This window comes from Octopus sinensis, linkage group LG22 (genome assembly GCF_006345805.1).
Source record: "Octopus sinensis linkage group LG22, ASM634580v1, whole genome shotgun sequence".
Lineage (NCBI taxonomy): Eukaryota > Metazoa > Mollusca > Cephalopoda > Octopoda > Octopodidae > Octopus > Octopus sinensis.
The window spans coordinates 10,702,182-10,769,434 of NC_043018.1; the positions used below are offsets into that span (position 1 = coordinate 10,702,182).

Genomic DNA, 67,253 nt, shown 5'->3' on the forward strand with positions numbered 1-67,253 from the left:
CAAGGTCATTGTCCCCTACTACCACTGTCCCCGTGCATAATAAAACATCACTGTCCCCTTCATAATATTGTCACTAACATAACAAAATTGTAACTGTCCCCTTGCACTGTCCCCGTTTCTGTCTCCTCATATAACATTGCTTCTATCCCCATTGTTGCTGTTCCCTTCATAACGTTACTATTGTCTCCTTCCACAATATAACTGTCCCCTTTATTATATTATTTCCTGTCTCCTTTATAACATTCGTTACTGTCCCCTTCATAACATTATCCCTGTCTCCCTATATAAGGAAACTGTTAACGTCGCCTTACATAACGCACCTGCTGCTGTCCCTTTCCCTGTTTCTATCACCGTCCCCTTTCCTTGCTGTCCACCACTGTCTCCTCAAATGCAATCAAGATGTGACCCGGCAAAGGTTACGTCAAAAGGGGACAGTGTACTGCATGGGTTTACATGGTGGTGGGTGGAGGAATAGTTGTTTCAACGGGGGGGGGGAAAGAGAGGAGGAAGAAAAGGAGGGAAAAGAGGCAGAAGAAGAGAAGTGGAAGAGTAGTAGTAGTAGTAGTAGCAGCAGCAGCAGCAGCAGTAGTAGTAGCAGCAGTAGGATGAGGAGGAGGAGGATCAGCAGCAGCAGCAGTAGTGAGTGTAAGTAACTTAAATCCAGGTCAGTTGCACTGGAGCTGGTCTACACTCAAAAGCTTTCCAGTCGTGACCATTCCGCCATTTCTAAGGCTACCAAGGACTAATCTCATTCTTCCTTCGAACGTTGGGATGTTATTGGGGAGGGAGGGGGGGGAGAAGGAGATTTGACAGCAAAAACCATCGACGGCGACGCGTAGTGGTAGTAGTAGTTGTTGTTGGTATTGCTGCTGCTGCTGCTGTTGTTGTTAGTGGTGGTGGTCTTAACACTGGTTTCTGTTGGACTCTGCAGTTGTAGCGGCAGCAGCAGCAGCAGCAGTAATAGTAGTAGTAATAGTTGTTGTTGCTGCTGCTGCTGACGATGATGATGATGTTGTTGTTGTTGTAAGATTCAATAAGTGTAGAGTACAAGTGAAGCATGGCCGACCCAGTAATGGAAGCGTTCACACGAACATCCTGTTGTGACGAGGAAGAAAGTGGAGACTTTAAAACAACAAAAGCCAACAAATTACACCATCTCTCTCTCTCTATCTATCTATTTTTCTGTCAGTCTATCTATCGATCTATATATCCATCCATCTATCTATCTATCTATCTGTCTGTCTGATGTCTGTCAATTTATCTATTATAATATCTATCAATCTATCTATCTATCTATCAATCTATCCATCTCTCTATCTATCTATCTATCTGTCTGTCTATCTGTGTCTATCTCTCTATCTATCAATCTATCCAACTCTCTATCTATCTATCTATATGCGTCTGTGTGTGGTGCTGATGTTATTAAGTTAGCCTATGGCCTGGGCCAATGTGGCCGAGACCTAAGCACCCAAGTATGTATAACTATATCTTTTCCTCCTTCTCTCTTAGTCTCTCAACTCGAATTACCACATACAGACTCCCTCGTCGATTGATGTCAAATACTTGTATTTGTTTATCTCTATCTACGTATCTGTCTATTTACATAACTGTTTATGTACCTCTGTTACTATTTTTCTCCCCTATCTATTAATCTATTTTTTCTTTCTCGCATTCTTTCTTACTTTCTTTTACCCCTATCAATCTATCTTTCTTCATTTCTCTTCCCTATCTATCTATCTATCTATCTATCTATCTATCTATCTATCTATCATCTACCTATCTATCTATCCATCCCTCTATCTATCTATCTATCCATCCCTCTATCTATCTATCTATCTATCTATCTATCCATCCATCCTTCTATCTATCTATTTGTTTATCTCTCTTTATCTAACGACACCATCTTTCTCTAATGTGTCTGTTTAATTTAGAAAAGTGAAGCGTGAATTGAAGGAAATTTGACTGCTACTTCTACCAGCTCGAGTTACCAGATAAAGACTCTCTCGTTGGTTGATGACAGACCCTTCTACCGCTGTTACTGTTTCACCAGTTCAGAACCATTCCAACCAGTGTCATTGCGTAGTTACCTCAGGAAAGCTACACGGGTTCAGGAATCTAATGCTAATATATCTTTTACCGTTCATGTTTTATTTGCTTCAATCATTCGATTGCGGTCATGCTGGAGCACTCCCTTCAAGGGTTTAGGCACACAAAAAAATTATTTTTTTTTATAAAGTCTAGTGCCTATTCTATCGTTCTCTTGCGCTGAAACGCTAAGTTACTGGGACGTAAACAAACCAATACCGGTTGTCAAGCAGTGAGCGTGGAACAAACACAAAGATACACACACATAGGTATAAGTGTGTATGTGCGTGTGTATTTTTGAGTTTGTCCTTACCACCGCTTGACAGCTGGTGTCGTTGTGTTTACGACCCCGTAAACTAGCTGTTCGGCAAAAGTGAACCGATAGAAGATGTACCTGGCTTAAATAAATAGAACTGGTATCGATTCATCTGGCAAAATCTCATCAAGGTAATGCTCCAGAATGGCCGCAGTCTAATGACTCAAATAAATAAAAGATAAATGATAAAGATATAAATAAATACATAAATAGGCGCAGGGGTGGCTGTGTGGTAAGTAGCTTGCTTACCAGCCACATGGTTCCGGGTTCATTCCCATTGCGTGGCACCTTGGGCAAGTGTCTTCTACTATAGCCTTGGGCCGGCCAAAGCCTTGTGAGTGGAGTTGGTAGACGGAAACTGAAAAAAGCCCGTCGTATATATGTATATGAGTATATATATATATATATATATATATATATATATATATATATATATATATGTATGTATGTAAGTATATATGTATGTATGTATGTATGTGTGTGTGTGTGTGTGCGCGCGTGTGTGTGTATGTTTGTGTGTCTTTGTCCCCCAACATCGCATGTGTTTACATCCCCGCAAAAGAGACCGATAGAATAAGTACTAGGCTTCCAAAGAATAAGTCCTGGGGTCGATTTGCTCGACTAAAAGGCGGTGCTCCAGCATGGCCGCAGTCAAATGACTGAAACAAGTAAAATAGTAAAATGAATAAATATATATATATATATATATATATAGGGATGGTATTATTAAAATACCATCACAAGTGGTAAGCGAATTATTAGCCGTACAGGCAAATTAATAAAATATATACATACAATATTAGATATGTACATATATATATACAAGGGTAGTACATGAGTACCTATATCGCTAATTATAGAAGTCAAAAAATACTTCTGTACCACCGAAAAGTCACAAATCTATTACAGACAAGATAGGAAAAACTATCAGTGAGCAATAATAATGTCTTACCTCAAATGGGTCAGAACAAGTAAATGCCGTAAGCCACGCGCCTCCACTAATGTGTTATCCTGGTGTATTCTAAAAGTTGAAAGAAATGTCTTTGACCTCAGGCCTATGAAGAGTGACTTGAGACTAAGCAGACACGACAGTACGATTAGCAAGAACAATATGACCACCACAATGCCAACAATACCTGCCCATCGTTACAACATCTAAACCAATGGTACCCACATCATCACCATTATCAACCCACTAACTCGATGGTAATTCATAACAGAGCCTAAAGTTTATATGAAATTTGCAGGAAAAAGGTGAAATTTCTAATGAAAATCCTTTTGGTTAGTTAAGGCTGGTTTGAAAAGTTTCAAAAAAGTACGAATTTACACAATATAAAAATGACAGGTGAAACTGCGAGCGCTGATCCAGAGGCTGTTACTAATTATCCTGAGCAGCTGAAGAAAATGATTGCTGAAGGAAGCTACACACCAGAAAAAGTCTTCAAATGTTGATGAAACTGCACTTTCCTGGAAGCGTCTGACTGCTAGAACTTTATTTCTCGGGGAGAAAAATGAACACCACGATTTAAAGCTTCCAAAAATTGTCTGACATCTGCTGATGATATGAAATTAAAGCCCCTTACACATGTATCGCACTGAAAATATAAGGGCTTTCAAGTGTTATACCAAGTTTAATCTACCTCTGATTTGGCGTTCAAATAAGGCATGGATGACTAAGAGCCTTTTCAAAGAGTGGTTTACAAACATGTTGTTTTCTTTTTGGCTCCTGCCATGCAGTACCAGACAATATTTCTAACAAAGCATTGCTTCGTTTAGACAATGCACTAAACAAACTGGCAAACACAGATGACCTTTCTGATAATAAGGGAGTAGGATATATCCCCACGAATACAACTTCTTTGCTCCTGCCAATAGATCAAGGTGTCGTGGTTAATTTCAAGGCATATTATATGAGAAGAACTTTCCGACAACTTATGAAAGCAATTGTTATTTATGACAACCCTAACCCTAAAACCTTAAGACCAGTACAAACACACCAACGATGTCGTAAATAACAGTGACAAACGAGATATACACCGCCGGAAGTTCTTGTTGACAAACAACGGTAGTAATTTTATTCAGCCTGAATACCTCATTGATTGGTTGAAATTATCGAAATACGAGAACTTTAAGGTGAAATAACTTCGTAAATATAAGTTTTTCTCAAAAATGCTAAGAGTAAAAGATGTTTTATATGACACATTCTACCAGTGTCCGAAGTTAGAAAGTGTTTAGCTACAAAAAATTATTTTCTAAATCTGTCGGTCAAAAGGTAAAGACCCACAGACTTTCCAAGTTTAACGCAAAATTTCACGTTGGCTCTATTCCTGTCCATGACAAAAATCGAAGACTACACGTGATCACAAAAACACAAATTTCACAACTTGCAAAGTAAACACAACGATGTCACTCGGAACACTGCCTCGTGGAGGTCACCGCATGCTCTCACTTTGCACGCAACCGAGCGCTGACATCTGTTGGCGCGCTACAGCGCTAGTCCGGGAACTTTTCGATACCACCTCGTACATACTTTTTTTTTTGGTTTCTACCCCGCAAACAACTTAATCCGGTCTGTTACGTTTGCACTGGGCAGAAGTTCTGACCTATGCATTCAATGTGTGCGCGCGCGCATGCGTACTTTGCTTTATCAACTCTGAAAGACAGACGAAATCGCAGTGATTTTGAACAAAGAACGTGAAGGGGCCCAGAACTGAAATAGTTCATAATAAAGTGTTGGGATTAATGGCGACTGATTTATTTCACTCCAATGTAAACACAGCGTGAGGAGAAAGAGAGAAAGAGTGATACATGTGCGTCGTCAAAGTAGGTCAGTGTGTGTGTGTGTGTTTACTGATCTGTTTGTCTGACTACATGATGGGTCATTGCTTTGTATTTGTAACGACACCACTTAAACACTAAGACGGAACAGAGCCCCCACTTTACACCCTCTCTCTTTCCCTATCTATCTATCTGTCTATTTGTCTGTCTCCCTATCCGTCTGGTTATCTAAGTCACATAGACGTTTCTTTCGTGACTCGTTTCAGTCGATTGACATCTCGCGTTCGCAACGACTTTGCTTACTTCATATTTCCCCAAAAATCAACGCAGTCAAGTGATGGCTGCGTGGTTAGGAAATTCATTTGGCAACTGCTAGGCAATTTCCGGTTCAAACGGCACTTTTTTAACATAATTTCTAGGTAACTAAACACATTTAAACTTCGTATACTGGTAGAATGTGTTTATAAAACATCTTTTTCTCTTGGCTTTATTGAGAAAATTCTATAGTTTCTGAGATATTTGTTGTTTTTTCTTCAATTTCAACCAATCAATGACGTATATTGAGGTGAAAACATTCTGGGCCGTATGAATATGTCCCTCGTTTAAGAAACAGATTGGGTTTATTTACATTTGAAGAAAAAAATATACCCTTCCCCCCACCCCTAACCCTAAAACAGATTGAAATGCAATAGATCGATACTAGGGTCATAATTATGGGTGACAATTTCATATGACACCGCTAGAAAAAACTGCCGTTCAAACCGAAAAGATCCCGGTTCAATTCCATTGCACGGTACTTTATGAAAGTGTCTGCTATCAGCATCCACCCGTGCCTCTTTCACTAAAGCCATCTCAGTGAAATATGATTGGCGGAAACCATGGAGGTGGAAGTAATGTTGGAGAGTCGACCGTTTCTCTTTTCGGTAGAGGTCACATTATGTTTTTACCCTATTTATTGTCATAACCTGGCCCTCGGGGGGACGGATTTAAGTAGATTCACTTTGTTACAGGGATTTAGACAAGGTTTCAATCTGAGAATAACTTATATTTTTCCACCCAACCATCTTAGAATACGAAAATAAACAAAAGACGAAGGCAGGTGGAGTACAAACAAACAAATGTATTAGTATAGCGCTCAGGAATAGAAAAAGTCTTTTACATTTCGAGCCTACGCTCTTCGACAGAAAAAAAACAAGGAGAAAAAAATGCGTGTAGTAGCTAACGATCTATCATATATATATATAGGCGCAGGAGTGGCTGTGTGGTAAGTAGCTTGCTCCCCAACCACATGGTTCCGGGTTCAGTCCTACAGCGTGGCACCTTGGGCAAGTGTCTTCTGCTAAAGCCTCAGGTCGACCAAAACCTTGAGTGAGATTTGGTAGACAGAAACTAAAAGAAACCCGCCGTATATATATGTGTCACATCACCACCACCGGACAACTGATGGTGTGTTTACGTCCCGCAACAATTCTAATTATCGAAACGATCGTAATCAACTGATAGAATGTACAACCGCATTTCCTTATTTACGTTTACCTCTACGATGAATGCACCATCGGCAGGTAACATTTCCCTGCAAATTTTATCATATTCTTCGTGTATCTGTTGTCAAATTCAGTAAGTAGCAAGTCAAAGATATCACCACCGGGCAGTGATATTCAAAACTTTCACATGAAGTTAAGACAATACATAAACACACACACACATGACGGGCTTCAACCAGTTTCCGTTTACTAAATCCACTCAAGATTTTGGTCAGCCCGGAGCCATAAAAATAAAAGAACCTGCAAAAGGTGCCACACATTGGAACTGAAACCGACAGGGAAACAAGCTCCTTAAAGCATTCAGGGAAAGATAACGAAAAGAACAACATTTAATGAAAAAATGAAATTTTATTAATAAAAAATGAATTTAACAATAGGTTTTCAACACATTAATAATCATGCTGTAGATGTAACTACTATATATATATCATATACATCTAGTCAACTTTATATTAAGGTAAATTACAGGGGAAAAAAAATACACCATCACTGCTGTGCAGTTGGTCAAAGTAACACACACACACCACTCACTCCATGTTGAGTAAACTGGAACTGTGCAACAAGGATTGGCAAATATCCAGAAGTAAAATCAAATGGAAGCAATTTCATTATGTGAAAGGTGGGAAGAGGGAAAGAATGGGGGGTGGGGAATAAATACGTTTTTTGATATGGCTAGGGTTTAATTTGAGTGGGAGAAGGGAGATAGAGCGATAGACAGACATAGATAGATAGACAAATAGATAGACCGACAGATAGATAGATATAGAAAGAGATAGAATCAGTGCAGCCAAAATAACGATTGGAAAAGTAGAGGGTGGAATCAAAATGACGACTAGAGAAAGACAATTCTTTAATTTGGTTTTGGCTGCTGACTGATCTGGATATGTTCATCTTGTTTTATGAGAGATAATACCATAAAAGGGGACAGGTTGAAGGCAGTAGACAAAAGGGGACAATAAAGTGTCTCTTGGAGGGATTCTGAAGACAGTTCCAATTTACATTGTGGTTTATTCAAATATTTAACATTATTATTATTATTATTATTAAAAAATATTAAATTAGAGTCAGTGAATTAAATACCAGAAAAATATATATATAGGAAAATCAGTTGAACTATTTTAAAGCAGACATTGTGTGTGTGCGTGTGTGTGTGTACGGCCAGTGTGTTTCTCATTCATAAAGCTAGCCGTCACTTGCAGGCAAGTATGACGTGGTGTCCCGTGGCTTGTGCAATGCCAGCCTCTCGGTCCAACCCAACAACACCCAGGAAGACACAGAGGATGTCCCGAATGGGGTTGTGGAGAGAGAGAAGCTGCACCGGCAGTCGGCTGGGACTCGTTTTCTGCTGAGCAAATGGGAGCAACGGGAAGTGAAAAGCATTGCTCAAGGACAACAAACATGCTGCTCAGTCTGGGAGTCGAACCGACGACCTTACGATTGTGAGTTTGACCACTGGGACACAGGTCTTCTTAAGGAAGATCACAACCCTTCTGGAAAGTAGTAATTTTTATCAAAAGGAACCAAGAGAAACGGAAACTATGAACACAGCAACAAATTGCTCTCCTTGCAGGTTCTTCTCTTTTAGTTGGTGGGGAAGACGTGAAAAGCCGTATTTATGTGGAGCGTTGTGTATTTTTAATAACTGTGGAGAAGGGAATCACAAAAGAAACACTGCTGGAAGAGAAACATCATGAAAATATTAGAATGTTAGAATATAGGCACAGGTTGTTGTTGTTTTTTAAACAAACAGGAGTTCTATAGAAAGTCTTTTTTTTTTTTTTTAAATTTCAGTGATTTTAGAAAAACATTCAAGTAATATTTTTTAAAAACTGATATATAGCACCAATGTGTTTTTAGAAGAAAAAAAATCATTTAATACTAAAGGTATTTTATAGTTTGTTTTTTTTTTTGTTATATTTGCAAATCATCTACATGAAATTAACACAGGTGAAAGGATGAAATATAAAAATTTTGAATTCCATTATATGTTTTATATAAATCTAATAATTGTCCTCTACCAACAAAGAGAGGTGGCCATTGTAACCATTCTGAAAAAGTAATTGCTAAGAAGTCTACACCGAGTTAGCAATTATTTTCCTCCGATAATGAAGAAAATCTTTGAGGTGGGGAAACAGGGTGTAGAGACTTATTCTTGGTACGAGGAACTTCAAGTTCCTACTTGGTACCTAAACTGAGAAATTACTTGACAAATGGAGAAAAAAAAAAGGGCTACCAAAAAAATCTTTTATGACATTAAAAATATCGGGACACAAACGAAAAAACAAAAAACCCTGCAACATTTGCTTTAGACAATGGACAAATATGCATGGACATGCCCAAGAGTTCTCAAAAGGAGACTCATTTTGAGAACAGAAGTGAAAACCCTTTAGAGGCCATTAGGTCTCGGTACGTGAAGTGCAGCTCAATGTTGTTTAATTAGCATTTATTAATAGATAAATAATTTAATCTGTGATAATTAGCTTGGTGAGTGGCAGTTTAGTTAGCATCACGGTATGAGAAAGAGAGGAATTTTGCTCAAAACAATCTTGAATCTACACAAAAATGAACCAAAACCATTATTAGCCAATGTTTAGGTTCAAAATTAAGACTAGAAAGATAAAAACTCACAAAAGTCGCTGATGGAAATTTTAACAATAAGTGACTAGGGAGAGAGAGGGGGGTAGTTTTATATACTTCATCGCTACAAATGTATATTAGGTCATCAAATATGAAATTTGTAGTAAGGTATATGGTAAACCTTGACAACTGCTTATTTTGCACTATTGCTTATATTTTGACCATATTTTGTTTGGTTTGCAAAATTTCGTTCTGGTAGCTTTGACCTCACAGATGAGCAATGCGGCCAACAAAAAACAAAGGTGAATAACGATGAACTGAAAGCCCAGTGTCGAGTCAGATCCATCTCAAAGTGCTCATGAATTGTTGTTTGGTGTTAGCAAACAATATTGGCTCACCAAGTTCAAATCAGTGAAGTGGAAAAGTTGGATAAGTGGGTTCTACATGAACTCAATGAAAATCAGAAACAACAACATTTGGAAGCCTGCATTATGCTACTTGGTCACAAAAAGGAATCGGTTTTCAACAGAATTGTAACGTGATGACAACTGGATCCAATACAGCAACAGTAACCATTCAGCACAATGGTTGGACAAAGACGAGCTGCCAAAACACAGTCCAAAAAGCAAAATTCATCAAAAGAAGCTGATGGTGTGTATTTCGTGGCCTGGCGCAGATGTGATCTATTGATTTCATTAAATCTGGCTCATCAATCATGACCGAAGCATATTACAGCCAATTGGACCAAATGATGCAGAAACTTACATCGCAAAAATGACATTGGCGAAACTACGGGAATTTGGAGTTGGAAGTTCTCCATCATCCACCATACTCGCCTGATCTTGCCCCCACTGACTATCACTTCTTCTGGAATTTGGATAACTTTTTGATAGGAAAAAACTAATTCTAACAATGCTGTAAAACAGGCCTTTTAAGAATTTGATTCTAGATTGCCAAGTTCTACAGTTCCGGGCTGGACAAGCTACCGCTGTAATGGCAAAAGTGTTTTGACAATATGGTTGCATACTTTGAGGATTAAAGCTATTCCTTATATTTATAAAATATTTGCAATCTTTTTTTCTTTTCTACAAATTTCATACTTGATGACCTAATATTTATATAATGTGGGCTTTCCTGTAGTACAGGACAAATGAAGGCTCTGATTCCTTGAACAGCCTGCACAAATGATTTATTTATAGTGATCATGTGCCCCCAGGATACCACAGTTCAAGATTGAACCCAAGGCCAGGAGGTTGCAAAGCAGGACTTCTTAATCATTCAGCCACACTAAATAATGAAAATGTATGATACGATCTGGTTTGTTGGTTTAACACCAAGGAAGGCCAAGAGATTTCAGCAACCATGTTGATTACCGAATATGGTCCTTTTCCATACCGATAAACTATTAGGTGAAATTTGTTGATTTTATTAAATTAATTATTTTTCACCCTTTATCTGTAATGCATATATACATACATATATATATATTATGATTTTATTGGATAAACATTAGGACAGCTAAAAATTTATTTATTACATTAAAGTGTGTGAAAATGTAGAATGAGAAAGGTGAGAATTAGGTGGGTGAATGTTTTAGCCCCCTCCCCCCGCCCACATTTTTGAGAAACCATATGAAACATGTCAATGCATATGAATACAAGTCTGATATCACAGTTAATAGTTAAAAACCTTCCCCCACTCCCTCAGCAGACAGAGATTCGGAGAATCCTCAGAGAATAGGGTTTCGGTAGGGTTTGGAAATATTAAAATGGTGTAGGTCAGTACCACTTGAACAGCAGAGGATATCAATGGAGTTAAAAAGAAAAAAATTCAGATCAGACCAGAAAGTTTGTATAATAATGGAATGGTAGGGCTTCCCTTTTTGAAGGCCCAATTCCAAAAAAAAAAAAAAAAATCTTACAGTAGGAATAATTCAAAAACAAAAAAAAAATTTTTTCTTTGGAATCAGTGGAATGTTTTCAAAGATGAAGAACTCCGAAGAACTCCTTACAGATTTAAAAAAAAAAAAAGCGGAACAAAATCGCTCGGAGTTTGTGTTTTTCTTTTTTAACCATTTTTCAGTGCCAAGAAATACAAATATTGTACATGGAGTAGCTGCACCAACAAACAAACTCCTACGGCTCAGCTACTCAGAGTATCATTCTCAGACTTGCAGACTTATTCTACACCATTCAAGATTTCCACCTCTACTCACTGACCCCAGAGGGGGAACTTGCAAAACCCATTTAAAAGACACACACACACACACACACATAATCACTATTATAAAACACAATGTTTGTGAAGAACATATAACAAATATTTAAGAGTTTGTTTTATTTTGATATATAAAAAAAAAAAGGAAAGCCAAGAGTGTGGTTCTTGGAGTGTCTTTAAGTAAAAGATACTGGTCTGAGTAGGAGGCACTGATTTTCAAGTGAGTGTACATTTGTGTGAAGCTGTGTGGATTTAAGTCTAAAATGTTAACCTTTTCTCTCACACCACTTCACACTTCACAAGTAGTCCAATGAAAGCCAGACATAATAATAATGGTAAGTTCTCTCTGCAATTCAAGAATGGAAGACAAAAGAATATTTAGCTGCAATATGCTTGTTTGGTGAAATATATTGACAGCGTGGAAATATTGGTAGGAAAAAAAAAAGTTATTTTCTTTTTAGTCTTTTTCATTTGTTTTGGGGGGTTATTTTTCTTTCATTTTGCAGAGACTGTATATTGAACTTGAAACCATCACAATCATCATTGCTGACATGACACACCGCCTTGACACTGGGCAAGTATATTTGTATTCATATACAGAAGGGGAACACAGGGGGAAGGAAAAGAATGGTTTATGCCAAGAGATTCTTAGCAACATTTGTTGGAGTTTTTTGTTAGGATTTTTGTGGGGGGGTGGCGGTGGTGTTAATTTGTTGGTGTGGAACTGTCTGATGTGCTGTTTGCTGGACTGATAGATCTGCGGTTACGCACCGAACCAGAGGAATTCTTTAAATGCCGGCTCACATGTTTGCTGAGGTGGTCGCTCCTCATGAAGCGTTTTGGACATACGGAGCAGGTGAATTTCTTTTCCCCTAAAAAAAGAAAAAAAATTAAACATTAACAGAAATTTAGAAAAAAAATTTTATTTGTGTTTGCAAGACATGGAAATTAAGAACAAAACCTAAAATATTTGCAAGTCAAAAGGCTAATACAGAAATATATTTCTTTACTACCCACAAGGGGCTAAACACAGGGGGGGACGAACAAGGACAGACAAACGGATTAAGTCGATTACATAGACCCCAGTGCGTAACTGGTACTTAATTTATCGACCCCGAAAGGATGAAAGGCAAAGTCAACCTCGGCGGAATTTGAACCCAGAACGTAACGGCAGACGAAATACGGCTAAGCATTTCACCCGGAGTGCTAACGTTTCTGCCAGTTCGCCGCTAATACAGAAATAGTTCCATTAGTCTTACAGAACAGCTGTAACCAATTTGATAGTAACCTGTCAGAGACTGCCTTGGGTTCTAGGAGACAAACTTGTTTTTCGAGAGATCTAAAATCTTTTCATCAAAATTCTAAACACCAGCTTTAATCAAGGTAAAGTTACTTCAAAAAATTCTTCTTAAAAATTAAATGAAACAAAATCAGTGTATTTCAACAGAAATCGTTATCAATGTCCATTTCCCATTCTAGCAGGTGTTGCACAGTTTGTGCTGGAGTTGGTAAAACTGGGTGCCACACTAATCTCCTTTGTTCTGGTAAGGTTTCCGTGGCTGGATGACTTTTCTAATGCCAACCACAGCAGAGTGAACCAAGTGCCTTTTATGTGGCACCAGGACATGGTAGCAAAAAGATTTAAGTGATCAAAATTAAAAACAGCAGCAAGTTTATTTCACTAAATTCTTCACAATTTTCAAATTATTTAAAACAATTACAGAATATATTTCAATACGAAATTGTCATTTTCCCTGCTAAAAATGGCTGTCTGGGGCAAAACAGCGAATTGCATTCATGTGAAGCTCCAACTTTAGAATTCATGAGTTTCGGGGTGCATCAAGTTAGCTCACCTCTATTCCCAGGTCGTCCTTGGCCTCAGGGAAGTAGTATCCATCAAGGACTCCACCCTCCATTGAGTCAGACAGAAGACGGTCCAGTACTAATACATATATAATGCAGAAAGACCATTATCTGCCAGACATTCAGATTCTTGTCAAATGTATTGCTTATTTATTCACATTGTTTTGAATTAATCAGGCATTATTTTGCAATTTTAAGATTTCAATGATGCACCTGAATATTTTGTGAAAGACGGAGGAGCAGTGTGAGGTCAGGTTTGACCAGCTTGGACACAAGACATGTAGAATACCTGGGCCTGACATGGCTAGTTTGAATGCTAAAGGGTTAAAATGTGGGGACCACATTTGTATATCAGAAGAGGCAGCTAAATGGTTTCATCAAAAGGGCACATGGCAATAAAATATCTCAAGGACTGCCCACCTCCATGAGCTCCATTAGTTTTGATCAGTTAATTATAGTGGAATATAACCAATTAACAATGGGATAGATCATCGTTTAGCATCTGCTTTCCATGCTAGCATGGGTTGGACAGTTCAACTGGGGTCTGGGAAGCCAGAAGGCTGCACCAGGCCCAGTCTGATCTGGCAATGTTTCTACGGCTGGATGCCCTTCCTAACGCCAACCACTCTGAGTGTAGTGGGTGCTTTTTATGTGCCACCGACACAGGTGCCAGATGAGGTTGGCAAACGGTCACGATCGGATGGTGCTTTGTAGAGCTAGATCTCTCTAAAAACTAGAATAGTCACACCTGAGACTTGTTTAGTCTGGATCTGATCAATGAAGGCCAATCTAAGACTATAGAAACCTACTGAGATAGTGGTACTTTGTTGGAAGGACATTACGGTACTTGCTTACTAGAATACAGAAGTAATCATGGAGAGAAAGAGAGAGAGAGAGAGAGAGAGAGAGAGAGGGAGGGAAAGAGAGCAATGCACCTTGTTTATGACAGTGTAGAATGGACTTATAAACATACAGCAGTACCAAAAGAAAAGCAGTATGGCTTGCTGAGGTACATTGTGGTACCTATTTTACAAAGGATATGCTGACAGCATGGATAGCATAACTTGTTTAAGAACTTATTCTACAGGATACGGTGGAACTATGGAGAACAGCATACCTTGCCTAAGGTACATTGATTGCTGTACCTACTTACTACAATAATACAGTACCATAAAGAGAGTAACACACCAACAATATAAATGGAAGAGAGTCCAGTTCCTTATTCTACAACATATTTCTGCAGAATGGTGTCTTCACGTTTTGATTAGTTCTGTCAAGGTATTGTGTCAAAGATAAACAGATGTATCCTGTCCAGGTACAATGTGGAGCAGCATTCACTCTGGACAGACAGAAGTCCTTTATGGCTTCTAAAATGGCATACTCTTTTTACTCTTTTACTTGTTTCAGTCATTTGACTGTGGCCATGCTGGAGCACCGCCTTTAGTCGAGCAAATCGACCCCAGGACTTATTCTTTGTAAGCCTAGTACTTATTCTATCAGACTCTTTTGCCAAACTGCTAAGTTACAGGGATGTAAACACACCAGCATCGGTTGTCAAGCGATGTTGGGGGACAAACACAGACACAAGAATATACACACACATACATACATACATATATATATATATATATATATACACGACAGGCCTGGTGGAATATGGAAAAATGGACGTTGAAAAATGCTTTTGAAGTTTATGAAAATACACACTGTGCCTCCACACAGTTGATAGAATCCTGGGATTCACACCAACAGACCCGACACGATTCCACCCAACCTTCCTTAACCACAAGACAAAAACAGACGATTCCTGTCACCAACTCCCACCAGTTTCTAAGTTAATATTTCTCAATAACATTAAGGGTATACATGTTTCAGGAATACTCAGCCACTTGTTAAAACAGTAGGAGTAAAGTAAATCAGTTAATCAAACAACTGAATACTCATTATCAAACAAAGAACCATCTTTATATATATATAAATATATATACATATACATACGTGTATGTATATATATTCTTGTGCCTGGGAGGGTAAGTTTCTAGGTGCAATCTCATGGTCATTCATGACCAAAGGGGTCCTCAGCAGCATCTGTGTGTGTGTGTGGTGTGTGTGTGTGTGTATACACATACATATACATACGCACACACATACTTACATATACACATACATGTATATATAATACACACTTTGTATGCATGTCATTAGGCCAAAGCTATACTGAGGCACCACCTTTAGTCAAACAATTGGTTCCCAGTACCCTTTTTTAAAAATTTTTAAACCTAGTAATCAGTCTATCAGTCTCTTTTGTCAAACTGCTAAGTTATGAGGAGTTTCTTTCAGTTTCCGTCGACCAAATCCACTCAAGGATTTGATTGGCCCAAAGCTATAGTTAAAGAAGCTTGACCAAGGTGCCATGCAGTGGGACTGAACCCAGAATCTTGAAGTTGGGAAGCAAGCGCTTTACCACAAAGCCATGCTGTCCATATTCCCTGATGCCATGGGCTGGACAGTTTGACAGGACCTAACAGACAAGGAGTGCGCAAAGTTCCAATGTCCATTTTGACAATCTTTTATGGCCGGAAATGCCCTTTACAGAATGCACAAGACCCCTTGATTGAGGTTGGGGTAGCATACTAAAAGGCTACAAAAACTACAAAGTTGCATGGAACTGAATCAAACTTAATATTCCTTGCCACATTTGAAACTGCTAATAGACATTACTTATTATCTATTCGATCAAAGAATTATATAATACAAACCTATCTCAATCTCATCCTTCCCTCATTTTTGAAATCTGGAATATTCTAATAGCTTCAACTGGAGATATTTCCTGATTTCTACATCTCTCAGACTCCTCCCTCTCTGATGATGGAATACTCGGCCTATAGAATCCTTACTCCATATCATGATCCAAATGACTGCCTATTCTAGAAACAGCCTTTAACAGACTATTTATATTCTCTATCCAGATTAAATGTCTTTTTCAAGTGACGCCAAACGTTTTCCTTTTCCATTTTTACTTTAACCCTTTCGATACCAACTTGGCTGAAACTGCCTCAGGTTCTGTAGTACGAATATGTTGTTTTTATAAGTTTTGAATAAAATTCTTCCACTAAACCCTTAGTCACAATTTATGTTCCTAACATTAGCTTAATAATAACTAAGTCATTTTACTAAATTCTTAGTTATATTTAAAATTAATTGAAAGAAACACAGAGCATCTCAAAATAAATATGGTAATAAAAGGGTTAATCTATATCTACCTCTAATAAAAGGGTTAATCTATATCTACCCGTTCAAGGAGAAACTACTTCTAGCTGCATATTTTTCAGTTAGAATTCAAGCTGAAGTTTTAGCAGTAAACCACTCATAGTACAGACCTGCTACTTTACATCAGCTGACAATATATATATATGTTGTGTGTATGTATACACACATTATAGCATCAGGCAGACTGAAGCCTTGTGAGTGAATTTGGAGGACAGATTTTGATCAAATATATATATATAGAAGTGCAATGTGTGTGGATACTAGGGCTTCGCAACAAAGAGTGAGATAAGCTAATTTCATGTTATTGGTTATTGTAATATAGTAATAATATAGACATCATCCTATTTAACCAATGTTATAAAAAAAATAACAACCATTGGGGATATATATATATAGACGTAGGAGTGGCTGTGTGGTAAGTAGCTTGTTTACCAACCACATGGTTCCGGGTTCAGTCCCACTGCATGGTACCTTGGGCAAGTGTATTCTACTATAGCCTCGGGCTGACCAAAGCCTTGTGAGTGGATTTGGTAGACGGAAACTGAAAGAAGCCTGTCGTATATATGTATGAGTGCGTGTTTGTCCCCCCAACATCGCTTGACAATTGATGCTGGTGTGTTTACGTCCCCGTAACTCAGCGGTTCGGCAAAGGAGACTGATAGACTAAGTTCTAGGCTTCCAAAGAATAAGTCCTGGGGTCGATTTGCTCGACTAAAGGCGGTGCTCCAGCATGGCCACAGTCAAATGACTGAAAAGAGTAAAAAGAGTATATATACCACATGAACTCATCAACATCATTGTTTAACGTCCGTTTTCTAGGCTGGCATGAGTTAGACAGTTTGACTGAGGACTGGAAAGCCAGCAGCTGCACCAGGCTCCAGTCTGACCTGGCAGAGTTTCTACAGTTGGATGCCCTTCCTAATGCCAACCACTCTGAGAGTGTAGTGGGTGCTTTTATGTGCCACCGACACAGGAGCCAGTCAGGGGGCACTGGTATCGGCCACGTTTGGATGGTTCTTTTTACAATGAAATAAATGAGAAAGATATGGTGTGTGTGTGTGTATATATATATATATATATATATATTTGCAGGGTCTCCTTAAAACATAACTTAATTTAAGGGTTACGCAAGTGTAAAAAGCTTGAGAAAGACTGGTGCATACACTGAAGTGGTTGATATTTTAGGAAAGGCATCCAACTGTGACAAACCAGGCTGAAGTTGACAGGAGTTTGGTGCAGTCTTCGGGGCTTGTTAGTTCCTGTCAAACCGTCCAACCCATACCAGCATGGAAAATGATGCTAAATAATGATGGGGATACATGTCTCTCTGTCTTCACATCATTGTAAAATGTCATTCATTCATTCATTCCAAATAATCTGCAAAAGCATAACTGACCACGAGACATCACATCATCATCATTTAGCGTCCGCTTTCCATGCTAGTATGGGTTGGACAGTTTGACAAGCCAGGAGGCTGCACCAGGCCCAGTCTGATCTGGCAACGTTTCTACGGCTGGATGCCCTTCCTAACGCCAACCACTCCGTGAGCGTAGTGGGTGCTTTTTACGTGCCAGACGGGGCTGGCAACGGCCACAGTCAGATGGTGCTTTTTATGTGCCACCGGCATGGGGGCCAGGCGAGGCTGGCAAAAGGTTGTCCATGCTGGAGACTACATACATACGCGCCCCCAACCAAGACTTGTATTCCAAGGCTAACAAGCGGCGGAACTTACCAGTATGTGTTCTGTAATGTCGTGTTAGTTCGTCTGATCGTGAGAAACTCTTTGGGCAATCTTTCCATTTACACACGTACGGACGCTCACCTGGAAAAGAAGAGAAACAAAACATTAAATGGTGAAACTTTCCAGAGTCCCAGGAGGAAGAAAACGTGAGTGTGGGATGGACCAGAGATGGAAAGACAGATGACAGTCTGTGTACGGTTTGGGCAAAATTCAAGTTTCATCGAAAGACAATTTTTCAGATGGATCAGAAAGGAAACTGGCTAAGGTTCTGAGATAATTCTAGCTCGGCTATGAAAGCTGTTGCCATGTAAATGACGACGGTGGTGGCAACTTTCAAATCGGTAATGGTGAACAGTAGCTGTTGGCAGCAGTGATAGTAGTAGTAGTTAGTATTAGTAGTATTGGTAGTAGTAGTATTGGTAGTGGTGGTAGTAATGGTAGTAGTGGTGGTGGTAGTAGTAGTAGTAGTAAGTAAAGGTAGGGTTTGTGTGTAGAGCAGTAGATGGCAACAGCCGAGAAACGGTCGATTAAGTGGGAAATAACTATTTCTGTCATTCATATAATGGCTGTAGCAGGCGGGGAGGGAGGGAGAGAGAGAGAGAGAGAGAGAAAGAGACAGACAGAGAGAGGGATAAAAGAAAAGTGAAATCTGGTGGTGACTGTCCAAAAACAGGAAAAACTGAAGAAAAAAATAAAGAAAAAAACGGAATTATCTCCCCTGGCACACGTGTGAAGTTTTACAGACATTTACAGACACAGTTGCATAAAATCAACTCGTTAGATTTACAAATTAATACACAATCACCTACCAGCCACATATAGAGAACTACTACACGCATACACCAGCTATATACGCATGCATAAGTTACATACAGAACTGCACACACAGTTACATAGAGGGAACCTCACAGACACACACACACACACACACAAAGTTGTAGGCCTACAGTTAGACAAGCACCACACACCAGTTAAATCTAGGCTATGAACCACACGCAGTCTGTTGCATCTAAGAAACTCTACACACACAAAGTTACATAAAGGAAAATACCATCATCCCAGTTATACAGTTAAAAGATACTACACACACACATTATAAATCAGATATAGATATGTATGTATATACACACACACACACCAACTATCTATACAACCTAACGCATTCTATAGTTAGTTGCATATAGGGAACTACACACAAATTACCCAAGTGTTGCTATATTAAGGGACAACACCCTGCCACCAGTTCTACGCGTAGTTAGAAGGGTATTACACATACACCAGTTAGAGTTGCATATAAGCACCTAAGCACACCACAGGTATTGTTACAAGATAAATATTTGATATTAAGTGCGAGGGGGGGTGCGTGCCACAAGCAACGAAATAGCTGCTATGTGGTTACTCGACCTGCTGGAAAATGTATTGCTTACTTATCGTACGAAAAAGAAAAAAAAAAAACATTCACACGACCGGAATACCTTTGTTGATTGACATAGGTGTACTGGATGAAGGCCTTACCTGCGTTTAAACATGTAAATGATGTTTAATTGATCAGCCTACTCCAGCACTCCTTATCATCCAACATGTTTTATAGGCTCTTATTTCAGGGGTCTATTTTTACACCAGTTTCATCGAGGAGGAGAATATTATATTTTTATATAACGAGTCTTGAGTCATTCTACCACCTGGGTGAGTGAAGATATCAACCTGCTTGTTGTGGTACCTGGAAGAAATTTTCCAAGAAATACCAGACAAACCTCCGACACACGGATACGTCTCGGCAAACAGCAACTCTATATTCGGGTGGGCCATAATAATGTTTAATACGTCTAAAGACTACTCAATATGGTGATGTTAACTTAGATGTGGCCCGGGCCAAAATAAAAGGAGCCAACGGCATTGGCTTCTGTTTCTTCCGATACATGACGGGTGGCTACTAACTGCTGGAAATAAATATTCAAAACTGATTACCTTCGTTGTCGCAATCATACAGTCTGAAGTAATCCCTAATTTGCAGGACCACGCTACCACCTTATAGCAGTCTAACTATGCCCCCTGTGATGGCAACCACCTATAGCCTTCCTATCATACAGTCTAGCCGTTGTTCCTAGTGTGCAGGGTTAACCTTGCCACCTTGTAGCTTTCTCATACCGTCTATGACAGTAATTAGCTTTCAATTTGACGTTTTTGTTTACCTTAGATTGCTGAACACAAAAGTTTTCAACACTCGCGATAGTGGGCTGGTGCGAGTGTGCATGTACTTTTGGCTTTATCAACAAGTACACCATTTAGAGGTACAATGCAAAGGTCACCGTTTCTACTACTCGGTACTTTCGTTATTAACGTAAACTATTTGCGCGCGTACAGTGTGAGTAACAAAGGCAAAACCTTTTCCCTTGAGGAATCTCGCAAATATGTCATCTGGTGTGTGTGTGTGTGCAATTGATGACTGGACGTAGGCTTTGATATGCTGGCTACGGGGAATACCTATTTCTTTACTACCCGCAAGGGGACAAACGGATTAAGTCAATTAGGTCGACCCCAGTGTGTAACTGGTACTTATTTAATCGACCCCGAAAGGATGAAAGGCAAAGTCGAACTCGGCGGAATTTGAACTCGGGACGTAACGGCAGACGAAATACCGCTAAGCATTTCGCCCGGCGCTGCCTTGCTAAGGGGGATACGAATCTGCAAAAAAAATTGGCAAAAATCGACATTTCTAAATTGCTACCACCCCTACCCCCACTTCCTTCATTTTTAACTTTTTTCACAATTTTTTTATTTTCAAAATATGCGGAAAAATACGGACATTATGATTCTGAAAAAAAAATTCCAAAACTCATCTTAAATTCTTTTAAAGAATTTTTCCCCCACTAAATATGCGGAAAAATACGGACATCAGGATTCGGACAAAAAATTCAAAACATCTCTGTACTTACGGTTAGGGTTTTAGGTTTAGGGGAAAAAAAAAGTCAAAATTGAAGTTGGGGAGGGGGGGGGGTCACAATGCCGATTTTTGGCAAAAAAAAAATTAAATTTTGTTTTCATTATTTCGGGATTATCAGTCATCGAGATTCTTGTTTTAGGGAGTTCCAAGTTTCGGATTAGTTACCGGACTCAGGGGAAAGGGGGGGGGCTAATGAAGTTTCGCACCTCCTTGAAAAACGCGATTAAGTAGTAACTGTTCTTAATTAGTACCTTTTACTTGTGTAATATTTTTTTTGCATATTCGTAATGTCCCCACATCATAAACGGAGAAATCCGAAAAAACTTTTTCGAAAAAAATGCATTTTTCAAGGAGAGGTGCGAAACTGCATTAGCCCCGGGAAAGGATTGTGTTTCTAGTTTTTTTTTGTTTTTTGTTTTTTTTTTATAAAAAAAAAAAGCATTCCTGTAATTCAAACAATAATAAAAAAAAAGCACTATTTAAATACAGGGGTCCCGATGCATCTACTTAACCATGTTTTTACAATGCACACACGTTAGGGTTTAGAGTTATGCAGATGAGTCGGGACCTCTGTATTTAAGTAGTACCGTTAAGGGACCACTGTATTTTAGTACCAAAAAAATTCCAATCCCACCCCAACATGTTGCCCTGCCGCTTCCCTTCATACTTTCATAACCCTTCTTTTCGCATGACGGTAATAGGGGTAACAAACCTCAAACCCCCAAAATATCCTCTTTGTTATTGAAGTTGTTCGTAAATTCAAAAACTTATTCAAATAAGTGGCTTATTCAAGGAGTGGCTGTGTGGTAAGTAGCTTGCTTACCAACCACATGGTTCCAGATTCAGTCCCACTGCGTGGCATCTTGGGCAAGTGTCTTCTACTATAGCCCTGGGCCGACCAATGCCTTGTGAGTGGATTTGGTAGGCGGAAACTGAAAGAAGCCTGTCGTATATATGTATATATATATATATGTGTGTGTGTATTTGTGTATGTGTGTATGTCCCCCTAGCATTGCTTGACAACCGATGCTTGTGTGTTTACGTCCCCGTCACTTAGCTGTTCGGCAAAAGAGACCGATAGAATAAGTACTGGGCTTACAAAGAATAAGTCTTGGGGTTGATTTGTTCGACTAAATGCGGTGCTCCAGCATGGCCACAGTCAAATAAAAGAATAAAAGAATAAATGTCGAGTTTAATTTTCAAGTGAGAGAATTCTCAGATGAAATAATATAAAACCGATTCTCTTCTTTGCTTCTTTACACATGAAAACTTATTTCACAGGTCCTCAACCTAATTTATTCTATTAAAATAAAATACTCTATTGAGGACACTTGGTTTACACACAAAAACACAAATCAAAAGAATATCATTTTGTTTCAGTCATTAGACTGCGGCTATGCTGGGGCACCACCTTGAGGTACCTTAGCCGAAGGTACCTCAAGGTACCAACCCTAATATATATTTTTTTGTAAAGTCTGGTGATAATTCTACCGAACTGCTATGTTACGGAATGTAAACACACCAATACCGGTTGTCCAGTGGTGGTGGGGAATAGACACATATACGCGTCTCATATAAGGTGGGCTTCTTTCAGTTTTCGCCTACCAAATCCACTCACGAATCCGGAACCATCTTTACTGGCTGGAACTGAAGTAAATTTTTTGAGAAACTTGTATGAGGGTTCCCGTCAGAAGCAAATTCTTCCTTTGCATCTCTGCTTCTACCACAGCCTCTGAACCACCAGGTAGGTCCTACCCACCACTGTCGTTTTATCCCTGATAGGTCTCGATCCCTGCTGGATCAGGAACAAAATGTTCCGTGATCTATCATAAAAAAAGAGGTCGTCACATTTGGAACGTCTTTCATATCTTCTCAGAGATGACTTGGCATTATTGTGGAAGCTCGTTTAGGGCGGACCGTTGTAAAAACTTAAGCAGTTGTCGGCGTTAACCCAATAATCTGTGTCACCTCGAATATTTAATGTCGAGATTAACTTCTTCATTCTCTAAGCACGGACGGAGCTTGCATATAAGGTAACCCGTAATGACAAACTATGGTCACTGCATGTCCTTCGTCCTTTGGGTGAGCCAAGACCTCACGGGCGGAGGTAAAGAATGCGTGCAACACCCGTTTTCGGTGTAACAAAACCCCGAACCTTAATCCTAACTCCAGGGTGTACGTATTCTTTACTTTCGCCGACCTCACTCACTTATCACCTGGGATTAAACAACGAGCCATTAAAGGCCACTCGAGGTGACACTTTTCAGTTAAAGCGGTCAACTACTGAAAGTTTACCAGGGTCTGTCATTCACGAGGTTTGTTTGTTTTTTTAATCTGAGTTGTCTAAACCGTGGGGGAGAAGGAAGGTGTCCTCAGTTTTCTTACGATGCTACACAGTAAGGGTGAAGAGAGAGCACGTGGACCCTTCGCTGAGGACCCTTGTTTTTACTGTTTCTGTTCCAGTCTTAACAATGCATTACACGAACTAAATGTTGTTTTAGAACAGCGAAGTGGTGGTAATAGAGGTGGTTAGAGTACAAACTTATAGAAGGAAGTCCCGTCCTGTATAAGTGCTTTTACAGAGAAAATATGATGAGGGAGAGAGGACGAGAGAGTGACGAAAGAGAAAGGGAGCGGGAAAATAAAGTTTGAGAAAATAAATCAAAATTTGAAGAAGAGAGACAAATGAGGTTCGGAGAGAGTTTGAGAGAAAAGAATGAAAGTTTGAGAGAGAAAAAATGAGAGAAAGTTTGATTAAGACCGAATGTTTGAGAGAAAAAAGTATGGTTTGAAAGGAGTTTGAGAGGGGAAAAAAAGGCCGACGGGGACAGAATTTTTCAGGAAGAGATAAAAAATGAGAAAGTTTGAGAGTGAAGTACTAACGAAAGAAGAGCGAAAGCAAGAGAGAATGGGGATAAATGGGGCGATGAAAGAGATAAAAGGTCCCAGGCCCAGATGAAACACTGTCTTTACGACATCGATTTACGGTAAGCGACGTCACATGACTCATTTCTATAGCAACGGTATGTCGCGTAGTAACTGCATTATAAATGTTGCACGTAGATTAGGACAAGACGCGACTGCTGGGGGTAGACGACCTAACAACGGCATGCTGGAGGGGGGAGCAGCTACGCAGGAAGGAAAAAGAAATAGCAGCCAAGTCTAACCGCTACAAAAATAAAATGTGAAGGACGGAGTTAGACCAGATTATATTACACAGGATGGAGTGGGGGCTGTCACGGCAGGAACCCGTTCCAAACAAAAATAAGGCTTCTCGGTGTAATCTGGGGGGGGGGGCGATAGCCAAAACAGCAATTTAACAAACTTCAAAAATGAAAGTAGGCTTAGTTTACCCGAGTATTTAACTGGTACTGCATTGTTTTTTTTTGTCCCGGAGATGAAATACAAATAAAATGCTTCAAGACGCACACCATCCTTTATATATTACATGCGTGTATGTCACAGGTGTGGTGGTGTGGTTGAGAAGCTTGTCTCCCAGCCATGAGGTGTCTGGTTCAGTCCCACGGTGCGACATCTTGGGTGTCTTCTTTACCATAGAACCCACGCTGACAAAAAAAGCCTTGTGAGTGAATTGTGTGGATGACAAACGATGATGCATCCGTGTTATGTTCCATAATTTAAATCCAATGCAATAAAAGGTTACCAAACTGAAAATCCTGTCGGGCCTGGTCGCTGTTCAAATAACTGAATTCAATAAGAGAATGACTTCTTTTTTCTTTTAAACACAACTGACATTCGATAGCCGAGCACATGGCGACAGCAGCCTGCTGTAAACCACCACCAGTCCACCTGGTACACGTTTGCATAATGCCAGGGAGCTGATACGAGACAACTCCAGACAAAGCTAAAAACAACAGCCAAATATTACCCAAATCATTCTTCTTCAATGAAGGCATTGCTGGTGTAACTACCCCATGAGGAAGGAAAAGGCGAGGAACTAGGTGAAGTTCCCTTTTTATTTATTTCTATATTCCTGCGTTTCACTCAAAAGGAATTACGATGAAGGAAAACCATTACATGTGAACAATTTGGGAGGGGGGGGGAGAAATGATGAATTAATATGAAAGGCATAACTACAGATTGATGCTCCATCTCTCCTGAGAAATGCATTTTTTTTATTTTGTGCCAACTTTACCGAGATACATCTACGATGGTGTAGACAACAGCCATGCTGATAAAATTCAGAAAGCGAAAAAAAGAAATTAGGGCGGGATATTCGAGGATGTTTCAAACCCTAACATTACATAATGTACGCCTTCGAAAATGTTATCTCTGCAAAATTTCATTTAGAAGTAATATAAAGAGATGAGGAAACAGGAAAACAGGAGGGAGAATAATGTTTGGAAATTCTTTCAAAGAAAAACATTGTCATGAACATAATTTACTATAAATCTAAAAAACAAATAGATTTTAAGAAAAAGTTTTTCAGAAAATTACAAGATAAAATCGAGTGGGGCACTAAAGTGTAGTTATGTCATATATGTAGTACTACAGTAGTTATGATAAAAAAATTTTTTCATCTATTGTTTTTCTAAGGTGAAAAAAATACTATATTTGGAATTGCCACTGTATTACAAACCGGTCTGATTTGTGATGAAAGATTTCCAGCCGCGAACAGACCATGTGTGTGTGTGGTGTATAGAGAGAGGGGGTAGGGTCAACAGATGACACCGAGAGAACCTCAATTATAAAAAAAACACTTTAAATTTCGTCCCCCAAATCCTTACGGATGTCCAAACTTAACTCGAATCGATCAGAGGTATTGGAAGAGGCTGAGGTCATTGCTGGGATTAAATCCAGTGATTTTCAAGCAAAATGGTATGTAGATAATTTACTTTAATAACATTTTTCTATTAGTAATTTTTTGTTCTTAAACAAACACAGGTTTGGTGAGGGGGGTAAAAAAAATATGCCAGCAATGGACCGACCTAGGGCTAAACAAAACCCCTTGTGTTACTTTGGCATCATCATTCCATTAAATGTGTTTTAAAGGGGAGAGAACATGTTGAACATCAATTACTTGTCAGCGATAAATGGGGAAGGTACCAGGTGGTCGTGGGATGTGCTGGAAACACCAGCTAAAATCTCTCTCCCTTAAATCATATAAACCTTTTCGTCTAAAAATTATTTTGAAATTATAAACAGAAACAAATAAGGTTCTGACTGTCCGTAGAAAAAGTGGGAGTTTGGGATTGGATGGGGGGGGGGTGAAAAAAAAAGCCTTTTTGCATAAAATCGTTACGATTGAGTGTAAAACACATTCGTAAAAACTTTCTGAAAATTTCAAAAAATTAAATGATGGGGTTTGTGTGGGTGCTACTAGCGAACAGTGGTCCCGGTGCGCGCACACGCGCTAGCTAGTCGTAAGTAGTCGATCCTACAAACGACTTTTTAACACTAACCCTAAACCTGATTTTTTAACCCTAACCCTAGTTTCTTTATAAAAATAATTTATTTCGTTTAAAAAATTCTTTACTTTGCGTTTTATTTACTTTGTTCGAAAAATTTTATTTAATTTTCTTTGATATGTATTCAGCCTTGAAATACAAACAGGCGCAGGTCGTTGTAGGATCGACTACTTACGACTAGCTAACGCGGATGCGCGTACCGGGACCACTGTTCGCTGGTAGTACCGTTTGTGTGTGTGTGTGTATTCGAAGATGGGAGGATGATTTGAAGATTTGGCTGCTATTTTTAGCAAATCCACATACTTTCGAGAGTGAGAAAGGCTTGAATAATATAAGAGTGGAAACGAAAGATTGAAGTTGACTCAAGGAGACACTCAAAGAGTGAAAACTAGAGAGAGAGAGAGAGAGAGAGAGAGGCAGCCCTCAAGAAGAGATAAAGAGTATAAAAGTACGAATTGTATGTGTGTGTGTGTGTTTATGTCTGTGTGTGTGTGTGTGTGTGTGTTTATGTGTGTGTGTGTGTGTCTGTCTGTGTGTGTTTATGTGTGTGTGTGTGTGAAGAGTACAAAATGAGAGACAAATAGAGTAAGGAAAATTTTCTTAGAAATGAGAAGCTAGAAAATGCTGAAGAGATATGGAAGCAAGTTTAAATGAATGGGAGAAAAGATGTCAGTGATGAAGAATGAGAATTAGAAAAAAGCAGGAGTGAAAGATGTTAGTCAGTTAAGAAGACGTAAGTGAAAGGTAATAATGGAAGCAGAACAGAGATGGGCGTGTCACCCATCCCTTGATGCTGAGACACGAACAAGGATGCGATGCTGTGTTGTCCATCAGGAGAGCCATGTGGGCAATTTAATAGCAGTTGCTTTTTACAAAAGAGGGAGGAAGGGTCAATGAGTTTTTGGCTGAGGAAATAAATTACAGGTTTTTTAATATATTTATCTTTCTTTCAACGAACTTCCTAGTAACTTTTTAGTTGTCTTTCTTATATTATTTGCAGGATCAAGGTATATTATGATCCTTTATATAAGTTTTGGATTTTAATTTTAATTCACCTGAAGAAAATTGGTGCGTTTTCTTTTTTTCATGATGTAATTGATTAGTTAATCACTAAATTAAAAAACCTCGTCTGAAATAGCCCTAGTGAACCTCAGACCATATGTGTGATTGGCTTGAAAAATTAAAACACTGGGATATTTTCCTAGTTTAGTCTACATAAAACCAATGGTAGCCTGAACTCGCAAATGAAGAAATTATATTCACCAATTCGGTGTTGAGCACTCATTTTCACCGATCAACAAAGCGAGAAGACTCGAAACTGGAATATTATATATAAACATAGTAAATGCGGTGCTCCTACATGGCCGCAGTCTAATGACAGAAACAAGATATACGTGTATGTATATATATATATATATATATATATATATATATATATATATAATATATATATACATACACACAGCACACACGTGTGTTTAAGTGCGACTTCGTTCCTCAGGGTCTGGTCATTATCCTATCGAATGCTCTCTTGGAAAGTGTGGGTGTGTAGTGTTAGGTGTATATAGTGTGTGAATGTTTCCTCCAGTGATGTATATACAGATAATCACATTCAACGATTAGCACAAAATCAAAGAGATGAATGTTTATACTTTTTTATTTACAAGATATCCTACACCATTATTTTAACATAGACAAGGTGTATGTGCGAACAAATGTGTGTATATATATATACATACATATATATACACACACGTTATTCACACACATTAAACACGTATTCTAACACACATACACGCGCTCACACTTATACACATAGACATATATACCTAAATATATATACACAAGTACACGCACATACTTAAATACACACATCATACATACACACACACACACGCGTGAGTATAATTAGCATATGCGGGTGTTCAATAGAGGAGCCAAAGTCAAGCAATGTTCAATGATGGAACTGCTTTAAATAATGTCTAACGTGTTTAATGATATATATATATATATATATATATATACACGCGCTCACAGAGCAGAGTCATACAATAGACAGCTAGTTTAGTAGTATGTCGGTGATATTACTACTACCACCCATACTACTACTACTAGTTCACTTCCAGTAGCTGCTACCCCCACAGACAGGGCAGTTTGCCAAAGTCGAGAAGTTCTCTTATCTACCGTCTTTTATGGCGCTACCAGAACACCATCGCCACTGCCACCTACTACACTATCACCTTCACAAGCACTACCACCACCACCACCCCAAGGCCTAGTCACTCGATCTACTAAGAATAACAGCTAAAGCACACGACCCTCATAAAAGTAAAGAACACTCAAGATATTTAATCCTATCTACAACGTACATAGAATTATGTACCCACAAAGGTGGGATGGCCATGCCAGGATCGTCGTTAATCCTACGTCTACTCATGCAGGACTGACCTGTGGTTAAACAACACTAACCACAACCATCAACCAGGATATGAACTAACGGGAGAAAAAAAAAAGATCACATGGTGGTAATTGACCTGTTAGAAATAGCAGTTAAATGTCCCTCGTACACACGTTGGATGAGGTTTCCGGACCGGTGGTTAAACTGCAACGCTATTTACCCACCACACAGATCATGGTATGAAGCAACGGTGGTTTGACCTGGTAGAGAAATAGCAGCCAAATTTCCCTCCAATCACACGTTGGATGAAAGGGATTTTGGGTTGGCGGGACTGTCTGATCATAGGTCTGTCTGCCTGATCCGGGTTGACCAAGGGCTGAACAAAGGAACCACCACCAACACCATCGACCTATCAACACACACACACACACACACACACACATGTATGACACCAATAAGCTATAAACAAATATATATTAACAACACGTGCTTTACGCAGTACAAATTATTTTACTATTATTAAACTACACTTTTACATACACACCCACCTTATGTGAAATGTGGGTGTGTATCTAGAAAGTGTTCTTTCGAGTGCGTATATAGTAATAGAGAAGAGTGTCGAAGAGAGAAGAGAAGAGACAAGGAAGGAGAGAGAGAGAGAGAAAGACAAGAGGAAAGAGAGAAAGTAAGAAATGGCGAGAGACGAATGGGAAAGACAAAGGATTCAGACAGAAAATGAGAGACAAAGAGAGAAAGGCCAAGAAGGAGATGAGAGGGGGGAAAAGAAAGAGTAAGAGATTAAGACAATGTCAGAGCGAGAGAGAGAGAGAAAGTGAGAGACAAAGAGATAGAGAGAGTGAGGAAAAGACAAAGAGACAGAAAAGGACAAAGAAAAAGAGGCTGAGAAAAAAGGACAAAGATGATGAGAAAGAGAGAAATGTAGACATGAGGTTTGGTTGTTGGATTTGGTCTCCACAACACATAATTAATTAATAATTAATAATAATTAACAGAGAGTAAATTAGCAGCGAAATGAAGAAGAGTCCAGAGGAGAATAAATCTATATTGGGAAAGCAAGCCAAGGAATTGTACGCAGATAAGGCTGAGGTTTATAGACAAAGAAAATATATACACACACAGAGTGGGTGTGGACAGTTTAGTATGTATGTATATATATATAATATATATGTATATATATACAGTGTGGCGTTAAGACAAAAGAATAGACGTATGTGTGTATGTATATAATGCACACACACACATTTATATACACAGGCGATGTTACGGTTCTAGTATATTTGCCTATACACACACGTGTGTATATATTATTCGCACATGGAGATATTTGTGTATTATATAGATAACTGTAACTTTCCTTTTTTCCCCCCACATGTGGACCACAACAATATAATATAATTCTGCTTATTATATACCACTCACATATGTGTATATTATACAATATTTATGCACAGGCAATATATATACATATATATAGATGGATGGATGGATGGATAATGCATGTTGGTGGGTAGATTTTCAGTGAGTATATAATCTCGGTGTGTATGTATACATACATACATGCCCTTTCGTCTCGCATGGTGACAAGACTACATACAATAATGGTAAGGCACCAACTGACCAGCCAGGATCTCTGCTGGTGCCGAGAGAAAAGACAAGACCAAAAAATGGTAAGGTGAAACAATGGAACACTGAACGGTGCTAAGAAAAATAGTGAGAGTTTGGTAAGAGAAGGATTTATTTTAAGAGGTCTGAGACAAATCAGGTCTTAACTGTTAGGAGAATTATTTGGGAGAGGAGAGTTGGAATAAGGGGCTTTGATATCAGAATAAGCAGATCGAAAACAGATCATTTTATAGACATACGAGCACACACACACACAATATATATACATATGTGTGTGTGTATATATATATATATATATATATATGTGCGCACACGCTTTGTAAATACCTACGTATATGTAGTTATAGGTTATATTATAGTTATGTAAAATATGGTTTGAATGAACGTGTGTCGACATGCAAAGGTTATAGAATTCCTAATTAATATAAAATCACAGATGATTATATATAACAGGCGATCTTTAATATATATGCACACACACACACACACACTCACACCTCGATGTGTATATACATATACACCTCGAGGTGTGTATAAGTACGTTTGTAGGTAGGTAGGTAACAATAAAACTTACCAGTATGTGTTCGTAGGTGAGTTTTGAGGTGACTGTTCTTTGTGTATTTTTTTCCACAATTAGGCACATGGCATACATGTACCCGTTTGGGGCCAGCTGCCTTTCGGCCCTTGAGGGGATGAACTGTTTCTGAATCAACAACACTGGTGGGAGCGGGAATAAAGTCCGAAGGAGGGGTAAAGATCATTGGAAGATACTGTTGTTGTTGATTTGACATTGGGGGTACATTTTCTGTAGAAAGTCCACGGGAAACTGGCGACAGTTTCCGCCGCTTCCGTTGTCGGGATGGATCACCTATCAAAACGGTTCCACCCTGCATTAAAGCATTGTTTTCGGTGAGATTTCTAGAATTCACTTTTACTCTTTTACTCGGTTTCATGACTGGTAAAGCAGGTCTTCTCTTCAGAGTCTGTCTGAGGCCGGCAAATTTACATTCTAATTCAGGGGTTACTTGGTAATCGTCTCGGACATATTCTTGCAAGTGGCCATCTTTCTGAAGTTTCATGATTTCGTCCCGATGCAAGAATGTATTGTGTTTCATATCGCACAGCTGGCTCGCGGCCACAATCATTTCTTCGATATCTCGGGGGATATCGACCGGACGGACGGTATCTAAGTTTTTAGATTGGGGTGACATTGTTTTCCGTTTTATATTTTTATTTTTCTCTCTATCTCTCTTCGTGTGTCTGTGAATGTTTTTTAAGCAAGGGTCGACGAAGGGCGGCTGCGAGGTAGAAAAGAGAAAAATATGACAAGATGGTTCAACGTGGGTGGTGACAGGTAAAAATGAATGATGTAGTTGGCGGAGGAAAGGAGCCGCACAGCCATTCACAAGCCAGTAGTCATTCTCCAACTAACGAAATTCTAACCAAGCAACTCTTATATATGCCTGCCTGACTGCTGCTGATTGCTCAAACTAAAAGCGCGCCATTCCAAAAGGGTCAGTTAGTGTTGGGCGTGTCTTCAGATGGGTGGTCACCCCTCTTCACAAACCATCCGGCTTTAGGACTCAAACAAAACAATAACTAACAGAAATTTTAAATACAAAATACACACACACTCAACGTGAAATGTTTCCTATCAACATTTAGTCACTGACATTATTCAAGGTGAATAAAGTTAAAAGAAAAATACAAAACGAAAACCGCGAAGTTTTGTTTCGACGTAGTTTTTTTTGTTGCTAATAACTTGTTTTTTTTTTCAGGCTAAATTCTGTGGAAATCTTTATGAATTGACAGTTTTAGATATTTTTCATATCATAGAATATTTTCAAGAAAAACTTAAAGCATGGGTTTTGAGTGTGTGTGTTTTATTAGTAAAATCGGATCATCTCTAACAATAGACTTCTGTCCTGCATCGGTGAGTGAGGTGACATAGCAACAGAGGACTTGCAAATACACACACACACACATATATATATATACATACATACATACATACATACATACTCGCGCGCATAAATATACATATATATATATATAGTGTGTGTATAAATGTGTGAGTGTTGGTACGAACGTGTGTGAGTACATGTATTAAGTGAGAGTGTATGTGTGTGTATATGTATGAATTTATGTACGCATGTGTATGTAGAAGTATGCGTGTAACTATATGTGTAAGTCATGTATGTATAAAGTGTGTGTGTGTGTATGAATATGCGTGTGTATGACTGTATGCATGCATGCTAGATATATATAATGAGAGAGGGGGTGTGGCTTAGTTACAGCTGGAGTCAGAAGAGGGCGGGAACAACAACATACATTTACATTACATTAAGAAAGTTGACAGACACAAAACAGAGACAGAGAATGGAAACCTAATAACATCGTCAATATTTTTCTATTAACGACCTCCTTAATCGATAAATTTTACTATCAATAGAAAAAGTTAACCAGTCTTACTTGTTTATTGTCTTAGTAGTCCCAAACTCAGCTCTTCCAACCGTGACCGTCCCGGTCTTTTTTAATAAGTATTTTAGGACAGGCGTGACAGTATATTGTTGCAAGTTTAGTTTCCCAACGACATAGCTACGAGTTCAGTCCCTGCATAGCACCTTGGACAAGGGTCTACTACTACTACTACCACCACCACCACCACCACTATGGCCCCGGGTCTTAGTAGTCCCAAAGTCAGCTTTTCCAACCGTGACCGTCCCGGTCTTTTTTAATAAGTATTTTAGGACAGGCGTGACAGTTGCAAGTTTAGTTTCCCAACGACATAGCTACGAATTCAGTCCCTGCATGGCACCTTGGACAAGGGTCTACTACTACTACTACTACTACTACTACCACCACCACCACTATGGCCCCGGGCCGACTAAAGCCTTGTAAGCGGATTTGGTCGGCGGAAAGTGAAAAAAAAACCCGTCTAATACAAGTATATTTCTGTGTGTGAGTGTATTTGTCCCCCACCAATGCTTCACAACCAGTGTTGGTTTGTTTGTGTCCCCGTAACTTAGCGGTTCGTCAAAAAGAGAAAGAATAAGTTACCCAGCATTTTAAAAGTATTGGGATCGATTTGTGCGACTAAACCCTCCCGGGGCAGTGCCCCGGCGTGGATGAAACAAGTAAAAAAGATGTGTCCAATCCGTCATTTTAGACCAGCCATGATGAGCAAACTGCGGCCCGAGATATTCTGGGTGGCATACTTAAACGAAAATTATCTTTTTCTTTCTTTTCTTTTCTTTTTTATGTAGCAGGTGTGGCTGTGTGGTATGAAGTCCAACACATTTCTGGTCAATTTGTGTGGCACTTAACACTTTAGCATTTAAACTAGTCATATTTGATCCAAATATCATTATTTCTTTATTGCCCACAAGGGGCTAAACGTGAGGGGACAAACAAGGACAGACAAAAAGATTCAGTCGATTATATCGACCCCAGTGCGTAACTGGTACTTAATTTATCGACCCCGAAAGGATGAAAGGCAAAGTCGATCTCGGCGGAATTTGAACTCAGAACATAGCAGCAGACGAAATACCTATTTCTTTATTGCCCACAAGGGGCTAAACATAGAGGGGACAAACAAAGACAGACATAGGTATTAAGTCGATTGCATCGACCCCAGTGCGTAACTGGTACTTAATTTATCGACCCCGAAAGGATGAAAGGCAAAATCGACCTCGGCGGAATTTGAACTCAGAACGTAATGACAGACGAAATACCGCTAAGCATTTCGCCCAGCGTGCTAACGTTTCTGCCAGCTCACCGCCTTTGATCCAAATATTCTACCTGTTTTATGTTCAAACTGGTTAATTCTGGCCTCTCACACCTACCCTACAATGTCATTCTAAAAATAAACAACCACATTGTCAAAATCTCAAAGCTAATAGCTAACACGTGGTTAATTCAAAACAATTTGAATAAATAAGCCTTAACTGAGTAATTTGAATACTAAATGGAATAAATAATCTGAAAACTAAATGGTTAACTCTAAAACATTTAAACCTACCCCCATCCAGTCAAAATATTTTCCCTGTGTTATATTCAAAGTTAAGTTAAAGATTAAGTTCAAGATTTAATAAATGTATCTTATTACAATTATTGGTGGCTTTGACTTATGAAAAGTGGTGGAAATGGCACCACAATGTTTACTATCGACTGTTGGTTTGTTTACAAACATGGCCATCCCATTTATACACACTTATCTTTATTGAAGTCAACATCACTGACATTTGTGGTTAAGTTACAAAATATTAATTAGTCTGGGTAGAAGTTTTGTAAGAGATACATTTACAGTTCATTTTACAAGGCATTGAAAGCATCTGAATCACCTCTAGCCACTTACCCTTACCATAACCGGTTTCATATTTAAACTAGTCATATCCACCCTCTCATACCTATCCTGCAATGTCATTCAAAATGAAACAATCACATCATCAAAATCTCAAAGCTACAAGATAATGTGTGGTTAATGTTTAAGTGAAGCAGGGATATCACCAATGTCCAGCCCCATTTTCTATTTCTTTTTTTTTTTTTTTCCACATTTTGTAGATTGGATCTTCTTTCTTTTTCTGTTGATTCTCTTAACATTGCATTTAGTTAGGGACCTAACTTGAACCTGCATCTGCAGAATTTGACATAAAATCAGTTGAAATGATGCACCAATCAATTTAACACTTTAGCATTTAAACCAGTCATATTTGATCCAAATATTGTTATTTCTTTATTGCCCACAAGGGGCTAAACATAGAGGGGACAAACAAGGAAAGACAAAGGGATTAAGCTGATTAGATTGACCCCAGTGCGTAACTGGTACTTAATTTATCGACCCTGAAAGGATGAAAGGTAAAGTCGACCTCAGCGGAATTTGAACTCAGAACATAACTTAAGTTATCAGTTAAAACTTGTTACATTGCTGAACTGAGGGAGAGAGAGAGAGAGAGACAGACAGACAGATAAATGGAGAAAGAATATGAGAGAGAGAGAAATGGATAAAGCAAAAGAGAAACAGATAAGGTGAAAGAGAGAGGTAGAATTTGAGAGAGATAAATGGAGAAGAAAAAGAGAATATGAGAGAGAAATGGATGAGAGAGAGAGAGAGAGAGACAATGAATTGACACCAATAACGGGTTTTTGGTGCTTTTTTGCCCCAGCATTAAGTAACTTGCTATCCACTTGGAACTGGTCAACAGGTTTCTTTCACTCAAGCAGTAGCTGCACAGCAAGAACAAATTTCCATGGGTTACAATGATTTTTACCATTTTTCAAACAATGCCAGTATCATGATTTCAATGCAAAACCATTGCTGTACAATCAGATTCCAACCTATTAAACATGAAACGAAAAGCAATGGAGACGATGAAGGCAAAGTGTTCTTGTTGATGGATTTACCTGACATGGGTTTCAGCAGTGCCATTTGTAGGGTGTATGCTGCAAATGCCAGTTTCCATGAATGCTTCTGTCTACAACTTCTTTGTAAAATGGGAGTTTCAAGTTTATTCCAAGACCTTTAACTCTTTAGTGTTTAAACTGGCCATATCTGGCCTAAATATTCTACATGTCTTATATTCAAATGGGCTATATCTAGCCTCTCGCTCTTAACTTTACATTGACACTTCAAAAATAAACAATCACATCCTTGAAACCTCAAAACTGTAAGATAATGCATGATTAATTAAAAACAATTTGAGTGAAAAATTATTACATTTAACAGAGTAATCCGAACACTAAAGGGTCAAAGGATCAACAGTAAAGTTTGCATCTCCTTCAGAGAGAGACATACTTTAGGCCTGCATTGCAGGAGAAAGATGTTCTTTGAGATGCAAGGTAATCATAAGCTTCTGTGTCTCAGGCAGCCAAGAGTCTGTAAACCATCAAATCTGCTTCAGCTCAAGTCTTGTGACAACCTCACCAAAAATTCCAAGCTTTAAGTTCAACAGTTGTACCCCAGCAGGAAAATAGGATTTACAGATAAAATACGTGTAAAAAATTCTCACTAACAATGCTACCTCTGCCACTAATACTTTTACTCTTTTACTTGTTTCAGTCATTTGACTGCGGCCATGCTGGTGTACCGCCTTTAGTCGAGCAAATCGACCTCAGGACTTATTCTTTGTAAGCCTAGTACTTATTCTATTGGTCACTTTTGCCGAACTGCTAGGTAATAGGGACGTAAACACACCAGCATCGGTTGTCAAGCAATGTTGGGGGGACAAACACAGACACACAAACATACACACACACACACATACATATATATATATATATATATATATATAATATATATACACATATATACGACAGGCTTCTTTCAGTTTCCATCTACCAAATCCACTCACAAGGCATTGGTCAGCCAAGGCTATAGCAGAAGACACTTGCCCAAGATGCCACGCAGTGGGAGTGAACCCGGAACTATGTGGTTGGTAAGCAAGCTACTTACCACACAGCCACTCCTGCACCTAATATATATTTTTTAAGAAGCTAACTGGCTAATCACAACACCAGCGCCTGTTCTGGCACTGTTTGTCTACATATCACTGGTGAGAATAAGAGTCACTGCTATCTCTAGCGGCCGAGTGGCCATCTCCGAGAAGATCAAGGAAGATTGAAGTCATGTGATTTGGTGGTCTCATTGGTGGGGGTGGTTATCTCCCTGCTGGCAATATTGACAAACAAGCGTGTATTCTGCACCAAAAGTCTATATGGGAGTTTCTTTCATGGGAAATACCACAGTAAATCTTGTTTTAACAGAACATCCACATTTAATTGAGAAAAAAAAAATCTATATAATGCTGTCCTCATTGATAAGCTCAACGATATAAGTGAGCAAGAACATAAAAAACAGCCTCTTTCGACCTTAGCAACACTGAAGTCAGTTATCTGACAACAGAAAAAGCATCAGACATATTAATGGTGATGCAATAACAAGTATTAATGACAAAAGACGCGATATCGCAACTGTCTGGTTGAGAAACTTGTTTCCCAAACATGTAGCCTGGGGCTCAAATGTCTTCTACTACAGCTCCCTCTGGCTAACCAAAGCCTTGTGAGTGGATATGATTGATGGAAACTGAAAGAAGCCTGTTGTATATGCATAAGAAAAATTGATGATAAAGGAATACTCTTTTACTTGTTTCAGATATTTTAATGAGCCATGATGGAGCACCGCCTTTAGTCGAGCAAATCGACCCCAGAACTTATTCTTTGTAAGCCCTGTACTTATTCTATCGGTCTATTTTGCCGAACTGCTAAGTGACGGGGACGTAAACACACCAGCGTCGGTTGTCAAGCAATGCTAGAGGGACAAACACAGACACACAAACATATACACGCACATATATATATATATATATATATATGCATATATACGACAGGCTTCTTTCAGTTTCCGTCTACCAAATCCACTCACAAGGCTTTGGTCGGCCTGAGGCTATAGTAGAAGACACTTGCCCAAGGTGCCACGCAGTGGGACTGAACCCGGAACCATGTGGTTGGTTAGCAAGCTACTTACCACACAGCCACTCCTGCGCCTAAATAATTATCTTATGAACTGTTTTAGCTTTCATCTATTTCCATTACAAGATGCAGTGGACTCACAGTTGAGTGCCTGAGTAACCCTAACCCTAACCTTATAACTTCATCAGAACCTCAAACAGGAAATGTAAGGTAAAGGAATTCATAAGATAATCATTTATTCCTCTGTCATCTATTTTTCTTATTACCATTCTTTCTGTACACCACTAACACTTCATTCTCAAGCACACACATATTGAGTTCTCCACCAGGTTATTAGTCTCACAATGCCTAACCAAAATGTGTGTGTGTGCACATGTGCATGCACACATGTTTGATTCCAGGGGAAAATGTATCTGGCAATGAAGAAAAAGGCCTTGCTTGGAAACAGGTGAGGATTGGTGACAGGAAGGGCATCCAGTCATAGAGAAATCTACCTCAACAAATTCTGTCTGACCCATGCAAGCATGACAAATGGACGTAAAATGATGTTTTTGTCCTCTGTCAAAGACCGTAAAATAGCCGCTCCCTCTGGTCCTCATCACCAAGAAGCTGTGATTTACTTTGTCAATGTTTAGGATGGAACTGGAAAAACCTTCCCGATGAGTCTATTGCACACCAAAGTCTGTTACCATAGAAGCAGAGCTACTGCTGTTGTTTCTTTGGGTGTTGCTGCCATACTTCTTTCTGGAAGCTGTATATCACATTCCACTTTCAAGCTCTGGTTGGACTTAAACACATATAATGAACCCATTCGCAACTATGCTGAGAATTCAAGAACTGGATGAGTGTTTAAAGGATGCCAAATGATTTTCTGAGAAGAATACACTGTGGCTCACAAAAGATCTTCCGAAGCTCTGGGCAGGAAACGCAGAATTCTCATGACAATAGATCTCAAATAGGCGCAGGAGTGGCTGTGTGGTAAGTAGCTTGCTAACCAACCACATGGTTCCGGGTTCAGTCCCACTGCGTGGCATCTTGAGCAAGTGTCTTCTGCTATAGCCTTGGACCAACCAAAGCCTTGTGAGTGGATTTGGTAGATGGAAACTGAAAGAAGCCTGTCGTATATATGTATATATATGTATGTGTGTGTGTTTGTGTGTCTGTCCCCCTAGCATTGCTTGACAACCGATGCTGGTGTGTTTGCGTCCCCGTCACTTAGCGGTTCGGCAAAAGAGACCGATAGAATAAGTACTGGGCTTACAAAGAATAAGTCCCGGGGTCGATTTGCTTGACTAAAGGCGGTGCTCCAGCATGGCCGCAGTCAAATGACTGAAACAAGTAAAAGAGTAAAGAGTAAAGAGTAAATGGTCAGAGCAGCGCTCAAGTGATCAGAGTGGCCCTCAAATGGTCAGTTGGCTTCTGTTAGTTCCACCAAGTCATCCAATAAGAAACAAAAGCCAATGAATTTCTCAATTGCTTTAAACCATCATCACTTTGGATCAAAATTAAATCTTCAAACTGTTTACAAACCTATGAGTCAAACATTTAGGTGGTCAGCTGTTTGGTTGGTCATTTGGCCAAAAATTTGTCACGCGACAGCAAAAGGTTTCTTTTCTGTAGTAATGGATCCATGAACCAAGCTCCTATATTAGCATAATGGTTAAAACAGAAAAACTGACACTGAAGCTGTTCCACATCATATGTTCTAGTAAACAGTTCACTAGTTATTCTACATCATGATATTTTCTGTAATAAATACTCTGCCTAATTCCACAAATGCTGTACATGTATATACAGCCCTCCAAACAGCAATATAGGACCCTAACCCTAACCCTGACCTTATAGTATTTAGAATTGGACCCTTGGACCAGTAGGATCCCCTGCACAATTTCCTAGTATTGCCCATGCCTTAAGACACACTGCATGTATGTATACACACACACAAATATATATCTCTGACATTCGCCATGATAGATCGCTAGCCACTACACATTCTTTATTTTTTCTCCTTGTTTCTTCCTGTGTTCCTTTCTGTAGAAGAGCGTAGGCTCAAAATGTTAAAGACTTTTTCACTTCCCGAGCGTTATACTAATACATCTGTTTGTTGTCTACACCACCTGTCTTCGTCTTTTGTTTTTTTGTGAATTCTCCCTCTATATATATATATACATATATACATATATATATATATATATATATATATATATATATATATACATATATATATATATATATATATATATATATATATATATATATATATATATATATATAGGCGCAGGAGTGGCTGTGTGGTAAGTAGCTTGCTAACCAATCACATGGTTCTGGGTTCAGTCCCACTGCGTGGCATCTTGGGCAAGTGTCTTCTGCTATAGCCCTGGGCCGACCAATGCCTTGTGAGTGGATTTGGTAGACGGAAACTGAAAGAAGCCTGTCGTATATATGTATATATATATATATGTATGTGTGTGTGTTTGTGTGTCTGTGTTTGTCCCCCTAGCATTGCTTGACAACCGATGCTAGTGTGTTTATGTCCCCGTCACTTAGCGGTTCGGCAAAAGAGACCAATAGAATAAGTACTGGGCTTACAAAGAATGAGTCGTGGGGTCGATTTGCTCGACTAAAGGCGGTGCTCCAGCATGGCCGCAGTCAAATGACTGAAACAAGTAAAAGAGTAAAAGAGTATATATATATGTCATACACAGAATGGGCTTCTTTCAGTTTCAGTTTACCAAATCCACTCACAACACTTTAGTTAGCCCAAGGCTATAGAAGAGGGCTCTTGCCCAAGGTGGTGCACTGAAACTAGAACCATGTGGTTACGAAGCAAACTTTTTACCACACAGCCACACCTATGCCTATTACTCTTTTACTTGTTTCAGTCATTTGACTTCGGCCATGCTGGAGCACCGCCTTTAATCGAGCAAATCGACCCAGGACTTATTCTTTGTAAGCCCAGTACTTATTCTATTGGTCTCTTTTGCCGAACCACTAAGTGATGGGGACGTAAACACACCAGCATTGGTTGTCAAGCAACGCTAGGGGTACAAACACAGATACACAAACACACACACATATATATATACATATATACGACAGGCTTCTTTCAGTTTCCATCTACCAAATCCACTCACAAGGCTTTGGTCGGCCCGAGGCTATAGCAGAAGACACTTGCCCAAGATGCCACGCAGTGGGACTGAACCCGGAAGCATGTGGTTGGTTAGCAAGCTACTTACCACACAGCCACTCCTGCGCCTATTCACTTTCACTGCAAAACTTCCTGAAGAATTATATTTCTTATATATAGACATGAGGTGGCAAAAACACACATTGGCCTCCTGGATTTCCAGTCTGTAATGACAAATTATTTCTGCTTCTTTTTTGTGCTGATTCAACCAAGAAGTACAAACATGCAGCGTAATAAAGGAACAGGCTGAAGTTGAAGACATGAAAATTGTCAGAAATTTGAATATAACAGGGCAGGTTTCCCGTGCAAAGAATTTGCACAACCAAATGGGATCTTTTCGGTTTGAACGGCAGTTTTTTCTAGTGCTGTCATATGAAATTGTCCCCCATAATTATGACCCTAGTATTGATCTACTGCATTTCAATCTGTTTTAGGGTTAGGGTTATAGGTGGGGGGAAGGGTATCTTTTTTTCTTCACAAATGTAAATAAACCCAATCTGTTTCTTAAACCATTACTCAATGGACGTCAGTGATTGGTTGAAATTGCAGAAATTGAAGAAAAAAAAGCAACAAATATCTTACAAACTATAGAATTTTCTCAATAAAGCCAAGAGAAAAAGATGTTTTATAAACACATTCTACCAGTATACGAAGTTTAAAATTTTTTAGTTACCTAGAAATTATGTTAAAAACTGCTGTTCAAACTGAAAAGATCCGAAATTTGAATATAAAAGGTAATAGGAGAATTTATGAAGCAGAAATAATTAATAGTGGAATAAATGTAAATGTAAATACATGGAGCATATTAAATATATTGATGACACATAGCGAATTAAATGTATATATATATTGATTAGATTTACCAATGAGAAGACAGAAATTGATTTCATCATCAGAATTTATGAACAAAAACATTTGTTGAACATTAGCGTAAAAAGGGTCAAAAGTCCTTATCTGCTCAGTGTCCTCCCTTATCAAACTCCTAAACATGTTTCCCCATGATAGACAGCAGCCAATTTGCCTTCAGAAGTTCAAATGTTTCACAAACACATTTGAACTATAACCTAAGGTTATTCATCACTGCTAAAGAAGCCTGCTTCCCAACCACATGGTTCCGGGTTCAGTCCCATTCCTTGGCACTTTGTGCAAGCGTCTCTCCTGCTATAGCTTTGGGCCAACCAAGCCTTGTGAGTGAATTCGGAAGATGGAAACTGAAAGAATCCCATTGTACATATATATATATATATATGTATTTGCCTTTATCCCCCTATCACTACTTGACAACCAGTGTTGGAGTGTTTATATCCCTGTAACTTAGTGGTTGTTGTAGTTGTTGTTTGTTCCTACTCAAGCTATGCCTGGCTTATAAGGGCCAGTTTCCCGGTTTCTTGGCATATAGGTTCCCCACCTTGACGGGATGCTGGTCAGTCGCAGGTAAGCTGCAAGATGCAGGAGGAAAGAGTGAGAGAAAGTTGTGGCGAAAGAGTCAGCAGAAGTTCACCATTACCTTCTGCCGGAGCCGCGTGGAGCTTAGGTGTTTCGCTCATAAGCACACACATCACCCGATCTGAGATTCGAACCCGCAATCCCTCGACCGCGAGTCCGCTGTTCTAACCACTAGGCCATGTGCCTCCACAACTTAGTGGTTCAGCAATAGAGACCGATAGAATAAGTACCAGACTTTATAAATAACTACTGGGGTCGATTCATTCAACTAAAAATTCAAGGCAAAAGATATATACCGTATTTCAACGTACATTTTTGTTAAAAATTAGGTTAAAAAAGTATGGGAGTTTCTTATACATGGATAGTATTATAATCCCTTACAAAACCTTTTTTTCCAAATTTTAAGCCCCCAAAATTAGGGGGTTCTTTATACACGAGGGTTACTTATTGCATGTTAAAATACGGTATATAGGCATAGCTCTGTGGTAAGAAGCTTGCTCTCCAACCACATGGTTCCGAGTTCAGTCCCACTGCGTGGCACCTTGGGCAAGTACCAACCAAAGCTCTGTGAGTGGATTTGGTAGACGGAAACTGAAAGAAGCTCGAAAAGCCCATCGTATATTATATATATATATATATATATATATACACATATGTGTGTGTGTGTGTGTGTACTTGTGTGTGTTTGTCCCCACACCATCGCTTAACAAACGATGTTGGTGTGTTTACGTCCCTGTAACCTAGCGGTTCAGCAAGTGACCGATAGACTAAGTACTAGGCTTACAAGGAATAAGTCCTAGGGGTCGATTTGTTCGATTAAAGACAGTGCTCCAGCATGGCCGCAGTCAAATGACTGAAACAAATAAAAGAATATATCAAAATAAATAAATAAAAGACTATATATATATATATATATATATATAGAGAGAGAGAGAGAGAGAGAGAGTTGTGCGTCTCTTTATGCTTTCTCACACCACCCCCACACACACCGCTTGGTTTGTTTACGTCCCCGTGACTTAGCAGTCCGACGGAGGTTTGCGATAGAATAAGTGCCAGACTTTAAAAATATGTACTAGGAGCAATTGGTTCTCTTCAAAGCGTTGCCCCAGCATGACCACAATCCAATGGTTGAAACAAGTACAAAATAAAAAGAAAATACCGTTGCTTTTACAGTTAGCCTTGTTGCTATTATTATTATTATTATTATATTATTATTCCTCTCATCCTTTCGAGGTCGATGAATTAAGTACCAGTTACGCACTGGGGTAGAGGTAATCGACTTAATCCGTGTGTCTGTCCTTGTTTGTCCCCTCTATGTTTAGCCCCTTGTAGGCAATAAAGAAACAAATTATTATTATTATTATTATTATTATTATTATTATTATTCCTTGTTGTTGTTTTGAATCGATCTTTTAACAATTAAGTTTCCATATTTGAGTACAATGTTTGTCATTAATCCGTCGCCGCGCAAGAGAGGTTACTATCAGTCAAAGGTGAGCAAAGGCGGGGGACGTCTAACATTGAATTCGGACATAAAAACAAAGCCAAACAGAAGATATGGCTTTTATCTCATTCGCTGGTGTCTAATGGAAGAAATTTCATACAAAAGGAAAAAAGAAGAAAAACCCAACAAATCTCAAGGTCAAAAGGGATGTGAGGTAAAGTGGGGGATAGTCGGGGTAGCTGAGGAGTTAGGGATGGTTGTGGAGGGTCGAAAAGAAACGAAAAGAGGAAAGGAAAAAAAGACTATATTTTTAATGACTTTTCGATACAGTCTGTGGGAAGTCGTCGTGAAATATTCGAGATGGCATTCTACTGGGAATGAATATGGTAAGTAAAAGAGGTGGTGGCGGCGACGGTGGCTGCGATTCGGTGGCGGTGTTGGCGATTGGGATGCGATGTGGAAGTGCTAATGGAAGTGGTGGTGGTGGTGATTTTAGTGATGGTAGTAGTGGTAGTTGAGAGAGAGAGAGAAAGAGAGAGTGAATGAGCAAGAGAGAAAGAGAGAGTGAATGAGAAAGAGAGAGTGAGTGAGCAAGAGAGAAAGAGAGAGTGAGTGAGCAAGAGAGAAAGAGAGTGTGAATGAGCGAGAGAGAAAGAGAGAGTGAATGAGCGAGAGAGAAAGAGAGAGTGAATGAGCAAGAGAGAAAGAGAGAGTGAGTGAGCAAGAGAGAAAGAGAGTGTGAATGAGCGAGAGAGAAAGAGAGAGTGTGAATGAGCGAGAGAGAAAGAGAGAGTGAATGAGCGAGAGAGAAAGAGAGAGTGAATGAGCAAGAGAGAAAGAGAGAGTGAATGAGAAAGAGAGAGTGAATGAGCAAGAGAGAAAGAGAGAGTGAATGAGAAAGAGAGAGTGAATGAGAAAGAGAGAGTGAATGAGCAAGAGAGAAAGAGAGAGTGAATGAGCAAGAGAGAAAGAGAGAGTGAAAGAGCAAGAGAGAAAGAGAGAGTGAATGAGCAAGAGAGAAAGAGAGAGTGAATGAGCAAGAGAGAAAGAGAGAGAGAATGAATGAGCAAGAGAGAAAGAGAGAATGAAAGAGCAAGAGAGAAAGAGAGAGTGAATGAGCAAGAGAGAGAAAGTGTGCATGTGTGATCGAGCAAGAAAAAGAGAGAGAACATGAATGAGTGAGAGGAAGAGCAAAGGAGATAGACAAACTTCAGGGAATGTGTACAAACATGGTGGAGGTGGTGGTGAACCGAATGAGGTTGGTGAAGTAGCGTTTGAGAAAAAACTCTGCACAATGTTCAATGAACAGTGAATGTCTTTATATAAAAGAGTAATACACACCACCATCTTGGTTGAGGAGTGGAGGGAATGCAAAGGAGATTTCCCAAAGTATAGACAATTTAAGTAACATGAGCGCAGGGGTGGCTGCGTGGTAAGTAGCTTGCTTACCAACCACATGGTTCCGGGTTCAGTCCCACTGCGTGGCACCTTGGGCAAGTGTCTTCTGCTATAGCCTTGGCCGACCAAAGCCTTGTGAGTGGATTTGGTAGTCGGAAACTGAAAGAAGCCCGTCGTATATATGTATATATATGTGTGTGTGTGTTTGTGTGTCTGTGTTTGTCCTCCCAACATCGCTTGACAACCGATGCTGGTGTGTTCATATCCCCGTAAATTAGCGGTTCGGCAAAAGAAACGGATAGAATAAGTACTAGGCTTACAAAGTCCTGGGGTCGATTTGCTCGACTAAAGGCGGTGCTCCAGCATGGCCGCAGTCAAATGACTGAAACAAGTAAAAAAGTAAAGAGAGTAGGGGTACTTTAAATTATGGGGGCAAAAGTATATTTTGCTGCCCCAGTGGACATCATGGTGGGTGATTTTCTCACACTGCTGTATGTAAATAATTTTCTTTTATTTCTAGTGTTGGGGAACTGGGATTCAAGGCCAGTTCAAGGTACCAACAACTCAGACAGTCACCTGGGGTACCATGTGTTACGGGGTGCCAATGAGGGTGTGTCAAAGACAAGGAAATTTCCATGACTGTCGGCTTGTACGCACTGAAGTTCAGCTAGCCCGGGGCGCCAGCAACCTTAAGGCCGGATTTAACCCTTGGCCATCTCCAGGTCAAATATTCCAGCTGTTTTATGTTGAAACTGGCCAGGTCCAGCTTCTCACACCTATCCTACAATGTCAGTCTAAAAATAAACAATCTTCAAAATGTTGAAGCTACAAGATACTACAGGATCAATTTTTTTAAATGTGGGCAAACAAGCATTATATTTGATGGATATTGGCGGCGAGCTGGCAGACACATTAGCACGCCAGGCAAAATACTTAGCGATATTTCATCTGCCATTACGTTCTGAGTTCAAATTCCGCCAAGGTCGACTTTGCCTTTCATCCTTTCGGGGTCGATAAATAAAGTACCAGTTTCGCACTGGGGTCAATGTAATCGACTTAATCACTTTGTCTGTCCTTGTTTGTCCCCTCTGTGTTTAGCCCCTTGTGGGTAGTAAAGAAATATATTTGATGGATTAGAGAATGAAAGTTGTATGAGTAGAGCCAATCAGGCCTACATTGCAAGCCCCTTCTCTCATCCATACACATTGCACTCCATTTTTCCAGATCTGTAATGTGAGCCCCCACTTTTCAGCCTTACAATCTGTTTTCCCTTCTCCCAGCTCTATGATGTGCACCCTCATTTCTCAGTCCCACAATGTGCTACCCCTTCTCTCAGCCCTACAAAGTGCACCCTCCTTTCCTAGCCATGCAATGTGTGCCTCCTCTACCCAGCCACAAAATGTGCACCTCCTTCTCTCAACCCAACACTACACACCCCCTTTTCTCACCCCTATAGTGTGCATTGCCTTTAATATCTTTTCCTGCAAATCCCTCCAGCCATACCCTACTTTACAGCAGCTAAAAAATGCAGGTGAAAAATTATATGTTTCTTTACTACCCACAAGGGGCTAAACATAGAGGGGACAAACAAACGAATTAAGTCGATTACATCGACCCCAGTGCATAACTGGTACTTAATTTATCGACCTTGAAAGGATGAAAGACAAAGTCGACCTTAGTGGAATTTGAACCTAGAATGTAACTGCAGACGAAATACGGCTACACATTTCGTCCGGCATGTTAACGATTCTGCCAGCTCGCCGCCTTACCCAGGTGAAAAATTATAGTCAACTTGCACACAAGAAATCTGTAGTTTTATGATCAGATCTCCAAGCAAATCTGTTATTTGGCAAAGTTTGAAATCTTTCACACCAAATCATGTGACAGCTTTTAACCCCACATGACTCTCTAGTCTTCCCCCATCTCACTCGAAGCCTGTCTTCGATACTCTGCTGTTTCAAAAGTGATCTCTTCTGCTCTCTTTTTTACAGAGGTTTTATGTCCAGCAAGATGAGGATCAGAAACACAACGTGTTAAGGATTGTGTAACAGTCTGGTGTCATTGGGGTGAAGTGTATCCGAAATGATGACGGCAGACTCTCACTGTCACTGTGAAAGCCAAGGATGTGGCATAAAAGTACTGATATGAGAGGCGGTTGAATGTGGAGAATGCATGGGGGATCTACTAAACTGCAGTCAATTTGATTGGCTGGGCTCTCTGTAGGAGAAGACATCCATTCAAGTCGGCAACTGTAAAATGGATTGAGTGATTAAGGACATGAAGTGAGGGAAAACTATGGATCCGACAAGGATAGTTGCACAGATGCTCAAAACACCTGGTGTAGTAGGATACCTGGTGAGGTAGGATAAATGGTGACCACTCAAATAGTACCGCTCCATAGTACCTCTTTTGGTCATGAAGCTAAACTATCACAGATCCTTTGCGGAATAACCCTCCCCAAACTCCAATGTCTGCTTTGGCATGTTCCTATGCTGTAGTGCCCTTCCTAATGCCAACCACTTTGTTTTCTGGGCACTTTTTCATGACACCAGCACTAATGATGTCCCCATGCAGCTTTGAAGTCTAGGATCCCCTCTAACTGAGTGGGGCTACTGTTGAGAGGGAGGAAGATTTGTGCCAGGAGAAAAGAGGTTATACTATGGAAGAAGGGACTAATACAAAACAGGCTTCATGCTGTAGAGGAGCTAATTGGCTCAGTGGCCAGAAAAGATGGTGGGGACGACTGGGGTGGAGCTGGAAAGAGGAAAACAGTAATGATGCGGTGTTAGGGTGGACTCTCAAGATACAAGATGATCAGAAGTAAGTGGGGACAAGAGTATGGGGAGTGTGAGTTGGTAGAAGTTGTAAGAGAGTGAGAGATGGTTATAGATGAGGGATACTCTCTCTCTCTCTGTCTAACAATTACCACTACTGTGTCACCCCAACACCACCACCATAACACTACCACCGCCTTGTCCCCACCATCACCAACACCACCACTGCATCACCATCATCTCCACCTCCACCATCATCACCACCACCATCACTACTTTGTAGATGTTTTTATAATGTTATTGCTATGTCATTCATTGAGCGTGACACCTTCCTGTAGTATTTGATTAACAATTTGAGTGGTCACCATTTATCCTACCTCACCAGGTATCCTACTACACCAGGTGTTTTGAGCATCTGTGCAACTATCCTTGTCGGATCCATAGTTTTCCCTCACTTCATGTCCTTAATCACTCTATTCATTTTACAGGAGAAATACTCAGCTAAGAGTAAACCATTATTCCTGGCATTCATTAACTTAAAGGCACCAGCATAGCTAGTGGGAGGCAATAGGAATGGTCCACCCTGGGTGGCACTTTTAAAGGGGCAGCACTTTTGGGTCTGCTGCAGGTAATGTTTTTTGTGGGGTCTAGGAGCAGCAAATGGAAGTGCTGCTCCGGGTGGCACACACTCTAGCTACCCTAGTGCTTAAAGGTGTTCAGCAGAATATCATCATCATCATCTTCGTTTAACATCCGCTTTCCATGCCAGCATGGGTTTGACGATTTGACTGAGAACTGGCAAACCAGATGGCTGCACCAGGTTCCAATCTTGATCTGGCAGAGTTTCTACAGCTGGATGCCCTTCCTAATGCCAACCACTCTGAGAGTGTAGTGGGTGCTTTTACGTGCCATCGACACGAGGGCCAGTCTGGTGATACTGGCAACGGCCACACTCAAATGGTGTTTTTTTACAGGCTACCTGCACAGGAATCAGTCCAGTGGTACTGGCGATGACCTTGCTCAAATGTTTTGTTCACGTGCCAGTAAGGCAACGCTGGTAACGATCATGCTCAAATGGTGCTTTTTACGTGCCACCAGCACAGAAGCCAGACATCTGCTCTGGTAGTGATCCCGCTCGGATGGAGCTGTTCGCGCTCCACTGGCACAGGTGCCAGTCATTGAATTTGGTTCAATTTCGATTTCACTTGCCCCAACAGGTCTTCGCAAGCATTCGGTAATTTGATAGTCACTGAGTGACTAGGTGCAGATGAATGGGTCGTGATGGCTGCACAAGCTATATGCAGAGATGCAGTAAGCCAAGGATGAGAAGAGTAACAAATCTGACGTAAGGAAATGGAGGCCGTCAAGGTTCCGTCTTCAGTGCTCTCCTATTCATCACAATCTTACAGAGGAATTTAAGACTGACTGTCCACAGGAACTACCATATGCTGGTGATCCAATTCTCTTAGCTGAATCTGTAGTGGAATTATAGAGGAACATCCAGGTGTGGAAGGTAAACCAAGAATCAAGGGGCCTCAAAGTAAACTCGACAATAAAGATGTGTGAATGGAGTTTGTAGAGGAGAGAGACCCAAGAAGACATGGGATTAAGTAGTGAAGGCTGATTGCAGGAGGGGACATTTTATAGATATGTGTGTAGAGGAAGAGACAGAGAGACACACAAATATATAAATGTATATATTATATATATTTCTTTACTGCCCACAAGGGGCTAAACACAGAGGGAACAAACAAGGACAGACAAAGAGATTAAGTCGATTACATCGACTCCAGTGCGAAACTGGTACTTTATTTATTGACCTCGGCATAACTTGAACTCAGAATGCAAAGACAGATGAAATACTGCTAAGCATTTCACCCGGCGTGCTAATGTTTCTGCCAGCTCGACGCCTTAAATGTATATATGTATATATTATATAGTATATAGATATGCATGTGTATATAAATATATTATATATTGTATGTGTGTGTGTATATATATATATATATATATATATATATAAGTTTTTTTATTCTTTTACTTGTTTCAGTCTTCTGACTGTGGCCATGCTGGAGCACTGCCTTTAGTTGAAGACTTATTCTTTGTAAACCTAGTACTTATTCTTTCTGTCTCTTTTGCTGAACTGCTAAGTTACAGGGGCGTAAACATTGGTTGTCGAGTGATGGTGTGGGGACAAACACAGACACACAAACACACACACACATATATACAACAGGCTTTCAGTTTCTGTCTATGAAATCCTCACAAAAGGCTTTGGTCAGCCTGAGGCTATAGTAGAAGACACTTGCCCAAGGTGCCATGTGGTTGGTAAGCAAGCTACTTACCACACAGCCACTCCTGTGCCTATATACATATATGTATAACTATATCATATAGTATATATATATATATATAATATATATATATATATATATATATAAATACATGTGTATAAATATAATTATATAACTACATATTTATAGACATATGCGTATTAATATACATACATACCCATATGGGTATTTATATACATATACATGTGTATGCATACATGCACATATACACATATACATACATGCAAGCATATATATACATACATACATCTATACACACATGCATATATACATAAATGAGATCACTCTAAGCTAAGTCCTCCCTGCAATTGTTTTTCTTGGAGCATGGCTTAAGTGGTACCTTTTCATTGCAGAAGGCTAAACTGTATCTATTCCAGGCTAATTAGGAACATCGTTAATTGCACCATAATCTTTCCAAAACTGTCAGAACCTTCGTGCAGCAATTCAACACTCTATAATTATCTCTCTTTATTACAGCTCATTCGCCCTTCTAGCAGATTATCGACAATACGGCTATGTATTGGGTTGTGCGGAAAGTTCATGCCGATTTATAGTAGCTTACCTTTCGACTTATTTTAGAACATGGTTGAGTCCATAAAATAGGATTTGACTACATTTTCATTTAGAGCACAGTTTAAGCTATCTTTTCGTGGAAGAAGGTTTATGTTCTTATAACCTGTGTTAATTTTGTAACCCTTTAAAATGGAAGATAAGAAAGTTCATTTTCAGCACTTGATGCTTTGGGAAGCAGACAAAAATTGCTGCAGCTCAGCTGGGATGTGTTACCCCGCTCTCCATATTCACCAGATATTGCTCCTTCAGATTTCCACTTATTCAGGTCTCTGCAGAATAGTGTTAATGGTAAAAATTTCAATTCCTTGGATGACGTAAAAAGACACCTTGATGAATTCTTTGACATGAAACCCCCTCAATTCTGGGAAGAGGGTATTTTCAAGTTAAAAGAAAGATGGAGACCCATTGTGCAACAAAATGGTTAATATTTGGTTGATTAAAAATGTAATGGCAAGTATTTATTGACCGTTTTCTTTCCTTTAAAAATCGGCATGAACTTTCTGGACAACCCAATATTATGTATCGTTATCATTTTATGTCTGTTTCTCATGCTGGCATGTGTTGGACGGGTCAGCAGAATTTGAATCAGTTCTTATTTAGAGTCATTGCTCTTCAAGATGTGATATTGCCATGCATTACTTCAACATTTCATTCTGGCATGGTTATATCAGTGGACACCCCACTTCCTAATGCCAACCATTTTACAGACTGCACTCAACCAATTTTACCATGGTGCCAGCACTAGAGATGTCATCATGGTTTTAACAAAATTAAGGAATCTTCTTAAACTCTTCTTGTTTGTATACCATATTATTTGGTTCTGGGTTTGGAAGAAATGGAGGTGCTCATGGCTTTCATAGGGATCTCCGTCTCCCATGCAGATTGGTGAAATTGATGCTGTTAAAGTTCCTTTGTAAGTCAACAAGTAGAGGGGGAAGGATATGAACAGGAAGGGAATTCCAGACAGAAAGTGGGGATCCTTACTACCTTCCATAGTCTTTGTTTGTTCAGCACAGTATGATCAACTGAGTGAATGAAAAGAGGACAAAAGCAGAAGATGAATGAGAGAAAGTATGAGAGGAAAACGGAATGGTATGATTTGTAGTAAAGAAAAGAGATGAGAAAGACTCAGTGATGTAGATAGAGTGTGTGCCACTTGGAGCAACCCTTGAGTTTGTTGCTCAGGTGCATGGGTCTCTAAGCCTATACATGTGTAGCAAGTAGCCATTTTAAAATAACGCGCCAATTGGTGGTAGCTGGCAATATGACAATGTTGTATTGCCAAAGAAATATTATGTTGTTTTTTCCATTGGTTAATATAACTGATCATATAAGGATTCTAAAAAGTTACTTAAAGAATATATGTATATGATTTCGATTCTTTTAAGTCAAGTTGAGCAGTTATAAAAACCCTGGATTTTGGAAAAAAACTTTAGTGTTTGCTGGATGTAGCTAAACTCCACAACACTCACTCCTTTGAGACATTGGTGATTTTTCATGCCATGTCCAATGAAAATCCAACAAGTCTATTTTGAATTGTTGTGATTCATTTGTTAGTTAGATTTATGAATTAGCTAGTGAAATATATAGTCGTACTTCTACATGACGAAAATTATCTTTTCTTTCACATGTACATAATATAAAATGTTATATTTATATAATAAAATTAATTAAGAAAATGTTTTCTCTTCACGTTTTTCAACTGTGTATAAATATGCCTTTCTGTAATCACAGGCTTGTTATACAGCAAACCCCAAAATGCTGCCCCATAAAAAGTGTCACCCAGAACAGACTGCCTCAGTTTCCCCAGTAACGCTGTTGGAAAGACAGAGCTAGAAGAGCAATGAAGATAAAGAGTAAAGGTAGGATGTAACATGTAAAACAATAACAGTATTGAGTAATGGAAGCGATACACTGATGGCAACAGCACGTGTGCAGGTTAAAAAGAGAGTGGTGCTGGATACTCATTGAAATGGTCAATGGTAAGAGAGTATAAGTAGTGGGTTAGATGGGGGTGAGTAACTGGTTGGTAGCATTATAAACAGGAGTGGTAGTGTGAGCTGATAAGAACACCAAATGATAAAATATTTGGTTGAACTTTCAACTTCAAAATTTTTAGATATATTTATTAGTGGTAAAATTCCTGTATAATTTAATTCTAATCTTCTTTATGTTGTTAATCAATGAGAAAATGATAGCAATATAATTATGTCCAGAATTATTATAATAACGAACAAAAAAATTAATAGGAAAAAGACTTATTGTCCATAAAGAGTTGTACAATCGTCCATTGTAAAGTTAGCAGCTTTATTACATAACAATCATTGTTTTATATTAATTAGAGGGATAATTGAGTCCATTCATGAAATAAATGAAAAATTGGGATAAGAAAAACAATGAAAGAGGATAAATAAAAGTTGGAAAAAAATAGATTATTAACACATTAACCATTTACCATTCAGATTATGCTGTCCAATGTAATCCTTATTTATTCAGACTGCTTTGAATAAATCATGGCATTGGAATAGCAGTGTAGGGTAGGTGTGAGAGGCTGGATCCTGTCAGTTTGAACATAAAACAGTGGAATATTCAGGCTGGATAAGGCTGGTTTAAATGCTAAATGGTTAAACAAGCAATCAGTTGGTTAATATTTAACCAACTGACTACAAACAGAGAAGTGGAATTGAACCTGTGTATATTACTGGTATAATGGCTTTCCCAAGACACAACCAAGTCCGTAGGTAATTTCATTATCAAAAATGACAACTAATAAAAGAAAATGTGAAATAGATATGATAATGGCGTAGGAGTGGATGTGTGGTAAGTAGCTTGCTTACGAACCACATTGTTCCAGGTTCAGTCCCACTGCGTGGCACCTTGGGCAAGTGTCTTCTACTATAGCCACGGGCTGACCAAATCCTTGCGAGTGAATTTGGTAGACGGACACTGAAAGAAGCCCGTCGTATATATGTGTGTGTGTGTGTGTGTGTGTGTGTGCATATGTTTGTGTGTGTGTCCCCCCCCCAACATCGCTTGACAACCGATGCTGGTGTGTTTATGTCCCCGTAACTTAGCAGTTCAGCAAAAGAGATTGATAGAATAAGTAGTAGGCTTACAAAGAACAAGTCCTGGAGTTGATTTGTTCGACTAAAGGCGGTGCTCCAGCATGGCCACAGTCAAATGACTGAAATAAGAGAGTATGGATGGATGAGTGGAAGAGAGTGATGATGGCCTGTTAATAAAAGAGTGATCTGAAGGAGAGGAAGTGATGGTGGGCACCAAAGGAGGGCCATCGGCTGGCAAGGTCCAATGCAGAAGATTATTGGTCAGGCATTGTGATGGGGAAAAATCACTAGCAACAAGTAGTTACATATTTCATAGTTACTAGTGAGAGAGAACAAGTGATGGGTAGTTATAGAAATGTTTTTCTTTACTGCCCACAAGGGGCTAAACATAGAGGGGACAAACAAGGACAGACAAAGGGATTAAGTCGATTACATCGACACCAGTGTGAAACTGGTACTTTATTTATCGACCCCGAAAGGATGAAAGGCAAAGTTGACCTTGGCGGAATTTGAACTCAGAACGTAATGAGAAATGGTCAGAGATACTGGTATGATAGAGGTAACATGGTACCGAAAATTAGAAAAGAGGTTGAGAGATGAAAGGGGTATCAAGTAAACAAGAGGTGGTGGTGGTAGAGGGGGAGAAGATGGCAGATGGAGACCTCAGCAGGAACAAACTAGGTAAATTGTGAATATTACACCTTAACCATGCACCTTTACTAATGAAAGTGTGTGTGTGGGGGGGGGGGTTAATAAAGAGATGACCAACAGGAATGTGGTGGAGTGGTGAGAGAGAGAAAATGGGTGGAATACTCGTTTACTTGTTTCAATCATTTGACTGTGGTCGTGCTGGAGCACTGCCTTTAGTATTGGATTCCATCAAATGTTTTGGATTCCATCAAATTTAATGCAACTTACATTATTGAAGTATTATGACAGGAGGGAGACAGACAGACAGACTGATGGACAGCTACATGTTTAACTCTTTAGCATTCAGTTTACTTTGTCAAGTGTTATGTTTGTTTATTCAGATTGTTTTGAATTAATCCTGCATCACCTTGCAGCTTTGAGGTCTCAATGGTTATGGTTGTTCAGTTTTGTATGACAGCCAAGGGTTTTAGATATGAGGGGCTGAATTTGGCTGGTTTGAACATAAACCAAGTAGAATATATATTTCTTTATTGTCCACAAGGGGCGAAACACAGAGGGGACAAACAAGGACAGACAAAGGGATTCAGCTGATTAATTCCACCCCAGTGCATAACTGGTACTTAATTTATCAACCCCGAAAGGATGAAAGGCAAAGTCGACCTCGGCGGAATTTGAACTCAGAACGTAACGGCTACGTATTTCGCCCGGTGAGCTAACGTTTCTGCCAGCTCGCCGCCTTCAAAACAAGTAGAATCTATATTTCTTTATTGCCCACAAGGGGCTAAACATAGAGGGGACAAACAAGGCCAGACAAAGGGATTCAGTTGATTAATGCCACCCCAGTGCATAACTGGTACTTAATTTATCAACCCCGAAAGGATGAAAGATAAAGTCGACCTCGGCAGAATTTGAACTCAAAACGTAACGGCAGACGAAATACGGCTACGTATTTCGCCCGGTGTGCTAACGTTTCTGCCAGCTCGCCGCCTTTAAAACAAGTAGAATATATCTGGGCTGGATATGACTGGTTTAACCCTTGTGCATTCAGATCATTCTGTCAAATGTGATGTGTATTTATTTAGTTTTCAATTAATTATGCACTATCTCATAGCTTTAAGATTTTGATGATAGTTTATTTTTAGATTGACATTGTAGGTAAGTGTGAGAGGCCAGATCTGACCAGTTTTGAACTTAAAACAGGTGGAATATCTGGGCTGGATCTGGCTGGCTTGACCTTTTAGCATTCAGAGTATTCTGTCAAATGTAATGCTTGTTTATTCACATTGTCTTCAATTAATCCTTCATAATCTCATAGCTTTGAGATTTCGATGATGTGATTGTTTTACTCTTTGAATGACACTGTAGAGTAGGTTTGAGAGGCCGGATCTGGCCAGTTTGACCACAAAACAAAGAGAACATTTGGGTTGGATAAAGCTGGCTTAACCCTTTAGCATTCGGATTACTCGGTCAAATATAATGCGTATTTATTCACATTGTTTTGAATTAATCCTACATTATCTTGTAGCTTTGAGATTTCAATCTTGTGATTATTTATTTATAGAATGACATTGTAGGGTAGGTGTGAGAGGCCAGAACTGGCTAGTTTGAGCATAAAACAGGTTGAATATTTGGGCCGGATATGGCCAGTTTAAATGCTGAAGGGTTAGCATGTTTGCTGGTGAATGAGAGAGAGTGAAAGAGAGGATGTGATAGATGCCAATAAAGAATGAAGAGGAGGTTACCAGCATAGAAGGGTAATGTTAGCTGTGCCACAGGGGCGGATTTATATATATTACCTTGCTTGGAAACAAGGTGTGGCTGGGAACAAGAACAGCATCCAGCTGTAGAAAATCTGCCCCAACAATTTCTGTCTGACCCATGGAAGCATGGAAAAATTGATGTTACGATGATGATGATGATATAACATTCATTCAATCATCAGTTTGACATCCACTTTTTTCTATGCGAGTGTGAGTTAAGACAAGATTTATTATGGTAATATCTCAATGGCTGGATGCCCTTCCTGTTGCCAACCCTCGTTTCCAACTAAGATACTACTCCCACTAAGTCTTTCAAACTCAATATTAATGGCTAGACACGTTTTTGAAGCAGATGTATACAACAAGGACACCATCCACACAGGGACGGATTTTATACAGCAAATAATCAATATCAATGAAAAGATACACACACACACTATTTGAACATTGACATTTCCATATTTGTACAGGTCAGACAGGGCTTAACAGAGGTAGATTTTTCTACAACTCGATGTCCCTTCTTGTCATCAAACAGTACCAGTTTCCAAGTAAAGTAACATCTCCCCCAAGGCCAGACATGTTCTCACAGAATATTGGAACTGAAGCAGATTGGACTACTTGTAACACAATCCTTTCTACTATAGGCACAAGGCCTGACATTTGCAGGGAGGGGTTAAGTTGATTACTTTGAACCAAATACTCAACTGGTACTTAATTTATCAACCCCAAAAGGATGAATGGCAAAGTTGACCTTGGCAGAATTTGAACTCAGAACACAGCGATGGGCAAAATACCGCGAAGCATTTCGTCCAGCGTGCTAACAATTCTGCCAGCTCACTGCCTTCTAATTGCAAGACAAATGAGAATTATCTACAACTGTCATGCTACGACAAGACAAGGAGACACACACACACACACACACACACACACACATGTTAGGCTTCTTTCAGTTTCTGTTTACCAAACCTATTCACAATGCTTTGGTGAATCCAGGGCCACAGAAGACATATACCCAACATGCCGTGAAGTAGGACTGAACCCAAAACTATGTGGTTGGGAAGCAAACGTTTTATATATTACATACTTCTATTAGGTTTCTGTTAACCGGTTCCATTCACAAGGAATTGGTCAGCCAAAAACTGAAGCAGACGGCACTCAACTATAGTACCGTCTGATAGGAATAAACCTAAAACTACAAGGTTGAAAGTGAACGTGTTGACCACAAGGCCAAATATATAGAGAGGGTGATTACTGCTGCACCCAGTTAAATGTCGTGGTTGCATGCATAATGAGGGAGAAGTGTGCAGCAATGCACACCAAAAGAACTGTGAGAGCATCACTGCTGCTTGGGATGTTAGAGGAAATCCCAGAGATAGAAAGTGCTGAAATCTTGATGACCTCTGGCCAATAACTGATGAAGAGAGAGTCTGAGAGTGTAAGTTGTATGTAATTATATATACTTACACTTAGTAACATGTTTGGTGTTAGGAGGGACATCCAGCTGCAGGAATCATGCCAAAAGAGACGGTGGAGCTTGGTGCTGTCCTCTAGTATCCAAACCATAGCAGCATGGAAAATGGATGTTAAATGATGATGATGAAATATACACCTGTTCATTGTTTCCTCACCTGTTTCGGTCTTTTGTTTTCTATACATTTAAACCATTATTTTATGATTGCTTACAGGGTCGTTAAATGGATCAGCCTGTACATTGGTCCAAGAACTGCATAATCAAAGAGGGGTGTTATGAATATCTGACAAGCTCTCCCTCCAAGCCCACCCACCACCAATCTCAAAACTCCTCATTTCAAAAGAACATTCTCTTAGGTTTGAAAGCATTTTTATTTCAACTTGCAATATTTCTTCCAAAGGTTGTGTGTGTGTGTGTGTAAAAAAAACTGACATTTTTGTTTCTTCCCAAACATCAGGTCCTGACCTCAGGTTTTGTGTGTGGCACCTCAGGTCAGTGTCTTCTACTATAGTCCTTGGCTGATCAAAGTGGACTCGGTAGGCAGAGACTGAAAGAAGCCCGTCACACGAGTGTGTGTGTGTGTGCAATCCAGCTATCTGTAGTCTAATGCAATAAGGTGTTCCCTGATGATCCGTTGAGGTTAAGCATCTAAATACACTTGGAACATCCAATGTGGGACCCTAAACAAACAAAGATAAACTTGTGTTTATCTGTTTTCTCTTCAGTTGCTAATGGTAATCCTGCTCAATATATGTTACTTAATTGTTTCAGAAACAGAGAGGATGATCATAATTTACATGTAGCTCTAAGCATACAGTAGCAGTTGTACATCTACTTGTACACACAATTTCTAATATATATATATATATATATATATATATATATATATTGTTGTTGGATTCCTTTTTGTCTCAAGAGACAATGGAGTTGTGCATAAAATAATCTGGTCCGGCCTTTACATTTCATGTCCTAATACATCTCCTGCTGTGGCTGTGTAGTCCTATCCTGGACAAACTCTCCCTCTGGCAGGTGCTGCAAATGTAGCCAAACCTTTGCCTGGCTGGTTGTAATGTCATACTTTCTTGTTAATACACACACACACACACACACATACACACGCAAACACGCACACACAAACACACACGTGCACACGCACACACATGCACACACACACAGGGTCTTGCAGATAAATTGTGACCAATTTTAAGCAGTTGACTTAATGGATTTAACATTTCTTTTTTGACAGAACCTTGCTTGCGTGAAAATCTAATCCTCCTCTTTATTTTCCAGGTAAATGGTGAACTGATTCAACAACCTGAAAGTCATAGAACAACAGAATCATTCTGCCATTGTTGTTTTGATGTGTGCCAGGCACACTGCCAATAAAACTGATAAGTTGACAAAACTTCCAAAAGCAAGAATTTATTGTATGTATGAACAATTTAAAGAAGAGGGAAAGATTGATAGAAAAGAACACAAAACTCAAAGGGATTTGAAGCGCAATCCAAAGTTTCTCTCTGGCCTCAAATGCTCGACTGAAGCCAAGCTATCCACATTCGTCGCAAGACTTGCAAAGAAACACAATGTATCCCTTTCCACGGTATCCAGAGCTGTGAGCAGGAACCTTGGCATGACTAGCTATGTTTGACAATGCCATCACCTAACAGCCAAGGCCAAAGCAATCAGAGCCAAGAGACACCTAAAGCTTCTGTCATTCATCAAGCATCAAGATGCAGGAAAAACTCTCATGTTTGTGGACGAGAAGTTCACTGTGGAGGCTGAGGTGAATTGCAGAAATTCTTGAGTGCTTGCATTCAACCCTTCTGATGTCCCCACTGTGTTTGAGATTAAAAATCCTGCCTGTGATGGTTTGATAATGTGGTGCCTATCTAGGATTCTGCATCCTACCATAGGTCAAAAGCAACACAAGCCTTCCATGGGCCAACATCTGGTTCAGTAATAGCCCAGATCTCAACCTTCTTGATTACTTTTTATGGGGAGTACCTCAAGCAAGGACCAATGCTTCACCACTCCCAAGTGTCAACAGCTTCAAGACCTGCATCATGCATGTGGCATGATGTAGGTTAAAAAGGCAGAGGTTGCAGCAGCTGCAAAAAACAGTTTGTTCTTAATTGGAGGCAGGAATTGCCCAAAAGGGCAGCCATATCGAGTCATAAATGCTTTTTGTCACAATAAATTATATTCATTAAAATTATATCTGTCTACTACCATTATTTTAGTATTCATAACCTAGTTTGTGCATTGTAAAAAAATTTCTTGTTTTATCTGCAAGATCCTCTGTGTGTGTGTGTGTGTGTGTGTGTGTATACTCTTTTACTTGTTTCAGTCATTTGACTGTGGCTATGTTGGAGTACTGCCTTTAGTCGAGCAAATCGACCACAGGACTTATTCTTTGTAAGCCTAGTACTTATTCTATTGGGCTCTTTTGCCGAACTGCTAAGTTACAGTGAGGTAAACACACCACCATCGGTTGTCAAGTGATGTTGGGGATCAAACACAGACACACAAACATACACATACACACACACACGCATATATATATATATATATATATATATATATATATACAGCAACAATTTAGATTCAAATGAATATGGTACTTAATTTAGATGCACCAGAATTTTGTACGGTATTATCCATATAAATCTATGGGGTGATTATAATCAAAAATAAGCAACAAGAATGATTCCAGTAATTTGGTAGAATTGTTTCGCGCTACAACATTTTATTAAAAGTTGTAAGTATTGTACCAAATTACCGGAGTCATTCTCGTTGCTTATTTTTGATTATATATATATACATATATACAATGGGCTTCTTTCAGTTTCCATCTAACAAATCCACTCACAAGGTTTTGATCGGCCTGAGGCTATAGTAGAAGACATTTGCCATTGAACCCGGACCATGTGGTTCGTAAGTAAGCTACTTACCACACAGCCACTCTATATATGTATAGGGGTGGGGTAGAATTAGTAACCGAGGCAAAATGAGAAATTTCTGATTCCTTGCCATCTTCTCCCTACCCATTTGAAACCATTAAATTGCAAATATTGCATCATTATTTTGTATTGCTACAAGTTTAACAGTAAAAATTGGTCAGCATCATTGTTGAAGTTGAGGGAATCCAGACCATAGTCAGGTGGCAGGTCCTCTTTTTCAAAGAAATTTTTTCCTCAACCTTGACCTGATTATAATTGAAGTTGCTAAAATATATCTGGATAATTTTTGCTGTTTAACAATCAATATTCTTTTCTCCGTTGGATTCCAAGTCAATTTTTTCCCTACACTAATGTCTATTTTTACCATTTTCAAGTTTCAAAAAGTGTCTAAAATGGGGTAAAATGAGTAATGTCTAATATCAATAATTTCTTCTCTTTAACTGAATATTGAATGCATATATCATGAAGTGGACAGTCCAGCAGATTGTGAAAAAGCTGTAGATATTTTATGTTGAATTTTTATTTATTTATTTAGTCAGGTTTCGGTAATTTCATGTTGTGCCATTTTCCCCAGAGTCTCTTTCGTTTGACCTAGATATCTAAAATTTCTCTTTGACTTTCTGATGTCTAGGATGGATATTGATGTGTTGGAATCTGTTTCCTGTAGAACTGAAGCGGCAAATTTACCTTATGTTCGCTTATGCATTTTGCCCCCGCCAAATTTGTCTTTTAAATGTTGAAAGAGAACGGCGATAATTTTCTGAAATAGTGACCAGGTTATGTTATAATGCTTTTAATGCATTTAGAGAAGGCCATTTGCTTGGCTGATATAGTTTTTGTAAAAAAATATACTTTGTCTCAATGTCAAAAATGCAGTAAAAACACTTCATTTTGTCCCACCTCGTATGAACCACTCACTCTGAACCAACTACGAGCGAATTACAGCAAGTGACCTTCAAAACGAAACATACCACATTAAAACAATGCTTCTATAGATATGTGACGCTCGAGAGAAGACGTATGTCATGGCTATAACAGTTTTGAATAGAGAAAACTGCTTGCTCTTAGTGACAGCCAGACCAAGGGCAAAGACAACAGCCCGTTTAAAGATGAAAAAAAAAAGTAATAATTCAATACTTATTAGTGAAAGACAGTCATTGCAGGTCAATCGACTTCCCGGTCCCTCTTGTCTAAGAACAATTATAAATATCAGCAAATTTTCGTTGTTGTGTCTACTTACTTGTTATTCTCCTCGACCAAGTCAACATTTCCCCTCCTTTCAAATACAAAATACTAATACAATAAAATAGCTGCTGAAACTCCGGTGCTTTTTTCGCTACAGTTGTTTTAAAACAGCTGGAGTTCAGTGTGTGAATTGAATGAATGAATGAATGTCTTAGCCTGCTTTCTAACTTAACCAGGTTCGCCACACTCAAAATACTCCGTTTGATTTTCCAAACAGAAAAAGCAAAATACTTACCTCTAAATATAGTAAACAAAAAACGTAGCTCTGTGGTCTTCGGTTCAGTCCCGATACGTGACACCTTCAGAAAATGTCTTCTACTATAGCCCCGGGTCGACCAAAGCCTCTGAGTGGATTTGGTAGACGAAAACTGACTGAAAGAAGCCAAATACACACATTATATGTATATATGTGTAGCCACTACGCATTCTTTATTTTCTCTCCTTGTTCCTTTCTGAGGAAGAGCGTAGGCTCGAAACGTTAAAGGCTTTTTCACTTTCCGAGCGTTAAACTAATACATCTGTTTGTTGTCTACACCACATGTCTTCGCCTTTTGTTTTATATATATCAGTCTTAAAAAAATATTGGGTCCATTTGTTCGACTAAAATATTCTCCAAGGTGATGCCCCAATCTGTCCGTAGTCTAATGACTAAATCAATTAAAAAGCAGGAGATATACTAAAATATTAGGGTGTCAGATAAATTCATTGTTTTGTTGGTTTTTTCACTTATTTTAATCTTTTTTAATGTTATCTGAATTAACACGAAAAATATTTCTATCGTATTTTACGGAAGTGGTTTTGTACTGTTTTCACTCTTCAACTTTTTACCGTTTTTTTTTTTTATAATTTGAATAAATTTGGGCTCTTTTCACACACGTGACGAGGAGTAATGTACCAGGTAAAAATAAATAAATAAAACGAACATTTAAATTAATCTGATAACTCAATACATAATAATTGCAGCGTGGAAGGTGTTTATAAGCCATTTAAGAAACACACAAAACCGTTAGATTCCCTTCAACATTTAAATTTAATTTGTCAAAATATTTTCGTGAATCTAACGGTTTTGTGTGTTTCTTAAATGGCTTATAAACACCTTCCACGCTGCAATTGTTTTCGTTCCAGCACACGATCTCTGATCAAGTCACTCGCTATGCAAGTACATCAATATATAATGAACTATCAAATTCACCCTAAATCAGGCGTGGGTACCCCTTTTCGAGAAGCGGGCCGCATGAGACTTGGTTCACCACCAGGCGAGCTGTAATACAAAAAAAAAAAAAAAAAGAGGTTTACCATTCACAAAGTTCCTCGGGCCGCAGGTTGTACATGACTGACCTTCGCCAAACTTTGTGCCTCAGGGTGAATAGTGAGGGGAAAGCGCTGACCCTAAGCGATGGACATTCTAATCAGACTTCAAGAAATGTATTGCAGCAAGGTTTTTGTAAACTGTATTTTCTAAATCTAAGGTCGCAACCACTGAACAATGATGGGGGAGGGCCGTCCAGTGCAGACACACACACACACCATAGCGATGGGCATGGTGGCCTAAATGTATTTTGAGTAATTTGCTAACATAAATTAAAACAACGGACGTCATAGAGAAAGGACCAAATAAATTTGGGGAATTACAACATATACCTTATTGAAATATTCGCAGGAGTGACTGTGTGGTAAAAAGCTTGCTTCCTAACCACGTGGTTCGGGGTTCACACGTAAAAAGCCCCCACTACACTCACGGAGTGGTTGGCATTAGGAAGGGCATCCAGCTGTAGAAACACTGCCAGATCAGACTGGGCCTGGTGCAGCCTTCTGGCTTCCCAGACCCCAGTTGAACCGTCCAACCCATGCTAGCATGGAGAGCGGACGTTAAACGATGATGATGATGATGATGATTTTGGCGGAGCACGGCCTTTACGTGTGTGTGTGTGTGTATATATATATATATATATTTCCCTCTAATATGTATATATATATATATATATATATATATCCCTCTAATATGTGTATATATATATATATTATATATATATATATATATATATATATATATATACATATATATACATATTAGAGGGAAGCCATTAAGTGGACACCCATATGCTAGAAATAGATCCGCTATGGTCTTACCACTAAGAAATGTTCTCAAGAAAATTTCAGCAAAACAACCAAGACGTAATCGAGCAAGACAAAAGAAAAAGCAATAAAAATATGGATTATTAATTAAATTAATATCTAATTTCTCCCCCTCATTTTAAATTTAAATTTAAATTATTACGTTCTCTAACCGGCAAAGGGCCACTGCAGTAAAGTATTTTCTGCAGCATAATTTTTCCCGGTAATTTAGCGCGCCAAAACGAGAACATTTGAAATAGTAACCACGAGTGTAATAGGTAGAACTGTTTACAGATCTGACTTTGTGCGGACGTCCTAGTATGCAGCCCTGCAAATTATATTCATCTGGACGGTCATACCGATGATCTACGGACATTTACGTAAGTAAAATTACGTAATATGTTAATAGTGAAACATGTATGCGAATAATCCATATTTTTATTGCTGGAGGAACATTCTTTGACAGGAGACAGACAAGAATGCGTCTGGTCTGTGCAACAGACCGAAATATATGTATGTAGACACGTATGTGTGTGCGCGTGTATGCATATATGTATATATATATATATATATATATATATGTGTGTGTGTGTGTGTGTGTGTGTGTGTGTATGTATGTATATATGTGATATGAGATCATAGTTTCATTTTTAATAATTTCACTATTAATAGTTTCACTGTGCATATATTATATAGAAAGTGGAAGTATTGATAGTGAAACTATTAAATCTGAAACTATTATTTCACATTACAATAGAGATGTTATTGTTTCACTTTTGACACATAATATTGAAACAGTTTAAGAAATTGCTTTGGATTCGCATTAGGCAAGAAGCTGAATATTTTTTGGCTTAGTGTATGTGTAACATTTGAATGAAATCGGTTGGGTTGTTCTCGAGTTTTAGTGATGTATACATACAGACACACATACACACACACACATATTCTCAGTTTTATATATATAGTTATATATAGGGGGTGTCTATGTATCTACGTGTGTACATCCTTGTGTTTTTTTGCATCACCACTTGATAACTGATGTTGGTTTGTTTACGTCCCAATAACTTAGTGGATCATCAAAAGAGACTTACAGAATAAGTAGCAGGTTTAAATAAACAAGTACCAGGGGGGGGGTCATTTGTTTGACTAAAAGCCTTAAAGGCAGCGCCCTAGCAAGGCTGTAATCCAGTGAGTGAAACAAGGACGAGATAAAAAGATGTACTCAAAGAAAACATTCTGAACAAATCTTTGAATAAGATGGGGGTTATTTTTATGTCTTTTTCTCTCGTTTCTGCTGTTTCCAAATCTTCAATCCCTCTCTTACCTTCTTCCTCTCATTAAATTTTAATCGGAAGATTATTTGGTCAGGCATTTCATAATCCCTCCAACAAATAGAATTGAAAGATAACTAAAAAAATAAACAACATAGGTGTAGGAGTGGCTGTGTGGTAAGTAGCTTGCTCACCAACCACATGGTTCCGGGTTCAGTCCCACTGCGTGGCACCTTGGGCAAGTGTCTTCTACTATAGCTTCGGGCCGACCAAAACCTTCTGAGTGGATTTGGTAGATGGAAACTGAAAGAAGCCTGTCGTAAATATGTTTGTGTGTCTGTGTTTGTCCCCCCATCATCGCTTTACAACAGTGAGTTTACGTCCCTGTAACTTAGCGGTTCGGCAAAAGAGATCCGATAGAATAAGTACTAGGCTTACAAAGAATAAGTCCTGGGGTCGATTTTCTCGACTAAAAGGCGGTGCTCCAGCATGGTCGCAGTCAAATGACTGAAACAAGTAAAAGAGTAACATATTTTTGTTCTTAATTTTTAATGTTTCAATATGCAAGTTCGATTCTCAACCAGGTCGATTCCTTTTCCCATTCCTCGGTGAATTACGCTGTCCAGAAAGTAAATACAAAGTCTTTTTTTTTTATATCAACATAATTGGATCCATTTTAAGCGGCATACCTACACAAGTGTACCCCAACCGAATTTGTTTCAGAAAAACGGATATTGTTTAGTGAATGGATATTTTTTTAGGTACTGTGCGATTATATTGGAATTTAATGTGGAAACAAAATATTACGATACACATCACATAATTCAGTTTCATTTTGTGGGTATCTTTTATGATGTCTCAGTATGTATGTGTGCGAGCAGAATCGTTAGCATGCCGGACGAAATGCTTAGAGACATTTCTTCCGTCTTAATGTTTCTGAGTTCAAATTTCGTCGAGTAACTCCTTTTATCCTTTCGGGGGTCGATAAGATAAGTACCAGTCAAGCACTGGAGTCGATGTAATCGGCTTGATCCTCTCGCCACAAACTCCAGTCTTTCTGCCTTAAGTAGAAATGCTTAATTTTCATGTTATTTACTCTGTACACGATTTGGAAACCCATTGTTTCATCTTGGGTTGTCCATTATGTTTGTGTCATGTCCTTTAATGTATCTTTGTATTAGCCTTTGTGGCCAATAAGAGAAGGAATTATTATTATTATTATTATTGGCGAAAGTAAAGAATACGTTCACCCGGTGGTTAGGGTTT

At 39.2% G+C, this 67,253-nt stretch overlaps 1 protein-coding gene and 2 long non-coding RNA genes across 3 annotated transcripts; 1 reads left to right on the plus strand and 2 right to left on the minus strand.

Moving 5' to 3' along the window:
- Positions 1-7,051: 7,051 nt before the first annotated feature.
- On the minus strand, positions 7,052-32,248 carry LOC115223294 (early growth response protein 1-like). Its single transcript, XM_029793803.2, has 3 exons — positions 31,381-32,248; positions 18,383-18,472; positions 7,052-12,389 (listed from the first exon to the last, which is right to left on the minus strand). The coding sequence occupies exons 1-3, from the start codon at positions 32,015-32,017 to the stop codon at positions 12,223-12,225; spliced, it is 894 nt and encodes a 297-aa protein (XP_029649663.1). The 5' UTR covers positions 32,018-32,248; the 3' UTR covers positions 7,052-12,222.
- Positions 24,811-59,823, plus strand: LOC118767550. Its single transcript, XR_005003470.1, has 4 exons — positions 24,811-26,174; positions 53,184-53,311; positions 58,611-58,752; positions 59,687-59,823. It is a non-coding gene; the product is annotated as an uncharacterized LOC118767550 (long non-coding RNA).
- Positions 43,565-59,743, minus strand: LOC118767551. The gene is made up of 3 exons (XR_005003471.1): positions 59,569-59,743; positions 49,922-49,924; positions 43,565-43,580 (listed from the first exon to the last, which is right to left on the minus strand). It is a non-coding gene; the product is annotated as an uncharacterized LOC118767551 (long non-coding RNA).
- Positions 59,824-67,253: the final 7,430 nt, after the last annotated feature.

Bases quoted from the DNA above. Each gene is read 5' to 3' on its own strand.
- LOC115223294 (XM_029793803.2), bottom strand. From the start codon at position 32,017: ATGTCACCCCAATCTAAAAACTTAGATACCGTCCGTCCGGTCGATATC. The intron at 18,473-31,380 runs GTAAGTTTTATT...CTTCTTTTCCAG, and splicing joins TCACCTACGAACACATACTG to GTGAGCGTCCGTACGTGTGT. The intron at 12,390-18,382 runs GTAAGTTCCGCC...TTCTTTTTTTAG, and splicing joins ACATTACAGAACACATACTG to GGGAAAAGAAATTCACCTGC.